A 72089-nucleotide genomic window follows, 5' to 3' on the forward strand; every position below is an offset into this window, starting at 1 on the left:
AGTACAGTAATTCTAAATATTTCTGAATTAGCTGTATTATTTCTTTTTAGGTATAAAGTTAACTTCCAGTTACATGGACTTAATATTTTGGTCATTCTATTCTAGTTTTATTGCCTTATCATTGGAAAATATAGCCTGATACTTAACTCTAGGGAATGATGTGGGAGAGCTAGGTTCTTGTCTCTTGGAGTCAAAGAAGGAATCTCGTGGGCAATGGAGAGTGAGGAAGTGACAGAAGTTTATAAAGTGAATATATAGAAAAAGCTCTCACAACTAAGAGGGGTCCCCACACAGTTAACAATGTGTGCCTTCAGGGTTTATTTTTTATAAAAAGGTAACCAGGCAACTTTAATCCTTTTAACATCTCTATCAATAACTGCTGCAATGGCTTACCTCCTTTTGAGGGTCTGATTATTCTTTTTTGGTTACAGGTGTTTATCATAGAGACACCCACCCCACATGACCCACTCCATACACCTAGGGCAGGGTGGTCCTTCATCCCACATGCCTAGATCAGGGTGCTCTTCCCTGGGGTAGGGTGGTCCAATTTATCTCTTTACTCTGGTTTTCCCACACCGCATTTTGGGGATTTCTGAGAGCCTTTTCACAAAGTTCCCTATGGATCTCTTCCTCCCTAGCCCCACCTGTCTGTTACTCATTTTGAGAGTTGATATTACCAAAGTACTGTAATTCTAAAAATTTCTGAATTATCTGTATTATTTCTTTTTAGGTATGAAGTTAACTTCCAATTATATGAATTTAATATTTTGGTCATTGTTTTCTAATTTTATTGCCTTATTCTTGGAAAATATAGCCTGATATTTAACTCTAGGAATTTATTGGCATATACTTCTGGCCTAAATAATGGCCTGTTTGTGTAAATGTTCAACTTATGCTTATATACTTACTGAAGACTATTGTTTTGGGGTCAGGATGGCTACATTTATTAATAGATCAGGACTATTAGATTCTCTAAATTTTGATGTCTCTTCATTTAATCTAATTAAATTATCAGTTAATGAAAGAAGTTAAATTTTTTATGTACTACTGCATCTACACTTATCAAAGTCTTTTGCTATTATTAGACAAGTATGTCATCCTGTTTTTATACCAAGTCTTACATTTAAAAAAATCATACTATATGAAATATTACTTATTATTATTATTATTATTTTTTTTTTTTTTTAAAGATTGTATTCATTGGGGTACCTGAGTGGCTCAGTCAGTTAAGTGTCTACCTATAGCTCAGGTCATAATACCTGGGTCCTGGGATAGAGCCCCGCAGGGGGTTCCCTGCTCAGTGGGGTGCTTCTACCTCTCCCTCTGTTATTCCCCCTCCTGTGTGCATGTTTTTCTTTTCTCACTCTCTCTCAAATAAATAAGTAAAATTTAAAGATTATCTCTCTCAAATAAATAAGTCAAATTATTTTTCTCAATGGGAGGGAGAAGCAGACTCTCCACTAAGCAGGGAGCCTGATGCAGGGCTCAATACCAGGACCCAGGGATCATCACCTGAGCTGAAGGAAGACAACTTGAACCAACTAAGTCACCCAGGAACTCCCGTTGTTTATTTATTTATTTATTTATTTTTATTATGCATATGTTTTATCTCTCTTTTCTTCAAGTCTTTTTTTCGATCTTTTTACTTTTTTCATAAAACTGAATTATTTCAAGATGACTTGGTCATCCTCTTTTACCCCACCCCATAGGTCATAGAGTACATTTTAACTGTTAAAATAATATTAGTATTTAAGTGCTGCCTACACAAATTAAGGCAAATTATCTGTGGTCTGTATTCCTGAAAATATTTTTTTTTATTATGCCTTCCTATTCCAATGACATTTTATAAGGATCTAAATGTTTACATTTGTGATTATTTTTTTCAAAATAATAAAGCTATTACTTCATTCTTTTTTATATCTGATGCTATTTAAAAAATTTCTGTCAGTCGGATTCTTGTTTCTTTATTAATGAATTATTTTTTTTCTCTCTAACACTTATGATTTTTTTTTTTGTCTTTGGTATGTATGCCCTAGTTTGGGATTCATAGAGTCAACTATAGTTATGAATATTTTCTTTCTTTTTTTGTATGTAAGTTTTAATCCAGTGTCTTGACTATTTTATGCTTGAGAAATAGATGTACATTAATATTCAAATATTTCTTTCCTTTTTCTTCTTTCATTTAAAAAAAAGTCATTTATTTTATTTTATTTAAAAATATTTATTCATTTATTTGGAGTAGAGAGAGAGGGTCATGAAGAGTGGCTGATTATATACTTTCAATTTGGGAGGAGGTTAGGGATAGCACAAGCCTCCAAGGTATTTTATAAACAAGGTTTCCAGGACCTTGAGGGGGCTAGCTATTGTTAGGGAATGGTCATTTATTACTATTTAGTAAAAACTCAGGGAAGAGACTCTTCTGATGTGTATCAGTGGGTATATGCTTGGGAGATGATTGCCAATGTATATCTTGAGGGTAGGGGTGGGGAGTAGAGATAAAGAAGTTTCCAAAATAATTTTTACATGTGAAAGTAGATTTTCAGTATCCTGGGGGGGGGGTGGACTAAGAATGCTTTTTGCCCTGAGTGGATGTGTCCACATGGAAGCAGCTGAGTCCCCAGAGGAACTTCAAGGACTTGTCAACAGGCTATGAGTAGTAAGGAAATCTAATTTTTTCTCTAGCTTTTGTTCCACACACATCACCTACATCTTACACCTCTTTTATATTGATAATTTTAATGCTTTGCTGGTATCCAGATGACTATATCCTTAAGTGACTTCTTATCTCTATTGAATCCATTATGTATTCTATCCATTGTATTCTTAATTCAACTAGATTACATATATTTAAACTATTAGTACCACTAGGTTCTTATTCTTGTTTTCATTTCAAAATCTTTCCTTATTTCCTTACATTATTTATTGGGTATATTTTAAATCCCTGATATACTCACTTATTATATATAAGCTGTCAACCTTATTCTTATTTTGAGGTAGCTATCTATATCTTTTTGGGTTTTAGGACATCATACCAACAATGCCAAATAATTTTCAGACAACAGCAGGATCTCCAAGAATTCAACTAAATTCTGACACTATCTACCTGAACATAGCGTAAGATTTCATCAGTTAAGGGATCAGTCCTCCAAGACTATCTCCAACCCCATCTCAGATGCCAGTCTCACTGTAGGCCCCAGGTTATTACCTGTGCTTGTGACTGAGCAACTACAGGTTGGTGGTCCCAGTGGCCTACTTCTTACGTTCTTTTAATTTGCTACAGGGACTCACAAAACTCAGAAAAATACTTACTTTGTGTTTGCCAGCTTATTAAAAGATATAATAGAAGATTTAAATCAATAGATAGATAAAGAAGTGCACAGGGCAAGGTATGGAGAATGGGCACAGAGCTTCTATTACCTTCTGTAAGACTGCCACTCTTCCTGCCTTTTCATACATTTAACAAACTAAAAGCTTTCTGAACCCAGTCCTTTCAGGTTTTCTGTGGAGGCTTCATGACATAGTCATGACTGACTAAATCATTGTCATTTGCTGATCTAATCTCCAGCTCCTCTTCCCTCCCCAGATAATCCTGAATTGGGAGGAAGGGGAGGCATGTTGGGCAAAAAGTTATGAAGGCTTTCACCAAGTGGTTGGTCCTTCAGGCAAAGAGCCCTTGCCTTGAGTGAGGTCTGAAGGTCACTTCATTAACATAACAAAACACATCTCTCACCCTTATCACAGGAAATTCCAAGAGTTTTAGGAGCTGTGAGTCAGTAGCCATGATTGAAAACCAAATATTCAGATGACCAAAATATATTTCTTGTAAACCACTATTTTACACTACATGCTTAAGTATTTAATTATGTGATCTTTTAAACTGATATTTTTCTAAGAGTCTAAACTGTTCTGTCAGTAATCTGGATTGGGAAGTGATGTATTGCCAAATTTCTGTCGTTTCAGTCCAGGAAGTCAAAGAGAAACAACAGGAGAGCCCCTTAGGGCAGGAAGTTCAAAGTAACAATGTTGACTACTACTCTCTTTGCTTGATTTTTTTTTAAACAAGCAAATAATCTCTTCAGAGTTGCAGTTTAAAGCCAAGAACATGCGGAATTGGGAGAAAAAAATAGTTAAATTTGGAGACTTGCAGAGGTAGAATCAAAGTAGTGAAAGCCATTACAGTAACGGAACTAACTGAGGTCAGTCTTTGGTGAATCACAGAAACAGGTGGAGTTGTCAAACAAAGGAATCTTTGTTTACAACATACAAGGAGATCACAGGGAATAAGTTCCAAAGCCTTGACTGTTTGAACAGGAGAGAGATTTTTATTTAGTATTTAAGATGAATACTCAGAAGGGAGAGTTTTATTATCCCGTGTATGGTTGGTCATAAGGTTGTGGATGCATGCACATCCACATATGTATTTGTGCAATATGTATTGCATGTTCACCTGAATGAAGCTTGTATTCCACCGAGGGCAGAAACTTCAACGTTAGAATAAAGCAGAGGTAACTGTTGGACCAGGGAAAGGGACTCTGCAGGCTTCAAGAGCAGATATAAACTAGATGGGGTCTTGGGCTCATTTTCTGGGACAAGGAATGCAAGGACTTGATTACTTTTGAAATAGCACTAGAAGTTTTACCACTGATTTATTATCTCAATAGCTTAGGCTATTTCCTGATCTGGTGGTGACTGTTAGTTTTCCCATTGCCTTGTTCCCTCAAAATCCTTAACTAGTGAGGTTTTTGCATTTCTTTGTAAGAGCCTCCCAGGAAATTTTGGAAGAAGTGTGCTTGGGCAAGTACACAGGTGGGGTATAGATCATTGAAAATAGCTGGGGACAAAAAATGACTTTTCTTATGTCAGGAAAACTATATCTCATCTTTAATTTTCTGGGAACCTCTAACTCTTTCTGCTGATCTTACCAGAAGGCATCTGAGATATTACTGATTGTTCTCTTGAACCTAAGGAAAAGGAAATGTAGAAAGCAAAAGACAAAACTTTGAAATCTATCCTGCAACTCATAATTCACTGCAGCCACCTCTCTGTCTTTCCCTTTCTCTTTTTCTCTCTTTCTATTTCTCTCTCACTTTCTCTCTCACATACGTACAACACACGCAAATCAACTTAAAACAACTTTTAATTTTCCCTATTCCATTTTAATATACTTGAGGCATGATCATTTTCTTAGTAAATACAAGAAAAAAAATCTAGGATTCCATCATTCTGTGTGATTAAAGTATTGAGGAATTTACTTCCAATAGCACTTATAAAAACATATTTTATTTAAGTAATATTATATAATCAGGTGCCTGCATTTTTCTTATTCTCCAACTAGTGTTATTTGGCAATTAATATTTTGTCAATCAATATTCCACTATATCTGAATGTGTGGACAGTGAGAGATGAGTTAGAGGCAAGGATGGTGAACACTCCCAACAACTGCAGACTACATATATCTTAAGCCATGATTTTCTTTGCAAAGGTCAACATTGATAATGTTCTAGTCATACCTCCGTGTACCAGGAAAGAAGTAGCATATTTCTTGAAAGACACAGCTATCAAAGCTCCATTGAGAAACCGTAAAGATGGAGAAGGGATTTGCTAATTATATATCTGATAATGGACATCTACTCTGATTATTAAAAAATGAATAAAAATAAAAAACCTTACTAATAACCAAACAGAGTATCCAATTTTACATGTGAAGGAAATAATGGAAGAGACATGTCACCAAAAGGATATGGATGGCTTATAAGCACATGACAAATTTCTCAACATTTAGACATTAAAGAAATACAAACTAAAATCATAATGAGACATGCTTACATATCTATTAGAATGGCTAAAATTATAAAGGCTAATTGTACTTCGTCTGAGCTAGATTGAGAAGCAACAAAAAATCAAAACTGTTGTTGGCATATATCATGATACAACCACTTTGGAAAATAGTCTGAAATTTTTTTTAAATGCAAAATATGTTGCAGTTACACAAATAGCCATTTTACTTCTAGGCATTTAACCAAGAGAAACAAACCCTATGTTCATACAAGGACTTGTATATGAATTTCATAGCAGCTTTATTTTTAAGAATTGAAAACAATGGAAATGTTCATCAATGTCCATCAATAGAGCCAAGACAAATTATGATCTATTCATTAAAGAGATTACTATTCAACATCAAAATGAACTATTTACAGTTGGAGATTCTCAAAATAATGATGCTGAGAAAAGAAAAACCAGGCAATGAATAGTATATACTGTGTGATACCATGACTATAAAAAATATAGAAAATACAAATTTATATATAGTCACAGTCATCAAATATATTGGTGTGATTTTAGTGCCTTCTTCTGTGCTCCCATAGCTTCCTACACTTGGATCTCCGAGCATTTGTTACACCATGTGAAAATATGAACTCTTTTTCTTTATTCTGTCTTACTAGAATAAGAATCCTTGAAATTTTATGGACATTTGAACTCTCAGCTATTAGCAGAAATTCTATCACACAGTAAGTTTCCAAATATAAAAGCCAGAGTTTTACAATGACTTCTAAGTTTTTACATGATCTAGCGACTCATTTAACCTCTGTGACCTCTTTCCCTGCTACTCTTCAGTCACTCACAGTGGCCTCCTTGCTATTCCTCAGATATGCCAGGCATAATCCAACCTTATGGCCTTCAAGATAGCCAATTCCTTTGTCTGGAGTGACCTTATTGCTGATAGTTCTGGGCAAATTCATCACGTTTCCATACCTTTGTTCAGTTGTCAGCTTCATTGTAACTACCCTGATCTTCCTATTAAAAATTTTAGCTCCCCATCCCCTGCCTAGCAACCTTGATTTTTCTCACCCTGATCGAATTTTTCTTTTTCCCCATTGTACTCATCATTTTTGAATGCACTATGCAATTTTTATTAAGGTTTATAGCTTTTAATTGTCTCACCCATGAAAATAAAAGTTCTACAAAGCCAAGTATTTCATTTACCAGTGTAGTCTGAAGTAATATCTGCCATATAATAGGTTCAGTAGACAACTGGTAAATTTCAAAATAAATTAATGTTGAGAGTATACTGAATTTCATAAGTCATTTCAATATTTTTTCCAAAAAATAAACTATGTAAAACATACTTTAAATTTACTTTCAAAATATTTTATAGCATATAATGGCCAATATACATAAGCCTTAAAGAAACAATCATATAAATAACCATTTCATACCTGCTTAAAAATTGCATAATTCCACACTCCTAGATCCTCTCTGAACTCTAAATTAACCATTCAAAGGAAATACATTTTTAAAAATAACAGATTTTTTGTCAAATAATTTAATAAAATAAAAGTTTCATTCATCTATGTAGATCATAATAAATGTTTTTAATAAGCATGAAAATATAACTCTGAAGTGTGCTAAAATGAAACCACCTGCGAAGGGTAAGAGAACAAAAATAAACATCATTTTTCCAAATAAGAAAAATTTATTACTTTTGAATCCAAGCATGTGGATTTCTTCAAACTGGCAATAAAGGAATATGGAAACACAAACCATAGAAAGTCATATTTTAGATTTCTAAAAGACTTTGAAGTGAAGAGTATACATTTTTTAAATGCTACATAATGCTACATAATGACAAGATGACAGGTTGTGACAAATAGCATTTTAAAAGCTCTACTCATAATGGAACGGAAGGTGTCATTTCCCTATAATTTTATATATATCATTAATTTACTATATCTGGCTACAACATATTACCAAACAGATGTTCATTAAAGACTAAATCATTTTTAATGGAACATAATAATTTGAACCTACATGTATTAATCATTTTTTTCGATCTAACATTTATAGTCTCACTAAACATTTTATCAGTTGTCGACAAAATTCAAAAAAATAGGATAAAAAGTCGTGTTTGGAAAAGTAGATTTTTTTTCAAATTTGCATTTAAATGAAAATATTTGATAATATTTTTAAAACTTTAAATGTAATTTTATATATATCTGACCTATCAGATGATATAAAATTTTTGGAGAAAATATGACATATTTTTTGATCTTGGTTGAAGGTATTAATAAAGAGCAACTGTTTGTATTATTTGTATTGTGATATCTTAGTTAATAAACATGAATAACTGGTATAAAATATGTTTTTTTAAAAATTTTATTTATTTACTTGACAGAGATCACAGGAAGGCAGAGAGGCAGCCAGAGAGAGAGGAATGGAAGCAGGCTCCCTGCTGAGAAGAGAGCCCACTGTGGGACTCAATCTCAGGAACCTGGAATCATGACCTGAGCCGAAGGCAGAGATTTTAACCCACTGAGCCACCCAGGCGCCCTAAAATATGTTTTTTTTTTTTTTATATATAGAATTATAGTTCTTGCCAAAATATGGAACTAGCTGGAACTGAATGCCTCCTTCAAAGTCAGCTCTGGAGAAATTATGCAAGTGTAATATGGAACTATTTCAGATATTAACCAAAAACAAAGAAATGATGATAAATTCCTTAAAAGACTCAAAGTTGCTCTTGACTGGTATGTTTCAAGCTCTATTCCTGGTTTGAAGACAGGTTTTAACAGGCCTGTCACTGTAGAAATCAGCTGGATGTTTAGAGGCTATCAGAACTGTACAAAACCTTGAAGGGGTAAAGACTTGAAAATTCTTTAGAGAGATTAGCTCCCTAAGGCATTATTCCTGCACACATTTTCCTCCAAACAATTAAGACTGATGGATGAGGGGCACCTGAGTGGCTCTCTCATCACGTGGGTGGTGGGTTAAGCCTCTGCCTTCATCTCAAGTCATGGTCTCTGGGTCCTGGGATCCAGCCCCACATCAGACTCTGCTCAAAAGGAAGCCTGATTCCCTCCCTGCTTGCCTGCCTCTCTGCTTACTTGTGATCTCTCTCTCTCTCTCTCTCTCTCTCTCTGTGTCCAATAAATAAATAAAATCTTTTAAAAAAAGGCTGACGGATGATAAATTATGAAAACTGCTCCCTCCAAATGATGCTTCTTCATAAGGATTTAAGAATTTAAAATTGTAAGAATTTAAAATTGAAACTTGATCATAGGATTTATCTTATAGAATAACATCAAGTGAAGGCAGTTATTATTAGTTCTGAAGTATTTGTGATTCTGAATTCTTGGCCTCATTAGTAAATTTATTTTTAAATTCTCCCATGGAGTGGTGATTGGCCTTCAGTCTTTCATTGATGTACATAATTGGGTCAAATGAGATGTGTGTGCCCAGAACTATATATAATCTTCTTTGTATTTCACTGGAGATGGCATTTCTGAGTTTTGTTCAATTGAATTTGGACAGATGTTTTAATAGTCACTTCTAGAGTTGGCCCTGGAGAATATCTTCCCTTTTTTCTCTTCCTGATTCTCTGAAAAACCCTGACTAATTCACATTATCACAGTGATATCACAATTCAAGTTTTTCCAAACACTATAGCTGCAAAATAGAAGGAAGCTACTCAGAATGTAATACTATTGTGAATGATTGAGAAAGAAAACATTATTATAATTAAGCTACCAGGTTTCAATGTATTTTATTGTTGCTTAGAAAATCCTAGAATACCCAGACTTTACAGAGATTTGATGATCCGAAGAGGAGCTGAACTCATGGACCAAAATAACTATGCATATAAAAAGTAGAATTACTTACCTAAAAAAGATGATGCGGTTAACTTTATATGGCAATCCAAGTGTTATTAGAACAGGAATTTAAAAAATAGCTTAGGGGCGCCTAGGTGGCACAGTGGATTAAGCCACTGCCTTCAGCTCAGGTCATGATCTCAGGGTCCTGGGATCAAGTCCTGCATCAGGCTCTCTGCTCAGCAGGGAGTCAGCTTACCTCTCTCTCTCTCTCTCTCTGCCTGCCCTCCATCTACTTGTGATCTCTCTCTGTCAAATAAATAAAGAAAGAAAATCTTTAAAAAAAAAAGGAATGACTGTACATTTAAAAAATAGCTTAAAAGGGGCACCTGGGTGGCTCAGTGGGTTAAGCCGCTGCCTTCGGTTCAGGTCATGATCTCAGGGTCCTGGGATCAAGCCCCACATCGGGCTTTCTGCTCAGCAGGTAGCCTGCTTCCCTTCCTCTCTCTCTGCTGGCCTCTCTGCCTACTTGTGATCTCTCACTGTCAAATAAATAAGTAAAATATTTTTAAAAATAGCTTAAAAGTATATGATAAAATAATGATATACAAAGAAAAGATACTATACCGTGAATATAAATTAAGTGAAAATTATTGAAATAAAGAATACAATAAATGGAGACTAAGATGAATATAGCTTTAAAATGAATAAATGAGTTGGGAAAAACAAACAAACAAACAAATTAATGACTTCTGCCCAAATGCAGCAGAAGAGAAAAAAAAATAAAGAAAATATTTAAATAAGTACTGAGATAAATTTTGGAGAATTAAAGAAAGATAAAAGATACCAGACTTAAAATGATGCCAAACATGAGAAATCAGAAACAAAACAAAACAAAAACCACACACACACACACAAAACCACTCATATACATTATGGTGAGTTTTAAGAATATCAAAAACAGAGAAGAGCATAAATGATGCCCAAGAGAAGAACAGATCACCTAAAATGTACAAGAATAATACTGACAGCAGAATTCTCAATAGTAATAGCATATAAAGGAGACAGCTGGGTGTTTGTATAGATGGAAAAGATATTTGAAACTAGATATTATACATCAAGCCAAATTATTGATTAAATTTGAGAGCACAGTAAAAATACAATGAAGCATGTTAGGTCTTAGAACATTTACCACACAGAGACACACATTTATTTTTAAAGATTTTATTTATTTATTTGACAGAGAGAGATCACAGTAGACAGAGAGACAGGCAGAGAGAGAGAGACAGAAGCAGGCTCCCTGCTAAGCAGAGAGCCCGATGCAGGACTCCATCCCAGGACCCTGAGATCATGACCTGAGCCGAAGGCAGTGGCTTAACCACTGAGCCACCCAGGCGCCCTGAGAGACACACATTTTAGAAAACTTCCTTGGAGGACAGCTCAATTAAGATAGAGAAAACAGAATTATGTACTCAAAGGCACATTTTGAAGGAAGGATTGAATATAGTCTGCACTGCAAATATTCTTTAATCATATGTTCTGAATTTCCTAAATTTAAGAAGTATTTGTTCAAATATTTATCTTTAAATAAACCCTAGGAGACTTTTTCTTGGATTCTGGAAAATCAGTCCATTTGGATACAAATCTTCTTGTCACTGATGGAAATTTTGATAGCCCTCAACAGTGGAATGCCTAATGTATTGTTACAGCAACTGTAATTTGCCAATACATGGGTGATGTGTGTGTGTTGTGTTTATTATTATTTTTGATGGTTTTACTCTTCTATGAGATTTTTAAGTAGACATAATTTTAATAAATTATGATTTGTTGAAATTTATCTGTGGTTATATATAATAAAATGAAATTTGTGTGAACTAAAGAAGTGCGTCTCCATTTTTTTGTTTTAAGAGTAGACTGGTCTTTAAAAATTGTCCAAAGAAGTACATTATATTCATTATTAAATTTGATAATATACAATAAAGTATTTATGGGCATATGGAACCATATCAAATTCTACTATTAATTCATATTAATAATTACCATAAGAGGAAAAAGGGATATTTTTCAAAATGAAAATTAGCGTATTTTTCAGAATATGATATAGTGTTATTCATTGAACAGAGGGAACAAATGTCAAAGTTTAACACAGTTTACAGAATGTTTTAACATAAATTGAAATTTAAATCTGACCAAATTTCACAGTTTTAAGTAAAATGGTAGCACTTATAGTTGGGGATGCCCAGCTTGCTCAGGGCGGAACACCGCCCCTTCACAGAAGCTGGGCAGCGGGGGATACCTCGCCTGCTCATGGCGGAATGCAGCCCCCTCACAGAAGCTGCGCTGGCTGGAAGCCCAGCCGGCCCAGGGCGGAATGCCGCCTGCTTCAGGAAAGCAGAGCACCCGGGAACGACAGGTTAGCTCAGGGTGGAATGAAAACCGCCTGCCTCCCTTATCTGCCATAGAGCCTTTCTCTTCCCAGAAGTGCCTGTTGTTAGTTAGAAGAGTTCTTTCAATGTGCTTGTTTAACTATAAACTTTATCCTCCTTCTTGCTTGTCAGCAAGATGGGATTAACATTTGACCTTCCTCAATCCTTCTATTGGCTATTGTTTTCTATCCAATAAAAGTGAGACTGTCCAGTTGCTCTTGGCAGCCGTCCTTTTTGACTGTTGTCCCCTGCTCCCAGTCTTTTCCAGCTGACTGGTTCGTGCCTAATTCTTCTCTCATCGCCATCTGGAAGCGGCACCCAAGCTTTCTTGGGCTTCCTGTTTTTGGTGTTCTGTTCCACTCATCTCTGCCACCGCCCCCAGGTCCTCAAAATGGTTTTCTATCGTATCTTCCAGAAAACTTCTGATGTCCTCTTTAGTATGTAGGCTACATCAGTAGGGAATAGCGTTAAAACCTCTTCTGTTCCATGTGGATATTCACGTCGTTGAGCACCGCTTGGTCAAAGTCTGCCCTTTTCTGTTGGTCTGTTTTCTCTGGTCACTTCAGGAGTCCTTTTGTAAGAAATCCTATCCCATCAGATGCTCCTCTCACTCTCTTTCTCCCTTACTCTTGCTCTGGCTTCTTTCTTTGGATTTGCCGGGGAATGACGAGTCCTTTTCATTCCTATGAAGATAGAAGAATTGGCTAATCCACAGATACCATTTTTAGTGATATACAAGTGTGTATATAATAACTGATATGGAGATGTACATGTGCACCTACATATATATTCTTTAATCTATAAAATATGGAGGTTGGATTAAGTCTGAAGTCTCTCATACAGCTTGATAACCTGTGACTCTTTGATCAATAACTTCCATTTTCCCACAGGTCAGAGAAATGGGAAAAAATGCACATAATGAACATATGTAGCACGTTAAAAAATGATCACAAATCCTATGACTCCCCATTCCCTTTGATTCACATGGGCTATGTGACTGTGTTAAACAGTGAAATAAACGTGTCAGTTTCAGGCCCAAGTCCAAAAGGAACCCCTCTCTTGGAACATTTGCTATTGGAGCTCTGAGTGGACAGGAAATAAGTCCAACAACCTTGTTACAAAGACTGCACGGAAGTGGAGGGCCATCTGAGCCTCATCTCCCAACTGTACCCATCAAAGTGACAGGCATGTGCATAAAGTCATCCTGAATCCTCTAGACCAAGCAGCCGCCTGCTGAAGGCCACCACCCACTGACCTCAGTTAATGCCATATTAAGCATAAAAATTGCCCCATGAGATCCTGCCCTAATTTCTGACCCCCAAAACATATGTAATATGACAAAAGGGTTGTTTTAAGCCCCCAAATTTTGAAGTCATTACATAACTAATTGGGTAACATGGCAAATACGTATCCAAAATAATGTAAATCAAGGAATATGTTTAAAGGCACCAAGTTATCTTAAAAAGTTCTCTGAACACACAGAAAAACAGAAAGAGACCCATAACTACAGAGAACAAATTGATCGTTTCCAAAGAGGAGGCAGCGGGTGGACAGGCAAAATGCGTGAAATACAGTGGGAGATAACAGGCTTCCAGTTACAAAATTAATAAGTTGCAGGACGAAAGGCACAGCATAGGGAATATGGTTGGTGGTACAGTACGGCGAGCACAGCATAACATACAGACTTGTCAAATCTTGTTGTTTTATATCTGAAACGAATGCAACATTGTGGGTCAGCTATAATTCAATTAAAAAATCAAAGGAAGTTTAAAAAAATTAAAAGTGAGCTCTGTTATCCAAATAGGACATACGAGATGGATTTCCCATCATACCATAAATTGAAAACGACTTCTCTTGACAGAACAATGCTTTCCTTAGTCTTAGTCCCTACTCCCTCCACAAAAACAAAACAAAACAAAACAAAAAAACAAAAAAAACAAAAAAAACAACTACTTTTGAAAAACATCTTGGTATTTTGAAAATTATAACTGCAGTGAGTGATGAGAGTGAAAACAAACTGATAATCCACGTTTCCTCATTTCTTATCCCTTTTATGAAGATGAACAGTAAAATCATATGTAAGAATTAACCAGAGAGAGGTCCATTTTCCACTCACTATAATCAAGCTGGAATTCTCAACTATTATTTAGTATTAGTTGATTCTGGTGGCAAATGCAAATATGGTTTCACTTCTTGGGCACATGAGGAAGATTTGGTTGGTGAAACAGACATACCAGGTTGGCCCAGGCCTGCACTGCCAGGGTTCAGAAAATTGCAAGATACAATTTTCCTCAGTGTTCTGGGATATTCCTTTGGAAAATCGATTTTGTGGGGCACCTGGGTGGCTCAGTGGGTTAAGCCACTGCCTTCAGCTCAGGTCATGATCTCAGGGTCCTGGGATCGAGTCCTGCATTGGGCTCACTGCTCAGTGGGGAGCCTGCTTCCTCCTCTCTCTCTGCTTGCCTTTCTGCCTACTTGGGATCTCTCTCTGCCAAATAAATAAAATCTTTAAAAAATCAATTTTGTTCTCAGCAGTGATCATTACTGTTTACAGGGTTCCTATTACATGTTACAACTAGTGAATTTAAGTTTCAAATCTTTCTTGTATTTTTATGTTTTAAAAGATTTATAAAATTTATTTGACACAGAGAGACAGAGAGAAAGTGAGCACAGACAGGGAGAGTGGCAGAGGGAAAGGGAGAGGGAGAAGCAGACTCCTCACTTAGCAGGGACTCCCCACCCCCCACCACAGGGTTTGATCTCTGGCAGACATTTAACCAACTGAGCCATCCACGCACCCCAAAGCTCCCTTTCAAAATCTTCAGTAAGTATTTTGCTGCTCTTTAATGTAACTGTATCCCCCTCAGACTTCTTGACAATAAGTTTGTCTAGCTCTGTAGTCAGTTCTTAATCAATGAGGACATGTGCTCTGGACCTCAGTTTGGTGCTCCTCCACCAAGATGCTACCTGCCACTCAGGTGTGTGAACTCTTGCAGCTCAGGCCTAGTCATACTTTTGGAAACTCTGGGGCATCAGCGAAGCTGCTCTAAGGGGACCATGCTTTGTGCATAAAAGCAGGCCCCTGCCATGAAGCAGCCCCTCTCAAACCTCCCCAAGTTGTCCTTCCTTACACAGCAAAGTCTCTAAGAAGCTCAACCTGCTGGGAAAGCCCATTTCTCTATGACCAAGGACCACAAGAGAGGGAAGGTATACCATGGGCCCCACACAGAAAGAGGTCTTCACTGAAAGCCTTCGAAAGAGAGTCTGCCTTTTCTTTCAGGCATTCCATCATGGCACCTCAAAATCCTGAGATGCTCTTCCACTGCTCCCTCTGAGATGCCAAGAGGCACTTGGCAGTCGAATAGGTCCTTCCCACAGCCCACCTACATGATTCTTGAGGGCCTGCCTGGTGCTGGGGATGGGTGAAGGCAACACAGGCCCCTGGTCTTATGCTCTGATGTCACTGGCTCTTGAGCAAAGGAGGGAAAATGAGAGGGTCCAGGAGACTGCACACAACACCATGTTCTCAAACATCTCCCTGGCCCCCAAGATCACCTTGTCATGGCAATGTCAGCAGAGCATGGCAAGTGCTATCTCAGAAGTCCCTCTGACACCTCAGCAACAGAGAGAGAGCCCATCCATAAACATAATACCTAGAACCAGCATCCTTTAGGAACCAAAACCCCTATGAGTCAATTACTTTGGTATGTGTTAGTGTACTTTTACCTATGTAAAATATAAGAAAAAGATGAATGACATACCTGTATGATTTGGGGCAGTACAGCAACTCGATTTTGAGTGTTTTGGATTATAGCTAGATACTTTTTTTCCAAAAAGAAATTTATAATCCATTTAATAAAAACAATGTGAATTGCCATGTATGGAATTTTTATACTATAAATGTTTTCATTGTCTTGAGTTGTAGTAATGTACATACACTGGCGCTGGTCTCAAATGGGGGATGTCTGGAAGGAAACAGAATACATGATTAGGGGAGTGAGTGTAAGCCACCACCCTAAACAGTTCAATTTCTCACAAACATATATCTCAGCTATATATTTGATTGGATGAATATCAACTAAAACTTTAAAATTAAAGTACCAGAAATTATTAGGGATGACATTTTTTGGTAGACTTGTTTCTGATTCTGCCTTGTGACCTGACAAAGGTGGGATGGTGACTCCTGTTACTGCTTGCTTATTATAGCTATGGCATACAGCGGTGGAAGTACTAAGTACTAAGCCACTAGAAAATTTGAGAAAGGATAAGCAATTCTAGTAGTAAGGATATTTTCACATACATTATAACTAATTTAATATTTTAGGACTGAAACAAATCTAGAAGAATGTACAGACATTCTTCATCATTTTAGGTACTTTAACACCCAATACTACCCTAATCAAATCCATGGGACTTTAGTTTTATAGCCTTTTCCTTGTAGATGAATCTGAAGAATAGAATCAGTATAAACAACTTTATGTCTGAAAGAATTTATCTTTGAGTATCAGACTTGACCAGCTCCACAGAATTAATAACAAGTCCCTTTCTTGGTGCAGCCACATTGGGAAACAGTGTGGAAATTCCTCAAAAAAATTAAAATGGAGCTGCCCTATGACCCTGCAACTGCACTCGGTATATACCAAGAAGATACAGATGTAGTGAAAAGAAGGGCCATCTGTACACCAATGTTCATAGCAGCAATGGCCAAAGTCACTAAAGTGTGGAAATAACCAAGATGCCCTTCAATGGATGAATGGATAAAGATGTGATCCATATACAATATGGATTATTAGGCCTCCATCAGAAAGAATGAATACCCAACTTTTGTATCAACATGAACTGGACTGGAAGAGATTATGCTGAGTGAAATAAGTCAAGCAGAGTCAATTATCATATGGTTTCTTACTTCTGGAGCATAAGGAATAACACAGAGGACATTGGGAGATGGAGGGGAGAAGTGAGTTGAGGGAAATTGGTGGGGGAGACAAACCATGAGAGACTGTGGACTCTGAGAAGCAAACTGAGGGCTTTAGAAGGGAGGCAGGTAGGGGGTTGGGTGAGCCTGGTGATGGGTATTATGGAGGGCACATATTGCATGAAGCACTGGGTGTGGTGCATAAACAATGAATTCTGGAACACTGAAAAGAAATAGAATAATTTAAAAAAAGTCCCTTTCTCCTTTAAATTTCATAATCAATACAAAAAGCTACATGGTATTGGACTTGAGCTACTACTTGCTGTATGTCCATCTCTCTTACTTTCTTTTTTTTTTATTTTCAGCATAACAGTATTCATTGTTTTTGTACCACACCCAGTGCTCCATGCAATCCATGCCCTCTATATTACCCACCACCTGGTACCCCGACCTCCCACCTTTTATATACCTGGAGGCACTTGCATGAGGCAGACAAGTTCTCAATAAAGAACTTTAGTCTCAATATATTAAAGTATACTATGTTTTCCACAGTGAATATAGACTTTTTATCAAATCAGAATCAAGTTCTGAAAAAAATACCCATATACAGATAGCTAACAAATACACAGCCCGGTACCTCTAGAGGTTAGTACTTCTACATATTTCAAAAGGCATCAAGTTTTTGCTGCTTTCCCCTGATCAAAGCATGCACATTTGTGTGTATGTAAGTAAATACCCAAAGACAACTGAATTAGTAGTCCACATTCACCACATGGATTAATGCCTGTTGTGATCTCTTTCCCTCCCAAATTGTTTCTGATTATTCACTTTAACTAATTTTGCCTGCTTTCCAATAATAGGGAGAAGAAAATTTGCTTCCCCACCCCAGCACCAATCAAAGAGATACTTATGTCCTGTGAGCCTTCATTTTTCATAGGGGAAAACAAACAAACAAACAAACAAAAACCCAAAAACCCTGAGCAGTGAAACTAGAAATTCCCTCATGTTTCCTTCCTTTCTGGAGCTTACTGCCCTTAGGTTGCACAGTTGCCCAAATATTGGCCCCTCCATAAGAAGCTGTAAGTAGCACGTAGTGGATGAAAGATCCAGGATATAAGGAAGGGCTACTCTGGGCAGTTGCATGGCCTGGGATGGTCTGCCTCACCACTGGGCAAGGTCTGGGGTCTGGGGTCACCATACCTCAACACCGTTAAGAGAAGACTTCAACAAGAATGTTTATTTCAACATCTTTGCATGAGAAAATAAACACTGTCTTCAATAAACAGTTTCAATTAAAAATTAAAATTTTAAAACTTAATTTTAAATATAATTATACCAAGAAGAATCATGACACATGTTGAATTATTTTAGGAGCCACAGTCTTCCTGACGTACAAATAAATAGTTTGTACAAATAGGTAAAATCATTTATTAGGAAACTTTAAACCTCTTACAATAAAGTTACCATTAAATATAAGAATAAAGTGACTATTTTGCTTAAAAATAAACAAAGGTCACTTTGAAAGAGAATGGCAGCTTCCCTGTGGACATCCTCTATACCCAGCCCAATCAGTACTTACCAAGTACAAGTTTGTAGATTTTGCTAACATGGTAAATGATGGAAATAAATGAGGAAGACAATATTTTCAAAACAGTGTAAAAGGAACTTTAAAACAAGTATCTTGATTCTCCTTATTCTTCCACTCTAATTTGTAGCCTTTGGATAATATGTGGGAAAGAACATATATACATTTAAATTTTAACTTAAATGTCTACTGAAATAAAATGCTATCTTATTAAAATTCCTATCCAAAATTTAAAAAAAGTCATGGTGACAAATAATGGTGACAATCATGTAATGTAATCCTATCTTAAAACTCAAATTATGCTAAGAATGAATATTTCAAAACTAAATGGTTCACTTTGTTAAAAATATTCTTACTGAGTATTAAAAAAATCACCCAATGGTATCATGTTTTTAAACTCATTCTACTCATCATGCCTGTATTTTATCCTACCAGTTCTCTCTAATGACTTAGCATTCTTTCTTGTCTTCTCTCCTCTCTCATTTCCTTTCACCAGCACCAAAAACACAAAGACTCCAAAGTCCTGAGAGCAGACTGGAGTATCCCTTTGCCTTCTAGAAGCTGTGCATTTTGACCCTACTGGTCCATTCCACCTGCCCAATAGGCAAGATTGCCCAATAGGACAGTGCAGTCAGGAAGGGAGGCAAGGACAGAATCTTGAGGGATAGCAGAGAGAAAGAATCACCTTAAGAAAACTGGCAAGAATTCCTATCTTACATTGAGGTCTTCCATCCATTTTGAGTTTAATATTTTGTTCTAATAACACAACTCTGGGTGGGCTCCAAGATGGCTCCTCAGTGGGGACACATCACCAGGAAGACCACACCATGATTAGAATTTAGAATCTTCGGCACCCCCACCCCAACCCCTACATTCCCCCAGAGAGGGGAGGGGGCTAAAAGCAGAGCACATCTATGTAAGGAAGCCTCCATAAAAATCCTCATAGCAGAGACGCCTGGGTGGCTCAGTTGGTTAAGCAGCTGCCTTCGGCTCAGGTCATGATCCCAGCATCCTGGGATCTAGTCCCACTTCGGGCTCCTTGCTCAGCAGGGAGCCTGCTTCTCCCTCTGCCTCTGCCTGCCATTCTGTCTGCCTGTGCTCGCTCTCTCCCCCTCTCTCTCTTTGATAAATAAATAAAATCTTTAAAAAAAATCCTCATAGCAGGGGTTTCAGGAAACTTCCAGGTAAGTAAACATATCCAGGTACCAGGAGGGGGATAAAACCCAGCTCCACAGGAATAGACATTCCTGTGCTTGGGACCCTCCCAGACTGTGCCCTTTGTGTCTCTGCATCTGACTGTTCATCTGCATCCTTTATCATATCTTTCATAAATTGCAAATGAAAACAAATGTTTCCCAGAGTTCTGCGAGCCACTCAGTTGAACCAGAGGAGGAGTTGAAGGAACCTCTGATTTGTAGCCAAGTTGTAGAGAAGTTGTGGGTAACCTGGGCCCCTCCTACTTATGACTGGCACCTGAATGTGATGGAACAGTCTCACGGGACTGAGCCCTTAACCTGTGGGATCAGATGCCATATCAAGGCAGACAGTGTCAAAGCTGAGTAAAACTACAGGACACCCAGCTGGTGTTGCAGAGTTGCCTGGTGAGGGAAAAATCCACGGCCTCAGCCACAGTGTTAGAAGTGAAGTGTTCTGTGTGAATATGGTAATATGAAAGCAGATGGGAGAACTGAAATGTTTGCTTGACATACACTCTCACACAAAATATTATGTATGCCAGGTCTTTGCTGATGTGATATAGCACATATTCAAGTTCTAGTGAAATATCATAAAGAGTAAACTCAAAAAACAAACAAACAAACAAGCAAACATACAAAATATGGATGAGCTGGGAGAAAATAAGCAATGTTTCCTCTTTCCTATCAAGAGAAAGACCATTCCTGAATTATCCAAGATTTTGCTTTTACCTGAATAACCATACAGTTCAATAGTACTTGAAGGAAAAAGCATGTTTGGTCCTCAGCGATCCTTTCCCCTGATATGGCCGGCAAGAGTGGAGTGATTCTTGTGGATATATCTTTGCTCCAGAGTGGGGAAAAAAAGGAGTTCTTTCACCAACGTTCAAAGGGTTTTTAAAAAATGGCCTTCATTAAAATACATCGGCCCCTCCTTTGGAACCTGCTCACGCGACACTCCAGGCCAGCGAGCATCAAGGGGTTGGAAATACAGTACAAAGTCCCATGAAGCCACCTCTCCCTCTAAACTATTCTTCTCTCTGCCAAATTCTGCTTCGGTCAGCCTAAGGATCAAATACCTGTCTTTGGGCAATAAAGTGATGTGCATTAATCAATCATTGGCCCTAACTGGCAAGTTCCTTAAAAACTCATGGGACACAGATGGTTGCCATGACTTTCCCAGGAAGCAGCTACTGTCTTTCCATGAATGCGGCATGAAAATACAGGGCTGGGTGAGCAGATGAATGTCTACTCGTGAAACAATCATGCTGAGGACAATAAACAGTAGTTTTGGATGGCAGATTTAAATTTCATTCACAGCCAAGGAAACACTTCAGATACATGATGTGTCTCCACTTCCTGCTGTTTCCAACATCTGAGTCCTCCCTTCCATTCCTGTTTCCACCACTTCAGTAAATGTCTCCCGTCCTCATTGCATATAAAAAAGGCTCGGATTCTTTCTATTCTAATGTCTGTAAGACATTACTGTGAACAAGAGCAGGGGATAATTCCTCCTCCAAACCCATCTACGAAATAAAGGGTTCTATTCAGGATCATGACAAGCTGAGGAATCCCTCAAGAGAACTTCCAGAGTCATTTCAACCTGTAAGGCTGGCTAAAATCTTCCTCACCATCTGCCACACCAGGGCTAGGACTGATGAGTGTCTCCACCATGCAGGTCCCTCTGGATGACATGATCGCTGGGAAACCAGGCACGAGGCAAGCAAAAATCAGCACCTGCTCTTCTGCAAAGTTTGTCTGAAGTGCTTGAAGCCACAGAAGAAACAGATTGACTCCTTCAGATCTTACCTAAAAACAAAATTAAAGGTGACAAAATTAAACACATGTTTATGCAGAGATGCACTGCAATGCAGATTCAGTTCTGAGAAAGAAAAACTAGAAGTTAAAGGTACCGTTAAACTCCTGCACCAAGTTCTTAGTGACAAGAAATCAGGCGTGCTGCAAGAAGCCCAAGGGTGAAGAGTTGGGGTCTGGAGCCACAGTGCCTGGTTCCAATGCAGGCTCTGCTTTTTGCTTTTTGCTTGCTTAGCTGTGGCCAGTGGAGAACCACCAAACTTCTCCCTTTGCATCAGTCTCTACCTCTGAAAAATAAGGATGATAAAAGAATTTACCACAAAGTGTTTGCACAGGGATAAGTGACTTACAACAGTGCCTGTATCATCAACTGTCATTTAATCACAAAAATAATGCAAAGACAATCGTCCTCCAAATTTACAGTGTGCTTTGAATAGGGTTTTTTCTATAATATGCTTATGTATCATGGAAAGTTCTTGAAAAATCTCAGAGCTAAATAAGACCTTAAAGACCTGGCTCAGTTATTTGACCTTGAAGCACATTCATCAGGCATTTCTACACCAGCCCTCCTTTTTTTTTTTTTTTTGCCTGTGCAGGTAGCTACCTTGAGGGCTGCCGCCAAATCATCACTTCCACAAAGAACCATTCAGAAATTTCTGGAACTCATATCATTGCTGGACTTCTGGCATAAGTCCATTGTTCCTGGTGGATGCTTCCAGTAGTAGGAAATGGAACATGCTCAATGAGGGCAGGGTGTTGTGTTTGACTTGCCCACTGCCATATCTCTAGCACCTAGAAAGGTGCCTGAAACACATAGCTGGCATCCAGTAAATGTGTGCAATAAATGAGTGAACTAGACAAAAATAGATATGCACTGATAGACGTGGCCTGTGAATTACAGCTTCAAAAGCAGGAGAGTATTGAGAGTCCTACATGGTAGGTTGCATGGCACTGAGTTAAAGAAAATGGGTCGTACAATCAGACCAAAGTTTAAACCTCGAAAGTTGTGCGATCTTGGACAAGTCACCTACAAGAACAAAGACCCCTGTTTTCTATTGATAACAGCTGGGAAGAGAGAATCCATTTCAGAACGAAAGGGGACACAGGACGGCTGTGTACGACACTTATATTGTGGTCAAGATGGCAGTGTAAATTCACTTCATGGAGTCCCACACCATCATCCCCCACTACCATTTGAAATACATGGTAATAAGAGATGAAATATATATATATTTTTTCAGTGTAACAGTATTCGTTGTTTTTGCACCACACCCAGTGCTCCATGCAACCCGTGCCCTCTCTAATACCCACCACCTGGTTCCCCCAACCTCCCACCCCATACCCCTTCAAAACCCTCAGATTATTTTTCAGAGTCCATAGTCTGTCATGGTTCACCTCCCCTTCCAGTTTCCCTCAACTCCCTTCTCTCCATCTCCCCTTGTTCACCATGCTATTTGTAATGCTCCACAAATAAGTGAAACCATATGATAATTGACTCTCTCTGCTTGACTTTTTTCACTCAGCATAATCTCTTCCTGGAAGAGATTATATATATATTTTTAAAAGATTTATTTACTTACTTATTTATTTGACAGAGAGAGATCACAAGTAGGCAGAGAGGAAGAGAGAGAGAGAGAGAGAGAGAGAGAGGAGGAGGAAGAGGGCTCCCTGATGATGCAGGACTCAATCCCAGGACCCTGAGATCATAACCTGAGCTGAAGAGACAGGCTTAACCCACCCACTTAGCCACCCAGGTGCCCCTAGATTAAACACATATATTTTTTAAAGATTTTATTTATTTATTTGGCAGACAGAGATCACAAATAGGCAGAGAGGCAGGCAGAGAGAGAGGAAGGGAAGCAGGCTCCCTGCTGAACAGAGAGCCTGATGTGGGGCTCAATCCCAGTACCCTGGGATCATGCCTTCAAGCCGAGCCGAAGGCAGAGGCTTTAACCCACTGAGCCACCCAGGCACCCCTAGATTAAATATATTTTTTTTTAAGAGAAGAGAAAAGTTAGCAAGTGAACCTCGGTAAAAAACAAAACAAAACAAACAAAACCCAAAACTGACAAACATCTCCATGAAGCAGCAACCGCAGAAATTCTCAGTGATGCACAGATGTGTAGCGACAGGAAAAGATGTCTGGAGGCTGACTTCAAGGGGGACAAGTCGCTCCCACTGGAGATAAAGGCAGACAGAAAGGCCTGCTCGCTTGCTGCCTGAAGCCACAACTTCAACTGGGCTGCGGACTTGATTGCACACCACTTGCTTCACCAGAACACTGTGAGGTTTCCAGTAGCTCATTACATCTAAACACTACTGCCTCCTTTAACAAGGTTTCCCTTCCGGATTGCCCCTGACTTACAGGGATAGGCAGTAGGTGTCCCTCCACGTGCTCCTTCCAAATTCTCTCCTCTCTCTGCTTTCTTCTGATCCACTTTTTATTTATGGGCTAGCTTTACAGGATATCCCTTCTGTGATTAAACAGGTCTTAATAATTCTACCTTTTGTAAAGGAAGCCTTCCCCAATTATTTAGATGTTGATAAATATTTACCTCTGAATCTCCATAAATCATCACTTTATATGGCACCAACATGTAGAAAATAAGAATGAAGTTACCCAATTTTCAGAATGAACCATACAAATGACAACCTACCATCTAAAGCCAGAGACAGAAAGAGAACATCTGCATAAACTAAAGTAATGCGGGTTCCTTATTCATTCATATTTATTATGCAAAATGGAAGTTTTAGGAAGATTAGAATAATGCATACTTGTTCTATTATATAGGCAACTAATCCTCTGTAAATGGTAATGTATCCATAACTCCATCTCCAATCTAGAATTTCTGAACACGAGGAGAGGGTATTAAAATCTCCTCTGTGGGAGGCAGAGCATTACAGTGTCTGGCTCCGGCCTTCCTGCTGCAGGATGAGACTTGCAAATGGAATTCACAAAACATTTCTGGGCTTTAGAAGACATCGGAAAACTAGCAAAGGACTTAGAAAATGGTAGGAAAGGAAGCAGGAAGAGGGAGGTGGCAGAAACAAGTGAGCCAAAACCTGATCTGTAAGCAACAAGCTCAAGAGAAACAAATCAGGGTGCCAGAGAACAAATGCCATTTTCACTGCAGGATCTCTACAGGCCTGTGCCCTCCAGACCCCGTTCCCACCACACGGTAAGTTGGGGGAACTGAACCTGAGATTTCCTTAATAAACCAGGACCCTCAAATGGAACCAAAGTGATCCCAACCAAGAACACTCCCAGCCTCCTGGCAAAGGAAAGACAAACCCTCCAGGAAAAAACAGACAGACAAACAAACAAACAAACAAAAACACCAAAAAACAGAATTAAAAGAGATTACATCTATGTTCCAATAAAGCTGGTCTCAAAATCCCTTCACAGAGCATGCAAGAAATGAGGCCACTGTGAGAGACAGAAGACTGAGGGAAAATGAAGACTTTAGACACTGGAATGATCAGATACAGAATAGAAAATATTACATGTTAATTGTTTAAGAACACAAAAGAGGTTTAAAAATGAAGAAGGATCAAGAGCCTATCAAAAGCAACAGGCCAAGTGTGAACATGGAACTGAAGGAAGTTAAACAGGGACCAAAAATCACTGAGACGTAAAACACAACAGAAAACACACCAGAATGGTGGGGCAGTAGATGAGCCCCGAATGAAGGACTTCACAACACTGCACCAAGAAGTGAAGACATTCCCCAGAATGCAACACAAGGAGGCAGGAGAAGAGGATGAAAGCCAGCTTGAGAGACACGAACAACAGACGGGAGGTTTAAATAAGAATCCTGGGATGTACAGCAGAAGGACAGAGTCAAAATTTCAGAAGAAAACAGCTGAGGATATTACAGAAATGATAAATCCAGAAATACAGGAAATGCACAGATACCAAGCAAGATGAGAAATCTTCAATTAAACATTTTGTGGTAAAGCTATAGAACACCAAAAACTAAGAAAAGGTTTTAAGGAAAAGGCATTTAAAGGAATGAACAGGGTGGAAACAGGGTTTAAAGCTGCTACAGTGGTAAGGAGATGCTAGTAAAATGGTACCTGTAAAGGGTGACAGGAGTATTTTTACTGCCACTACTGCTAATACTGTGTCTAATGCACATAACAACTGAAGACTGCGAAGGTTAAACTGGAGCAGAAAAAAATTAAACGAATTATGACCCTCAAAAGAAGGATCATGTCGGGGAGCCTGGGTGGCTCAGTGGGTTAAGCCTCTGCCCTCAGCTCAGGTCATGATCCCAGGGTCCTGGGATCGAGCCCCGCATCGGGCTTTCTGCTCTGCAGGGAGCCTGCTTTCTCCTCTCTCTGCCTGCCTCTCTGCCTACTTGTGATCTCTGTCTGTCAAATAAATAAATAAAATCTTTTTTAAAAAAAAAGAAGGATCATGCCAATGAATTTCACAACTCTGGTGATCACTTTAAAAGCATCTCTTCTTTTTATCATAGCATTTGCATCATGTCCAGGATGAGATATTACAGCACACATGATAGAATATTTTAAAACAATAGTCCATTTTGCTCAAACTCCATGTTGAAAGCAAACGACTCTGTCAAACACTTTGAAGAAGGTAAAAGTAGTGGAACCATGTTTTGTCAAGAAAGCCCAGGGAGAAAAGCAGGTAGTAAAACCAAGTAGCAGTATCGAGGAAGGGCAGCTTCAGGAAGAAAATGAACACCGTTTTCTTCTGCTTTGTTCTCTTTTTTGTTTTCTTGTTGTCGGTATTTTTTTTTTTTTTGGTCTTTCCCAGAAATCACTTCATATATATACATTTATCTGTTCAACTTCAGTGAAAGTTGGGAGGAAAAGGTGCCAGAACTTTTGAATGGTTGTCTTCAGCTGAGTGCTTATTTTCTTCCTTCAGTTTCTCTGGGGTTTCCCACTATTCTTCAATAAACATGTGTTGCTTTCTGGCAGGGTAAAGCCAAATGCATTTTTAAAAGAAGTAATGGCAGGTCATCCATCCATCCAGATCAGGAGAGAGCCCATACCAGAAAAGGCAGAGAGAGTAGTAGAATCCCCTCTGTGAGTTCCTGCCCTCTTGGTCTTTCCTCAGCCCTTGCTCTCTGCTATGTCTCTCCAGTCACACCCCAAACCCAGAGAAACAAAAGGACTCTTCAAAACTTAAACCCTGTGAGAAGGGCCACGCAGAGGCAAGGAGAGCCCTGTAAGACTCTGAGCCATGTGGTCTGTATCTGAGACTGCACATCTCCTTGAGCCACGTTCCATTCCCTCCATGCCTAATGTTGGCCTTGTGTTCTACAGAAGCAGTCAGGGCATCCATACACTCCTCTCTGTGTGCTTTTCTGTATACCTGATCCCATCTCAACCCACAACATCCAGCAGCATGCACCATCTGTCATCTCCCTTCAGTCAACCTGCAAATAGGTAAACACAGCCTGTAAAACCCACCCTTGTCCAAGCTATGTCTGGAGTTATGATCGTCTGTGTCTTTACCATCAAACTTTCTAAAAGGCTATTCTTGTGTGTGACCTCCATGGTCTCACGCCCAGTCACTCTATCTCTCTGTCTGGCTTAGGACTCCACTACTCACCTCCCATTTTCTTTCAGTACTCAGTGACAACCTCCTCGATCTACCCCCACCCCCTAATCAAGCTGCTTTGCAACTTTTCACATCATCGAACATTGCTGACATTTCATTCCTTGAAATCTCTCTTCTCTAGACATCTGTGCAAAAATGCCTTCCTGGCATCAAAGCCACGTCCCTCCCCTTCCATCCACTACTCCTTTATTCTTCCCCTTTATCTGCCCAAGAAAAGAAGGAATTACCCTAAATCCTTAACTGTCACTCTCTCTACAAGGAATATATCCCTTGGCAACAGCATGATTGCATCTCTCTTCCCCCAAGCACCCATTCCTACATTTTGATTGTCCAACCAGAACCTACACCTGCACGTCCAACAGACACCTCAACTCAGATTGCCTAAAGCTGCACTCCTCCTCTTACCTCCTGCACCTGGCTCCCTTCCTGAGTTGCCACGACTGTTGTGGCAGTTGACACATCAGACTCAACATTCTGAAAGCACAGAGACACCCCTAAGCCTACTGCAGCATTTTTTTTCCATAGCCGAGATATGGAAGCAGCCCAAGTGTCCAGCAACAGAAGACAAAGTGGTACATACACACAATGGTATATTACTCAGCCATCAAAAAGGATGAGATCCTGATATTTACAACAGTATGGATGTACCTAGAGGGTATTGTGCTAAGCAAAATAAGTCAGACAGAGAAAAACAAATACTGTATCTCCAGGGATGAATCCTTAAAAAATGCCCTACATATTCAAGTTTTAAGGCAGGACCAGAAGCAACAGTTTTAGCATATATCACCACGATATAAAATAAAATCTTTAAGATAAAAAGGAAATAATAGGACAACAGCAATTAGGGTAAAAAGACTTAACAACTGTCTTGCTCAACTTCACCAGCACCACACCAGCTACACGTCTGACCCCCAGACCAGCATAGCAGGTGTGAGGACAGGTCCAAGCAGAGAAAGTGTTACGTGTCGCATTTTTTGAAAAATGATAAACAGAAGGGATGCCTGGGTGACTAGGCTGGTTGAGCGGCCAACTCTTGATCTCAGCTCGGATCTTGATCTCACGGTGGTGAGTTTGAGTTCCACACTGGGCTCTGCACTGGGTGTGGAGCCTGCTTTAAACTAAACTAAACTAAACTAAACTAAAATAACACCTCTGTCAAAAGTACGTGAATTTACAACTTACATGTAAGTCAAGTTCTACTTGTTCTAAGACAGCATGAAAACCAAGATGTCGTTATCAAGACAGGGAGCAAGATAAATTGTGTATTCCATGTGCCGTGAGATGACTCCAACTGCATCCAAGTCAGCCATGGCCCTCCACACATCTGCAAGAGAGGGTATATTATCCACATTAGCACAGAGGAAACCAAGGCTCAGAGAGGTTAAAAAAAAAAAAAGAGTCCAATATCATATCATCATTTAGCAGCATAGCCAGAATGTATAGGAATTACCTCAAAACAGGCCACACTAGTGGAAGAATACCGTAGTGTGGAGTTATGAAAACCCAGGTAGAACGCTGCCTCAGAAAGGCAGATAATCAATAAAAAAAAAAATAAAGAGGCGCCTGGGTGGCTCAGTCGGTTAAGCATCTGCATTGGGCTCAGGTCATAAATAATCCTGGGATCTTGCCCTATGTCAGACTTCCTGCTCAGCAGGGAGTCTGCTTCTCCCTCTGCCTCTGCTCCCCATTCATTCTCATAAACAAACAAATCAATAAAATCTTACCCAAAAAAAAGAAAAAAAGAAAGATTATAAGCTTACAATAAAGATATGAATGATGAGTCAAAGCTTTCAGTGACACACCCACACCTGCCTACAGTTCTCTGGCTAAAACATGGGTGGAATTGATGGGGTTAGAAGAACAGGAGGCACATAGGCCCGGACAGCACAGCCCCAGCAGATGCAGAATCCTGGTGTAGGTTTAGCTAGCTTTCATTGTCCTTTAAAATGTCAAAGCTAAAGAAATCTGGTAGGGTTATTGAAGTCTGATCCTGGGGGATGCCTGGTTGGCTCAGTCTGTTAGGCAGCAGCCTAACATGACTCAGGTCATGATCACAGGGTCCTGGGATCAAGTCCGGCATCAGACCCCTTACCCAACCAGAAGCCTGCCTCTCCCTCTGCCTGTTGCTCCCCCTGCTTGTGCTCTCTCACTGACAAATTAATAATCTTTAAAAAGAAAGTAGAAAGAAAAAAAAGAAAAGAAAAATAAAATCTGATCCACAGTATAGAACAACACAAAGGATGGTACTTTCTTGGGCTGATTTCTGTTTGTTTGATTTTAAGTAGGTTCCACAGCCAGCACGGACACTAGTGCAGGGTTTCATCTCAGGACCCTAAGACCATAAACTGAGCCAAAGGCAGACAATCGATTAAGCCACCCAGGCACCCCACTTTCTTGGGTTCTAATGGGACTTTTCCTAGGTTCTAATCCTAGCTGTACTGGCTGCCAGGGGGAATGAAGTCCAGCACCACAAGAAAAGCATCCCAAGGCAGCAGTCCTCTGCAGAAGATTTGCTGGTGGCTGCCATCATCAAAGAGTCAGTGGGTGAAGTTGTTGAAGCACAGTGGGAACAATGATAGCCACTGACTTTTGGGTGTCACTGAATCATCCTACTCATCTTCAGGAAGCCTGGCCCTTCTCCAGTCAACGCAGAAAAAGCAAACTTGTTAGAAGAACAGGGGAGGGGGTCATCTCCCTCCCTCCCAGAAACTGAAGCAACCAGCCAAACAGTGCAGCACTGGAGTAAAAATAAAAATATGAAGGAATGTGGCTGCACCTGGGTAGCTCAGTCTGTTAAGCATCTGCCTTTGGGTCAGGTCCTGATCCCAGAGACCTGGGATCTGAGACCCACATCAGGCTCCATGCTCAGTGAGGAGTCTCCCTTTCCTTCTCCCTCTGCCCCTGCTCCTAGCTCATTCTCTCTCTCTCTCAAATAAATAAAATATTTAAAACAAGAAATTTAAAAATGAAGAAATGAATCAAAATGCAGAATTCAGAAACAGAACTACAGATATAAAAACTACATATAAAAACCTGAAATATGACCCAGTGAGTGAGGAAGGATTATTAAATCATGATACTGTATGAATTGATTGCCAATTTTTTCTTAGAACATAGAGCACACTGCACTACATAAAAACGAAAACACAAAATTAGGATTGAATACAAAAACAAAATTATCAGTGTTATTCCATCAAGTGTTCCTCTAACCTACTGATCAAAACCTCAGTTCATCCTCCAAAAGAATCTGGGCACCACCTCAGCACACATGAACACATTTTCAGGCCACAGTTCACACTGCTCCAGTCCCCACTCTAAGTCCTGAGCCATGGGCTCCTCCAGGCAAAGCCACCACCAACTAGGCCCCTGCCCTAGAAATCCCCAAACCCAACCACTTCACAACAGGGAGACTCAGGGAGATTCAAATGGGCAGAAACGTGGGACTTTGACTTTTTTTTTTTAATTAAAAGAAAAATACAGCAAGAAACATTTCTAGCACAAAGTGAAGAGCTAATCTTTCACAATGTCGAGAGTATTAGAATTATCAATACACCATCAGTAGTTTGATAGGTCAAACAGGCCAAAAGCTGGAAACACAAGAGGAAATGCTCACAGCAAACAGACCTGAAATCCAGGGCCTGGACCGGCTGACATGGCTCTGCCACTTACCACAGCGAGAAAGTGTAACTTTCCTGGGCCTCAACTTCCCTCCTGGCCAGCAGGAAAGTGGCAACACCACAAAATTCATATCTGGTCGGGGATTACGTGAAAGGAGAATGCTCAGTGAGAGCCCCGCCACACCGCCCGTCCAGCCACAGTCTGTGCCCAGTGAATGGGAATTTCCTCTACGGCAGCCACACGAAGAGATGAAGGATCTGCACAGGATGCCTGTTTATTTATCAGTCACAAAACCACGTTCTGCCATAAACAGAGAGGGCAAGAGACCCCAAGAGATGGGAATATCCCTCACCCTTGCCTGGACCAGGCTTTCAAGACAAGTTGGAAAGCCCACAGCAGCTCTGCCACTGACTCTGAATGAGCCTTTGGAAGACAACACCATCCCAAACAACAGTTTAATTTACTTCTCTTTAAAAAGCAGTGAGACAAGGTCTTGGCCACATCTTCATAAATTAACAGCTTAGGAGGCTAAACCCCAATGATTTAGTTATGTCCCCAGCAGGCACACCTCCACTCGTGGGCAGCTTCAGGGAGAAAGGGTGCCTCCCCATCCATGAGGACACCCTCTGACATTCATCTGAAGATGCTTCCTACCCATGGGCATTTACTCCCTGGAACCCCCCCATCTAAGTTCCTCTCTGGATGCTGCACGAGGCAACTTCCTCACACCCCCATCACCACTGGTGACACCGCAGCTACCCCCGAGCCTTCAAGCAGGGTGCACCTGTCTTTGCTGCCAAGCGTCCCATCAGCCCAGCTCCATCACTGATTTCTGTACCCATAATTAATTAACTTATGCATGTATGTATTTATTTATTTTTACAGCTTCATTTATTTTAGGGAGAGATACACAGAGAGAGAGATACAGAGAGAGCACACACACACAAATACAGGGAGATAGAACCTCCAGCAGATTCTACACTGAGAGCAGAGCACACCTCAGGGCTCAATCCCACCACCCTGAGATCATGACCTTAGCTGAAACCAAGAGTTGGATGCTTCAACGACTGAGCCACCAGGCACCCCTCTGTACCCTTAATCTTAAGAAAAGACAGACACCACTTCTTTCTGTCAGCCACGGCCTCATAAGCCATCTGTCACACAGCCAAAGTTTCCAGAGGGTAGGACCAGGTCTGCAACACCAGTGATGCCAGAGTATCTCCATAAAACTACAATCTAGTGAGTACCAGGCTCTGCTCTAAGCTCCTAATATGGCCTTCTATTTTGTACCCCTCACAGACCTACATGCTAGGTATTATCCACAGTGCACAGAGGAGGACACTGAGGTCCATGGCTTACCCAAGCGATCTACATTTATGTGGCAGCAGCAGGGGCCTGAACCCAAGTCTGTGACTCCAAGGCCCCTCCGTCAACTCTGTTACTCATGCAGCCCGAACACAGTCATCAAATACCTCCCTAAACCCTCATCCCTCCTGTGAAAAAGCATGGTCTTCTGCCATTTCCCAGATGGGAAGAAAGCCGGCGTGAGCCAGATATAGTGACCTGCCCATGATGGTACAGGCGATGTCCCCCCTGTTCTCCCCCCAACACCCATGTCATTCTGCACAAGGCTCCATGGGGTCCTTCATGCTTCCAGTGGAAAACTCTGGTGAGACCACCAGTCTCCTGGCAGGCCTTCATCTTGACCCTGGAGGACAGGACCAGTTAGGAGAAACCGGCTAGTTAAGCCTCTGAAATGGCGTCCTACCACCCAGGAAAACCCCCTTATCTCCAGGGCATCGCCCATGTGAATTAGCTGGCTTTGTAGAGGGCTCCACAAGCACCAGCCTTGCTGAGTCACTTTCTCTAAGGTGGTGGCTGAGACAAAAAGGACCAGGAAAGAAAGGCATAGGCTGTTGTGGAACTCCAGTGCCTTGGCATCAACAATTAATGTGAGCAGCTGCCTCTGCTCACCAGATCTGCATTTTATGTGGGGCACACTGTTCAAAGTTTACACCCCCCATCTCTGTAACCTTCACGACAACCCCTGGAGCTCCCTGCACCATCATTACCACCTCACAGACAAGGAGACAAGGCATGAGGGGTGTGTAGAATGATGCAGCTCTGTGCTGGGGCCAACCTGGGGAGGACTCCCACAGGCTTGCTCTTCCCACTGCTGCAGAAGCAGCTGAAAACAACGAGTTTTTCAGTTTGCATTATGTAGAGTGGAAACGTCCACCATAATGGTCATTCAATTTTTAATGGGTTATTCCTCAGGATAAAAACAGTTCCAAAAAATAATTTCCGAGAAGTTCAACATATTCCTCCTTCCAGGTGCCTGGAATGTGATGGAATGTTGTTAAAATAAGTTCTGGCCCATCAGTATGCCAGACAGAAACTGGAAGTAAGCTGTTGCAGGTCCCCAAAGGCTCCGTCACAACCCTAAGGAGAAGACATATAACTTTCACTGTCCCAAAGTGGTTATGTTTAAAAAAAAAAAAGGCACAGGTGGAACATTTTAAATTACAGACTTTCAATGCAGGGGCAGTGGGGGCAGGGGGGTGGTGTCCCCCAACTACCCCCAAATGTTTCAGCTATATATAGTGACTTACCAAAGTGACTCATCACAAGTACCTACAAGGCGACTGACAGGCAACTGACCGATGAGGAAGGTATTCGGACTGCTTAACAAAACCAACACAACTTAGAATTTTCATTATTAAGAAGAGAAAACCATTTATTAAACACTCGCCAGGCACTGTCACACGCTCTACTCATCACAAGGCTGCCAAACTCAGTGCAGAAACTGAGGCTGAGTAAGTCACCTAAGATCATGCAGCACCAGAAACTGGATTCCAACCAGTTCTGACATCAAAGCCCACCCCAGCTTGCTGCAATGCTTCAGAACCTAAGCTTTGTGATGATCAATAAACTACATGCTTAACAATGTTTACACATCTCTGTTAGAATTCAGGGAAAGGTTTTTAAAAATGACATACACAAGGGGAAAAAATAATACAGTTTCTGCAGGCAGGCTGCCCAGGGTTCAAATCTTGGCTTCTCCACTTGCAAGCTGTGTGACCTTGGACTCCTTTAGCTCCCCTGTGCCCATATTTCCATGCATTAAAATGGTAGCCATAACAGACCCTATCTCCTAAGGCAAATAAAGCATTTTGGTGTTGTTGTTCTTGTTTTAAGATTTTTTTTAATTTAAAGATTTTATTTATTTATTTGGCAGAGAGAGATCACAAGTAGGCAGAGAGGCAGGCAGAGAGAGAGGAGGAAGCAGGCTCCCTGCTGAGCAGAGAGCCCGATGCGGGACTCAATCCCAGAACCCGATCCCAGAACCCTGAGATCATGACCTGAGCCGAAGGCAGCAGCTTAACCCACTGAGCCACCCAGGCGCCCTTGTTTTAAGATTTTATTATTTATTTGACAGAGAGAGAGAGACAGGGTGAGAGGGAACACACACAGGGGGAGTGTGAAAGGGAGAAGCAGGCTTCCCACTGAGCAGGAAGCCTGGTGAGGATGAGATCCCTGCACCCTGGGAGCATAACCTCAGCTGAACAACTGAGCCACCCAGGTGCCCACGAATAAAACATTGAGAATCATTCCTGGCATGAGTTAAACCTCAGAAGGTGTGGGCTGGTGTTACTTCTTGCTGGCCACTAGATAGAGTCAGCAGCCTCAGGCCCACTGTTTTAGCAACTCATTTGCATAAACAAAGCCCAGGCTCAGCCACTTTGTGCTTACCCTATGGTTTCTTCCTGTCACTAACATCTCTCCTCACTCCTGCTCTGTGGCACTAAGCTCTGGGCCTCAACTTCCCATCTGTCAAATGAGGTGAGGAGCCCAGCTGATCTATCTGAGGTCCTTCCAGCTGGGCAACCTAGGGTTCTTGGTAACTTAGGGCCCAGAAATTTCAGAACCATCCTAACACAAACATTACCAGATGACACCCACTCAATTTCCTCAAATCTTCTCTTCCGTGTTATGTATAAATGCTTATTTTCATGGCAAATCTTCTCCAAGATCCCAGAGCTCCACGAGCACCCAGAATAGGCTGGGCAGGCATCCCCAGTGCTGAGGCTGGGGAAATGATGGTCAGAAGCTCTGACCTCCAGGGGAGATGGATTCCAAATCAAGCTGCTCTGATAAGCAGGTCTTCCCTGTTAGAGAGGATTTCAACAGAGCACAGTTAAGAGGAAGTGCAGGCAAGAAACTCAGAACTTGGCCCACCGGACAGAGGGCAGTAGGACAGTGGGCCGGAGGGGTAACAGAGGGATTGAGAGGAATGGCACGATCAACAGAGGCCAGCCAAGGCAGCACTGATGCTCAATGTGAGAGGGTGGGCTGGGGATACACTGTGAAAATGGCTTCAAAGGCAGGAAGCAAGCCCAGCTCAGCACAAAGCAAAGTCCTGAGCAGGAACCTTCTGGGACCAGGTTGGACACTAAGGTGAGCTGAAAATGGCTGTGGCACCCAGTGCAGTCTGAATCTCACCCATGCCTCTCACAGGCTGGGTGACCCCGGACCAGTTATGCTATGTCCTTTAATGTTTCCTAAAGAGTATATTCACTCCATAACCCTGAGCCATGTTCTCATTTCGGTGAGTGTGGGAGGCCGCAATAAGGCTTGAGACGAGAACCAAACCAGACCCTGACTTGTGCCTCCTTTAAAGTCCAAATAACCTAACAAAAGGTTTAGGACGGGAAAAGTTCAGTAGCACTGGGCAAGAGTCTGTGCTATGTGTTGTGCGCTCGCCTACGTGACTTCCCACACGCTTACTAAACAAATGAGAACAATTCGGTTGGTCTAAAAAGTTTGTTGCTGGTCCTTGCTGCCTTAGTACAACCCATAATTTACTTTCAGGTTTGCTGTATTTGTACTGGCATCAGCCATTTGGCGTCATGAGGAACCATAGTTGCTTAACTAAACACAGATGTAATGTCACTATATATATGGCCTTAAGGCTTTGAATAAACTTAGCACTGTTGGACATCCTCCTCAGTGCTCCTCCTGCCCCCCATCTCTTTGCTTCTCGAGTTCTTTTCTTCATCCTCTTACCCTCATGTTCCTGGTTGATTTGTTGTGCCAGCCACGACAGGTGAGGATCTGATGGTGCCCACTATCTACAGAGATCCAATATATACAACTCGGACAGCCTGGAGGGGGGTGGGCAACCCAGGCTGGACAGGGAGTTAAGAAGGAGTCAGGAAGGGCGCCTGGGTGGCTCAGTGGGTTAAGCCGCTGCCTTCGGCTCAGGTCATGATCTCAGGGTCCTGGGATCGAGTCCCGCATCAGGCTCTCTGCTCAGCAGCGAGCCTGCTTCCTCCTCTCTCTCTCTCCGCCTGCCTCTCTGCCTACTTGTGATCTATCTCTGTCAAATAAATAAAATAAAATAAAAAATCTTAAAAAAAAAAAAAGGAGTCAGGAAGAAGTCATTCCCACACTTGAGGCATGGGTTGGTACTGACCAGAGACACTGGGCAAGAGACAGTGTCCTAGGACTGCTGTAAGACTAGCCGGGTCCAGGCAAAGCACCTAACAGTGTGTAGATGTAACCCACCTGTAAAAGGTGGACGGGGGGGGGGGTGGTTGCAGCTGGTTGAGCATCTGACTCTTTGTTTTGGCACAGGTCCATTCACCTGTGCCTGCATGTGTTCTGTGGTGTGCTGTTTATCTCTCTCTCTCAAATAAATAAATCAAAAAAAAAAAAAAAAGGAAGTCAGGAAGGATCAGGAGACCTGCTGTTAAGGTCCCAAAGACTCCACCCTCCTCAACTAGCCTCCGGAAATAAAGTAAGTGAATGCCCAGGAGCCTCCTGGACACAAAACTTTCCAAAGCAAAGCTTTCAATTTCATACTGGAGAAAATGTTGCTGTGCAAATTCAAGACAAAAAAGCCGGCCATGGTGGGGTGGGTTTGGACGGGGTTGGTCCTGTAGGGCTCTGGCCACTAAATGTCCACTGCCCAAGCCAGGAGCCTGGAGTCTGTGCAGCCAGTGCTTCCTGAGGCTTCCACATCATAGCCTCACTCTGAAGTTTCCACCTGGAAGCTCCTTACCCAGGGAGGCAACCTGTGAGCACCCCCTCACACACACCCCAGCTTCTGCCCCTCCATCCAGCTGGAGTGAAGGATCCCCAAGCCTGCTCTCTGGTCTCTCCTGCACAGAGAGGAGTATGTGCCCCGGAAAGGAGGGTCCCTGAGGATACCTGAGTCCTTGGCCCAAAGACAGCTGGCTTGAGAATGTGGGGTTTCGGTGCTCTAGGCACAGCAGTTCCTAGAGGAAACAGGGTAGGGAGCTCCAAGGTGGAGGGGAGTCCCGGGAGTCTGGGATCACAGATGCCAGTGGCCCCCAAGTGGAAGGGTTTCAGTAACTCCAGAGGTGAGAGGGGCCAGGGGTCAGGCCTGGAGGTGGACAAGGACCTGTGGGGTAGGGGGCCGGAGATGGAAGTGATCCCAGGGTGGTTGCAGGCCCAAAGTAGAGGTGTGGGGGTGGGGGTGGGGGAAAGGGGTCCATGGGCCAGAAAAAATGGTATCCTGGGGCTCCTGGGTAAAAGGCACTTGAGGTGGAGGGGGCCCAGTGGGGCCCAGGCTGCGCGGGCAGAGCCAGCGCCTCTCAGGCTGGGGAGCCCGGCGATTCTGAGGGACAAAATTTTCCATCAAGTTCTGGAAAAGAAGCCTATCAGCACAGGCGTCTCTCCGGGGTCCAGAGGAGCCCAGTGGTGCTGGGCCCCTTGATGTCAGTAGGGCCCCACGGGTTCCCTGGATACCGAGAAGTGGAGCAAGGGCTGTGGGGCAAGGGCTATGGGGCGTAGGAGCACCAGGCCGCCAGGAACCTGTCCGCCAGGCCCCCCTCCCGCTCCCTTGGACGAAGAAGCAGGTGGCAGCGGGCAGCAGGGCCCCAGTCTCCCTCTCTGCCTAGCGCCCCTACCCCTCCCCAGCCCCTCAGTACCTGAGTCAGCGGGGCACCGATGCACTCCCCCGCGCCTTGCCCCGCCAGCCCAGAACCCCTGCCTCCCCGGGAGGCGCTACTTGCGCAGTGAGTTTGCTGGGCCCACAGAAGGCGGTGGGAGGGGCAGGCAGGTGCGGGAGCGCACTGCGGCGGGTGGGGTGCTGCAAACAACAGTGCAGGCCTCTCTGCAAACCCTACGCCCTCACCCAGCCTCCTGTTCTGTCCTGTCCGGTGAGGGGGCTGGCTGCGCCCCCTGCTGGTTCCCGCTGCTCTTCTGCTGACTCCAGGACCCCAGTCCCCCGCCCAGTCCCGGCCTCCCTGCCGCTGCTTGAGCTCCAGGCTAGGCCCGCTGCAGCTCCTGGGCGGCCGAGCTGCGGCCCCGGTGCGGTGTGGCTGGCCCTTTTCTCTCCCCAGGGCACAGTGGAGCCGCGAGGGAAGGCCTGAGGGGATCTTCCGTCTGCTCAGTGCCAGTGGACACTCTCCAGGGGCCTCTCTACCTGGTGGGCTCCACCCATGGCCATCTTGGAACCCCTGGAATCCCCTTCAGAGACCAGGTGAAGCCCTCCTTGGGGAATCCAGGCTCCTGGGACCAAGGCGAGTTGATCTTGTGTACTGCTGTGTTTGTTCCCTGGCCTGGCATGGATTGACAGTTGCTGAATTGATCTATTCTGGGGTCATCAAGGGCAGAGGAAAGAGTTCAGGGCTGGGATCCCCAGGCCTGGGGTCCACACAGGCTTGGAGCCCTCTTGGCTGTCCCTGACAGAATGACCAAAGAGGAACCCTCAGAAACATGGATCTGCCTTGAACTGGCAGAGCATTCAGGGACAGGAAGGGGAATGTCTCCTTCGCAGAGTATCTGGAAGCCTGAAGTGGAAGATGGATTTGTCTGAGCCATGGTCATTAGTGTTGGGCCAAGGAACCCCTGGCTTGCTTCTCCTACCTGTATCCTAGGTCTAAAAGGGTGTCTGGGTGGCTCCCTCAGTGCAGCATCTGTCCAGGGTCCTGGGATCCAGCCCTGCATCTGGCTCCATGCTCAGTGCAGATCCTGCTTCTCTTTCATCCTCTCCCTCTACTTGTGCTGTCAAATAAAATTAAAAAAAAAAAAAAAAGTTAAGAGGGGGGACAAAATGGCACGGAAGTAGGAGGCGTCTTTTCAACTTGTACCCCAAAATGAGCAGATTACCTACCAATCATCCATGAACTCCAATCACCCATGAAATCAGCCTGAGATCAGAATTATACACGTCTGGATCTCTACAGGGGGAGAAGAAGCCAGTGGGCAGGTAAAGCGGAGTGGGAACTGTGAACTGATATCAGAAGATAAACAAAAGGGGGAGGGAGCTACCAGAGGCAACCAGTTGGAAAGTAATACCCCAATACAAGCCAGAGTACCCTGCGTCTGGGGACCAGCATTAACTCGGAGACTGGTTGAAAGCACTCCAAAAGAGCAAAGCATCTCTGGGGAAATTGTGGGAATCGGGGCGGCTAGGGACAGGGGCTTAAGTCCCTGGTCCCAGGACAGCCTCCCTTGGCACTGAGGCAGAGAGAGTGCGGCAGAGAAACCAGCTCTTGGTCCCTAAGCTGCCAGCGCAAGGAGAATGCATGGGGTCCGTTTCCTGTGAGGGGATGGGAGCCACACCAGGCGGCACAATGCAAGAGTCCTGCTATAGAGCCTGAGATACTCCCCTGAGAGAGGTATAAAGGCCCAGCTGGTGCCCTTTGATACACGCCCTTTTTTCAGAGCCTGCACCAAACTCTCGCCCCAGAGAGGTGCACGAAGGCCCAGCCTGGTGCTCTCGGACCTGTGCCCCATTCTCAGAGCCTGAGACCCGCGCGCGAACCTCTGCCTTCCCTGAAATTGGTGCATGTAAGGTGGGCGCTCTTAGACCCAGAAAGACCGGGCACTCCCAGCCCGGGCCAGCGGGAAAATCTCAGTGTGCGATTGCTGCTTGGAACCTCTCTAGCGGTCTAGAGGTGCCCAAAGCTGCTGCTGCCGTGCTTTGGGGTACAAGCAAAAGGTCCTCCATCCCCAGGCACAGCGACTTGGAACCTGCTCTGCCAGTGGCCAAGGGGGAATTTATTTGGGCTCTGCAGCCAGACTGAGGCTTCTCTCTGAGAGGGAGATCAGGGTGCAGTTTGTTTTCCTCTAAAACTACAAAAACCATCAAAAGCGGTCAAAGTGAGAAAAAAAAGTGAACAAACAAAAAACCGCCAGAGAACAAAAGCCTGAAAAAAAAAAAAAGTTTCCTCAGAGCCCACCCCCTTGAGGGGGGCGGTAGGACTTAAGTCAGGGAACATCATTGACTGAAAACCCACATGGCAGGCCCCTTCCCCAGAAAACAAACCAAGAAAGAAAAAAAAAAAAAACAAGAGAGAGAGAGAGAAAAAGTACTACAAGAGAACTACCACTACTACATAGGAAACTTTTATCTTTCATTCATTCCCACTATTCTGGTTCTTTTTTTTTTTATATATATATAGGTAATTTTTTTAACCCCAGCAGGATGGTGGAAGGGGTACATGGCTGAGTGCCTCCCGGGTCTGACCCTGTGTGACGCCACCCGGTGCCTGCAGCTGCCCTCTGGAAGGTGTTGCTTTAGGGGCAGAGCCGGAGGGCACCAAGCGTGTGTCTGTCTCCAAAGTTCTGGGCACCACATCACAATGCCTTCCTGAGAAGCAGAATCAAGGACAGTTGCTGATCTTCATTCCTTCCTACCAAAGGTATCTCATACACCATCTTTGGAAGTTGGAGCCAGGGGGCGCCTGGGTGGCTCAGTTAGTTAAGTGTCTTTCTTCAGCTCAGGTCATGATCCCAGGCTCCTGGGATGGAGTCCCACACATTTGCCTCCCTGCTCAGCTCCCCTGAGCCTGCTTCTCCTTCTCCCTCTGCCATTCCCCCAACTTGTGCTTTCTGGCTCTCTGTGTGTCAAATAAGTGAATAAAATCTTTTTAAAAAGTTTGGGCCAGGGGGCGCCTGGGTGGCTCAGTGGGTTAAGCTGCTGCCTTCGGCTCAGGTCATGATCTCAGGGTCCTGGGATCGAGTCCCGCATCGGGCTCTCTGCTCGGCAGGGAGCCTGCTTCCCTCTCTCTCTCTCTGACTGCCTCTCCATCTACTTGTGATTTTTCTCTGTCAAATAAATAAATAAAATCTTAAAAAAAAAAAAAAAAGTTGGGGCCAGGGATGCCTGGGTGGCTCAGTTGGTTAAGCCGCTGCCTTCGGCTCGGGTCATGATTCCAAGGTCCTGGGATCGAGTTCCACATCGGGCTCCTTGCTCGGCGGAAAGCCTGCTTCTCTCGCTGCCTCTGCCTGCCTCTCTGCCTGCTTGTGTGTACTCTCTCTCTCTATCTCTGGCAAATAAATAAAATCTTAAAAAAAAAAAAAGTGTGGGCCATACTCTTTAGCCATTCTACTTTCCCTGGGGTAATTTGCCACCTCCCTGAATTTACCTGCATCTTTCCCAAAATCTACTTATCTTCCTGCCTTCGTGACCATAATGAGTCTATAAATTTTCAATAGACAGTGTGAACTTACACTTGCTAATATTTGCATAACATGCACCTCTTTTGATCTCAAAGAAAAGCTTCACACCACAATGGTCTCTAATCTCCAATTAGTTTCTGTTCTGGGATCCCACTGGAATTCTATGCGCCTGTCCCCTAAGATCCCATAAATTGTGGTCCAGTTTCCCAGCCAGCCAAGGAAAGCACATGGGAAATCTTGCTGAAGTATGAGTAAGAGCCAATGAAAGGGAACATATTTATCTGCCTCGAATGCTGGGACCTGAGAAAAGCAAGTTTCATTACAGACAAATCAGGAAGGAGGTGCAGATTGCTTTTTATGTCACTCTGGAGTGGAGGTCTGCTCACTCACAGAAGCTCAAAATCTTCACAAAGGACAATGCCCCCCACCCCCAAAGTCACCTGGGGATTCTCAGGAAAACTTTAATTGAAAGTATTACGGATTCTCCAACTTCCCAAAATGCAGGAGGAACATCTACAAGCAAGGCTGTCACCACTTTTAGGCAATTACACTTATTTACCTTTTTTCTTCCTAGAAAATCATCCTCTCTCCCAATCCATGATCTTCTTTTTGTAACAGTTTCCTAAAGAAGGAAACAGGTGTCCTCCCATTCCAGTTCCATCCAAAATAATAAAATTTAAAATCTTTAAAATTTAAAAAAAAAATTGTGATTTGTTGAGACAGAGCACATATGCAGAGGGACAAGCAGACTCTCCCACTGAGCAGGAAGCCCGATTTGGGGCTCGATCCCAGGACCCTGAGACCATGACCTGAACCGAAGGCAGATGCTTAACCAACTGAGGCACCCAGGAAGCCCCAAAATAATTCAATTTTTAATCACTTTGCCATAGACACTTTTGGGTGGCTTTGAAACACCAGAATCTCATTGACTTATCAGTGTCCTCTTCACCATCTCAGAAAAGGACTGGGTGCCTCTCAGAGGCCTCTCTCCCCTCCTGACCCAGGTCCCAGCCAAAGGTCCTTCACATTAGAGAATGAGGAACTGAGCAGGATGGGGTGTGGAAGCACCCTGGGGTGGGGTGGGGGGCTCTGGGGCCCTCCCACTCCCAACTTCAAAGACAGCGCCTGCTTTCCCCTGCCTCATATAGGTACCCTGGGTTTGCCCTCTTTAAGGTTCCTGGTTGCTGCAAAGGTCTGAAAATCTCCTAAGTAGCACAAAAGCCATCATGTGCATTTTGGCCACACGGGACAGAGGGAGTTTAAAGGAAGAAAGATAAAGCTCCCCAGAATGAGCCAGCAGCTCTGGGCTTCCCCGCACATCTTTCCTGACCTTCAGAACCCTGGGAAGGAGCCCCTTGGTGCAAAGTCACAGGGGGAGCCCACACACAGCCCAGGCCTCCTGCCCCAGGTCCTCTCCAGCCATAAACTGACCCCCTAGCCCCTTCCAAACTGTCTACAGCCTCAAACCACTGACGTGCGGTTCAGCACCCATCTCCAGAGCACAGGATGCACGTGGCTTCCCCGCACCCTTCCCTGGCCACTCCCAAAATCACCGTGGGAATGTCGCAGCAAGGAGACAGGGAATCGATTTTTATCCTCTGGGTTGTCTTCCCTCATAGTCCCTCAGGAGTCCCCACGCAGCAATGCCGCGTGGGCCCTACTGCTCTGAATCCACTTCCCTGGAGGAATCCGCTTTTCTTCAGCGTCTGTGTCTGCAAACCCGGCTCCTCTAACACCCCCCACCAAACGTACCAAGAACCAACGGGGGAAGAAGTTCATTTCTGGCTGACAAGCCTTTAATCCCTGAGAGCTGTGGCTGATGCAGGAGCAGCTTTTCTTCAAATGGTTATTTCGATACGAGGTCGTTTTGCCTGCCGGCCCCCAATATCCCTGACGTGTGGCTCCCAGGGGCCTCCCCGCGGCCAGGCCTGAGAGTGGAGCCCACCCTTGGGCTCATTTTCCACCGCGCTGAATCCAGGCAGCGGCCCCGTCTCACTACAAAGGGTGCTGAGTAACGAGGTGCCGCCACCAGGAAGAGAGGCAGCAGGTCAGACAGATCTGGAGAATGACACTGGCCTTCTAGGGCCCCTCACAAGGGAAATACCATTAAGTAGCAGATCTGAACAGATATACTGTGTTCCACATTCACGCCGTAAGGATGGGGTTTCCTCGAGCCCTAATCAAAGGAACTCTTTCACCCGAGATCACTTGACCAATCGGTGACTCAGTTTCCTTATACTAAAAATGAGGATAACAATACATCACAAGATTGTTTTGAGGAGCACACACGTTACAAAGTGTTTAGAGGCACCTGGGTGGCTCAGTGGGTAAGCATCTGATTTCAGCTTAGGTCATGATCTCATAGTCCTGGGAGAGGGCCGTGTTAGGCTCCTTGCTCAGCGAGGAGTCTGCATGTCCCTCTCCCTCCCTCTTCACTTCCTGCCCTCTCTCTCTCTCTCAAATATATAAATAAAATCTTTTTAAAAAACGAAGTTCTTAGAACACTATATGCACATATTACAGGACACACAAGCACTTGTTAAACAGATAAAAGGGTACAAGAGGCTGGCTTCCCTTCAGATTTCTAATAGACTCCTGTCTGGGGGTCTCTAGCTCTTAGGAAGTGGGGAGGCTGCAGAAGCCCAAGATTGTAGAGTTCCTCCGAGGCCAAGTTCAGTTTTCTATGCAGGACAGAAAACCTGTAAAACACATCCCAGACTTGCTTCGCTGCCTTCCTAGTAGGGAATCCGTTCCCTCAAGAGTGGTCCAACCTCTCTTCCACTATTTGGGATGTAGAAAACGTTTAGACATTTCTCCATTGGTGCTGATTCCATCCTCATTTCTGACAATCTAGCTGTGTGTTCATCTGGTCTTCTGTTAGTTTCTTTATTCAACAAACATAGAGGACTCACCGTGTCCTAACTGTGACCAAGACATCCAGCATCTCATCCCACAAAGGAAACATATTAGCAAATGTGGCAGCAAAGAGGGATGGGGTAAGGCAGTGACATCTGAATCAAGACCAAACTAACAAGCAGAGCCTGCCATGAAGAACATTCCAGGTATGGACCCCATAGGCATGAAGGCGGAAATGAATAGATTATGTGCAGACAGCAGGACAGGGGACTAAGGGGACACTGGAAAGGAAGGCTGCGGAGCAGCTGTCGGCATTGGAGGCCTTGCGAAGGACTCTGGAATTCCCTTTGGTTTCAGCCAGAAGCTACATGAAGGTTTAAGCGGGGAATCATCAGATTAGCCTATATTTGTAAAAGATCGCTCCTCTTCCACAGAAGAAATGGGGATGGGGTGGGGGTGTCCACGAGCCTAGAAGCTGGAAATGGAAGCAGATGAAGTTTCCAATATCCTGGCCAAGGAGTGAGTCTGTCGCAGTGAGAGTGTCAAGATTTGCAGTTCTAAACTTTTTAGTAAAGTGGCTTATTAAACACACAGCTAACTATTGCCTGGGGTTCCTACTTTTGTAATAAGTTTTTTCTGAAACTCAAAAAGGGGAGAGGGGCTCTCTGCACCACGTGCCAGTCAGGGCAGAACATCATCATCACATTACAGGGAGTTTTCAGAGCCTGTTATCCTTTTAGTACGACATCCCTCCCACCCCGAGACAACACCGTGCCTCTTTCCGCCAACAGAAATTGAGTTTTTCCCTTTCCCTCTTCCTTCTTTCGAGGGCAGAGCTCAGGGCTTCTCCAGAGATTCCATCCTAAGTTCATAGATCTCACCGAGCCGACCACATTCCCCTCCCTGTGGGCGCCAGGAAACGCCGGAAACATCTGTATCTGCACCTGAACATGGGACCTTGGATCCCAGCTACAGTTACTTGTGCTGTGGTAACAAGGACATCATATTGCGTTTCAGGACATTTTCGTATATAAGGCCTCGGGTCGGGATGCTCAGGGTAGGAAAAGGGTGGGTTCGCCCCTGGGCAGAGTGGCATACCTTCTCTCTCCTCCTGGCCTTTGCCTGTGTTGGAGATGCCCTGTTCCTTCCTCTTCACCTGAGTAATCATTATCTCTGCTTCCAGAAGCAGCTCAGGGGGCCACCTCCATCCGAGGGGCCACCTCCTCCCCAACCCCGCTGGACCAGGTGACCCTCCCCAGAATTCCATATAAATCCCTGTTAACGTTGATCCCACTGCTTCCCAGAGGCTCTTTCTCCTTGTCTTTACTTTGTCTCTCCTGCTGGACCCCAGGAGACAGGTCTCACTCATCATTTTATCCCAGCAGGGTTCAGTATGTTGCTGAATTAACACATGGCATGTCCCGCACATCGCTGGCAGCTGGATGAACTGGAACACAGTGTGGCAGCATGTACTGAAGCAGGGGTTCTCAGAGCACCAGGGGATTCAGTTGGTGAAGCATCTGCCTTCGGCTCAGGTCATGATCCTAAGGTCCTGGGATCCAGGCCTGCACCGGGATCCCTACTCAACAGGGAGTTGGCTTCTCCCTCTCCCTCTGCTTATCCCCTCCCTCTCAAATAAATACATAAAATCTTTTCAAAAAATAAATTTAAAATAAATTTTTAAAAAATTAAGCAGTTGTTCTCAGCTGCAGGTGATTTGGCTCCCCAGGGGACATATGGCAATGCCTGGAGAAACGTTTGGTTGATGTAATTGGAGGAAAGGGCGCCACTGGGCATTTGGTGGGGAGAGGCCAAATGGAGGTGGCCAACATCTGGCCATGCACAAGACAGGCCTCAGCAAAACATCACCCAGTCCACGAGGTCGACAGGGGAGACCCGCATCTAATCTAGGACCTGTAAAACCTTTTCCTAGGTTTACATGATCAAGGGAAATGTATCTGTCCATCAAAACCACAAGAATGTCTAAAGCAGCTTATCCTCGGAAGCCCCAAACTGGATGCCATGTAAAAGACCATTAACAGGAGAACGGATAACCGACTACAGTACCTACGTGATGGAAGACAACAGACGATAATGAAATTTAAGATGCCATATACGCGACAACAAGAAGGAATCCACAGATGTCCTGAGGAACCGAACCACCAGAGCAAGGTAACAGGCAAACTTGATCGCTGGTAATGGAAGAGAAGCAGGGGGCAGGGAGTGACTGACTGGGAAGGAGCAGGAGGGAACCTCTGGTGTGCTCAGAATGTTCCTGATCCTCATCTGGGTAGTAGTTACACACAGCGTGCCGCATGCTAGGACTCATGTGCTGTGTGTGTGTATTACACCTCAGCAAGCTTTACCAAAGGCAACGGTCCTCTAAGAGCCCCGGCGGGCAGGAATCACACACTGGAGCAGGTCCTCCGAGCATGACTTTCTAAGGATTTCGGTGCACAGCCGGCAGGAGCATTGTAGATATGTTTATGGAGACCTATTTCACCACAGACACCAAAAACCTTACAGTGGGTCCTTGATTCAATTCTGCTTCGGTCATTTTCTGCTAAGGATTGTGCTACAGATGTGCACACAGACTTAGGTTTCAAGAATATTTATCACAGCAGAACAAATACAAGAGGGAGGCAGCAACAACACGGACCCAGAGGAAACTGTGTGATACCGCGGACTCATTAAAATCGACATTTAAAAATGTAAATGGAAAACGACGACAATATATTAATTACAATTAAAGAGCAGGTCACCCAACAAGCTGACACCTAAGATATATGAAGAATATACTCAATATGATTAACTATGATTAGCTAAGGTCATGAGGGGTTATGGGATTTCTTAAAATTTTATCATTTTTCCCTAAAATGTACATATATTACTTATTAATAAGAAAAAATACACAATCACACTTCTTAAAAATAAAGGTGAGTTTTCAACTCTAAAACTGAGTATCAGGGGTGCCTGGGTGGTTCAGTGGGTTAAAGCCTCTGCCTTCGGCTCAGGTCATGATCTCAGGGTCCTGGGATCGAGCCCCGCATCGGGCTCTCTGCTCAGCAGGGAGTCTGCTTCCTCGTCCCTCTCTCTGCCTGCCTCTCTGCCTACTTGTGATCTCTATCTGTCAAATAAAATAAATAAAATCTTTAAATAAATAAAATAAAACTGAGTACCAGACCCCACACAACTCCCAGATTCCCCATGGATTCAGAGCCCTGCTGCCTGCAGAAGCGCTCTATCGACGCTCATCACAGTGGCTGAGACAGATTAAATAAAGAGATAACATTGCAGATTTCCTGTCTCTTATCCGACTGTGCAGATTGGTTACACAAATCCAAATCCATACATGCATTAGATCTCACTGAACTGCGTACGCCCTGAGAAAAAGACCCTGTAAAGCAATTCCCTGTAAAAATACGAAAGTATTTCTGACAGCAAAAGTTTTCAGATGCTGTAAAGAAAAAAAAAACTAAAAAGGCACGACCTTCCCTGATTAATCAAGTCTCCCTCGAGAGAAGGCTACCACTTCCCCAGGTAATCTCATCGCCTCAGACGAAACCATGTTTCTCTGTGAAGTGGAGGTGATCGCGGCTCTCTCGGAGGACTCGCAGAGCTTTGGCGTGATTATGAAACGGAACACTATGACCGGGGCCCGCTGGTTGTGGTCACTGTCATGCCCACAGCCTGGACACCACCTCCAGGAAGCTCCCTTCTCTGAATTCTGTGTGGTAGGGGCACGTGGCTGACTATTAGGGAGCACTGCATAAGGCATACCCTGTCGCTTGCCCAGACGCCCAGCTCCTCCCGGAGCCACCGAATGCCATACAGAGCTAAAGCTGGGAGCAGTGGCTCACCGTGGACACCAATGACGAGGGCCCAGGTACCTCAGCTCACAAACCCATTACAAGCATATACATTTAACTCTAGCTTTAAGATGTTTCTCCTCTTACTTCTCAGTCAAAAAAGACTTTAAGCCGAGTAAACCAACAACAAACCCTAAGATAAAACATTTAACCGTGTTAATTTCCTAAGGCCTACGGTCGTCTTCAGCTTCTCAAGGTCACACCTCCCTGCTGAATGATTACCGAGGGTTGCTGACATGGTACACAGAAAAAAAAAAAAAAACTCTTAGGATGTCCAGCCTCTAAGAGAAAAAGCAAACAGCTCACATTGCAGACAGCCATGGCAAAGGAACCACCGACAAAGCCAAACACAGAGGGGCCCCTGAGCATCTGGGAATCTGCCTGTTCCTTTGCCTCCTCAGAGGAAACGAGTCACAAGACTGCTCAGAATGGGAAATGAGAAGGGCAGAAGCCCAGAAACCAGCGCGTCCTGAATTTCGTGCTGCTTCCAAGGAGTGAGCCCGCCTGCTGTGCTGCTGTGTCAGTTATTTACACAGTGGGCAGGTGAGGCTGACAGCTTGAAGGGGTTATTTTAGAGGGAGAGCTGTAAGTCTGATCAGGAGAAGGTTCTGGACCCTGGGGTCCCAGCACGCATCTCCAGCTTCCAAGCTGACCCTCCCTTCAGACAGGGTTTAAGAGGCAGCAGGGCAAGCATGGTCTTTGTATTTAAATCACCTCAAGGGGGCCCATATCTCCAGGCACAACCAGAAGCCAGGGAGGAGAGGGAAGGGGGAGAGGGAGAGGGTACCTCCACTCCTATCTGCTGGCTGCACTTCTGGAGCACCTGATCCAGGAAGCTAAATGTGTGGACAGAACAGAAGGAAGAATCTGGGAAGACTGGAAGACTAGAAGAGCTGTTCGTGGACTAGTCTCAACCTGAACCACAGAAACACCTCTGCCTCCCTGCCCTCCTCCCCTCAGCTGGGCACCAGGTGCCTCCCTCCTGCACTCCAGATGCAGATCCAAGCTCAGGGGTGCCCAGTGCCGATGCCTCTCTCCGGCGCAGGGACTCTAGGGCATCAGCGGGACTCCTAAACAGCACCTGTGATCTCTAATTTAAAACCAAAACCAAAATCCCCAACCAGCCCAATCCAGCACAAGCAATACATATTTATGTGTAAGACACCTATGCACACATACACATTCACTTATCTACACACACACACACACACACACACACGCTTTTGCAGCAGAAGGAAGGCATGAAACCTGTTCCGTAAGTCCTTTGCTTTCCTCATCTGCTTCTAGCAGCAACAGCCATTTCTGCTACGGATTTTCCTATTCGAGGGTTGATCACAGATCCAAATGCCACCATCTTGTTTGCCACCCTTTCCTACCCCACCGGCCCGCTGACGTCTGTCAGTGAACCAGGGAACAAAGATGGAAGACAGGCCCAAGCTGCCTTCCTAAAGTGGGGTTATATTTGACACTTTAATAAACCTCAGAGCCTGAGCCTCTCTGCTCTCAGACTGGCCAGGGTGCAGCTCTCACTCTTACCAAACCCATCCATCTCTCCTCCCCCCACCGCGGGGCACAATGGTTTTCTCTGCCCGGCATCTATTTCCAGGCCCCATAAATCATATCCCATTGTTCCAGGCCATCTGAACTCATGCTTAATAAACCATCCACCTCACCCTTCCGCCACCACCCCGAATTTCCCACAGGGAAAGACTGTTTCAAGAAGAAAAGGAAATTCTTCATTAGGGCTGGATTTTAAAAGCAAGCTTCCACAAAAAACCAGAAAACAAAATTGGGTATAAATACCATCCAATAACCACTAAATGTCTTTGGTTAAAGCACCTGCCTGCCTGTGATTCTCAGGTCCAGATGTGAGCTCAGTGCACATCCAAAGGAAGCAGAATTTGAACCTGATGCTAAATGACAAATGATCCTGAACTTCATGACCATTTAAGTGCCACAGTGGCTAGACTAAATTGCTCTGATGCAGAATTTCTCCCAAGTATAGGTTACTGAGAAACATAATATTGCTTGAAAATGTATTTAGGTGCGCTCATCCTTCTCAGACCAACACTCATGGGCTCTTAGTCATAACCAGGCTTAAGCTAACACGATTCCCCTATTTTCCCCAGAGAGGGAGGGAAACAAGAGGACATGTCTCTCATGTTCCAAGATCAAAAACTGGATCACAGCACTCACAGCATCAAGTCTGCCAAACCAGAGCTCTGGGTATGTACAATTCTTAAAGAGCTAATTGAATGGAAAACAGCCATCTGGGGCTGGAAACCCTTATGACATTCTGGGAAATGTATGGGCTTTAAAAGGATTATGCAGGGTGATGTGACTTTCAAAATTCCCAAACTCTGAACTGAAGCCTAAATGAGAATATGTTAAATTCACCCATTCCAAAACACAGCACAGTTGACTCGGACCCTAGAGCCCAGCTGTATCTCAGGGTGTCCACACTGCAGCCTGTCTGTGGGAGGTCTGCAGACCACTCCCTGCTGAGAGAGTCCAGCCAACCCAATCAGCCTACCAGCAGGCTGTGGCACAAGGTCCAGATCCTAGCCCAGGCACCAGCCAGGGTTCCCTTTGGCCTGCCCTCTTATGGTTGAACAACAATCATGGAGAGCCACAGGGAGAGCGGCATTGGGTCCAGTATGGCCACTCCCTGGTCCTCCACAACACTGGTTGCACACTCTTCAACACAAGAAAATGGTGTGCAGAAACAAGGGCCTGCCACAGTAGGCTGTCGAGCAAGGAACAGAAAGCATCAGGGGACAGGTGGGACTGCTGGCTGGTCTCCACCTCTCCCAGAGGGCAGAGGCTGCAGAGCTTCTGCAGGCTAAGCAGAGACGTGTCAGAATTACCTTCCCAAAAAGTAGGCAGTAAAGGAGGATTTCAAGCAGCCACAACCACCAGCAGGCCTTCGACCTCCAGATATCAGGGGCTTGACCATGACCGTGTCGGTAAGCAGAACACACAAGTGCCTTCTGGAGTGAGAGAAGACAGCTTAACGCTGATAACTGGTCCTCTCACTCTTCTCTGCTCTCAGCAAGTGATCCTGAAAGGGATGGACAAAGTTGGTCAGATTCACTGGAGAAAACACGAGCCAGTGAGGACGGCCCGGCTCGCACTAGGCCTCCCTCCAAAGGCTGGCTGCCCCACCCCTGGCACCTGGGTAACGCTGCTCTGGGGCCATCCACACAAAACGATTTACGTACCCCCCCACCCGCAACAAACACACACAGACACAGACACACACACACACACACACACACACACACACACAAGCTGCATCGGGCTTTAGGAACCTAACTCAAATGCACCCCTAACGAGCAACCCCACAGGTGTGACTGGGTTGGACACTCCCAGCAAGGGAGGGAAGACCCCCCCCCTTGGGTCCTTGCCAGCGGCAGGGTGCCACCTGGGCCTCCCCCTCATCCTCTCCATCCGCGGGGAAGTCAGAGCGGCCCCCACCAACCACCACCACGCAACCAGATTGATTCTCGCACTTCAAATCCCCGCTGCCAGGGCCCCATCTGTGTGCTGACCGAAAAGCCGCCCTCAAGCAGCCGGCCCGCGGAGCGTCTGGAGTTCTCCCAGCCCCGCGCTCACGCCTCTCCAGGCAGCCCCCGCCCCCGCGGGCCGCGCCTTACCGCCAGTGTCCACGAAGCGCGGGGGCGGGCGGTCCCGCAGCGTGGCACTCCAACCCGCGCTGGCCTCGTCCTCGTCGGACTCCTGCCCTTCGGGGGCGTCGGGAGGCAGCGGGGGGCCGGGGCGCTCGTGTTCAACGTCCGAGGAGGCAGCGGAGGAGGAGCGCGAGGCGGCCGACGTGCTGTAGAACGCGTTCCCGCCGCTGTCCCAGAAGTATCGCCGAACACTACGTCCCAGATGTGCAGGCTCTCGTGGCGCAGGACGGCCGCCTTGAGCAGCGCCGGCGCCCTCCTCCGCGCGCTCCCGCGGCCCTGGGCCATGGCCCCGGCCGCCGCCCGCGCGCCCGCCCCCCAGAGCGCCTCCCAGCCGCACGCGCCGGGCACCGGGCCCGCCGCCCCCCACCAGCGCAGCCCGCATCACAGCGCCTGCCGCCCCACGCCCGGCCGGCCCGCCGTCTTGGCCGCCTCGGGCCCAGCGCCCGAGGAAGCGCCCTCGGAGCTCGGGCGCCGCAGGCTGCAGGCCGCGGAGGGACGCAGGGCGCGAGGGCGGGAGGCAGGGGCTGCGGCCGGCCCAGGCGCCGCCGCTCCCGCCGCCGCTGCGTCTCCTCGGCGCCCGCTGCGTCCCCGCGCGCCCTCCGGCCGCACCCCGCGCTCCCTAGCGGACCTTCCCGGGCGCGAGCCGCCAGAGACGGACCCGCCTCCTCGCACCTCCGGCCCGCCCGCCGGCCAATGGGGAGCAGGCCGGGGCGGGGCCCGCGCGGGGCACGCCCCACATCCCTCGGCCGAGCGGGGCGAGGAGAGCAGCTGCGGCGGCAGTGGCGGCAGGGGGGAGGGCGGCCGGTGGCTTCCTCGCCTGCGGACGTGTGGCCCGGGACGGCCACCCGCAGGCCCCGCGCAGCCCCGCAGGGGGAAGGGAGGAACCGAGTGGGTGTCGGGGGTTGGGGGGGACGCAGCCGGTCTTCCCGCCGCCCCAGCCGGCTCACGGAGCGTGAAGCCCGCGCTCTCGGTCCCCTTCCGCAGTAGGCGCCGGCGGCGGCGGGGAGCTGTCCGCCCCGGTGGTTCTGAACCAGGCGCTGCGGAAATTCCAGGTAGGCGCAGGGCCTGAGGGTCATGATTCCCGTGGCAGCTGTGGCTGCTGCTGCTTCGGTGCTCCACAGCCGGCTGTGCCTTGAGCTCTTGCAAGCACAAGGGCTATCTGGCTTCCGGGAGCCTTGCTATAATAAGGAGCCCTCCTCGCTGGTTCATTCCTGGGGTCAGGTGGTGACTCAGTCTTGCTTCAGTAGCCCTGTAATTTGAGGGGGTCAACATCCGATCTTAGTCATTCCTTCCGTCTTTGACCTTTGACATCTTTAAACTCAAAATATTCATTACCTTCCAAATATTAATTACTCTAACACCACCACTGCAACATCTTCACCCATACATTTGACACACTTGTCTGTTAAAGTACAGCACAATCACCCAGGCTTCAGTGTTCTGATAAACAATAGATCAGAAAGGTTTCATCCATCCCTCTGCCTTGGCCAGGAGTGCGTGGCACTCATTTCATTGATGACGATACACGTGACCAGGCGTTTCTTGCTCCTCTCTCCCTCCCACAATAATGCAATAAGTCACAATGATGGTAATTGGGCCATAAAGTCACTTGCACTCTGAAATAAAATAAATCCACAGAGATGTGAAGGGCTTGCAAATCCTACTGGGTATTAACTAAATAAGGATTACACGAAAGGGAAAGGCATATTGCTATTTCATGCATAAAGGATGCAGATGCATAAAGGGTGAAGATGTTGGTACCACCAGCTAAGGTCGTTCTAACAGCAGGTGAGCAGCTTCTGCTCTCGCCCTCCCCTCGCAAGCCCCTGTTTCCTCCTCCCAAACCAGAGTCTCTGTACCAGCATGAATTCCTGATCATCACTGAAAGATGATATATAAAAAGGAAAGGATTCACATGACATTGATTTGTCTAAGAATTGGCTGATATACGTGAAATTGTTTGCAAAGCATTTCAACTCCGTTGGAAGAATTGTGTCACAGAAAAGAACTGGTTTCCAGCACTTCTCTATACTGTGTTAACCAGGGAAAGATTCTGAAGAGAGTTCATACAGGTAATCAGACTTAAAAAGGTCATTGACACATAGATTAAAGACGAAAAGTAAGATTGTGTAGCTCAAGTTCAAATTCTGCAATTAGGAATTCTGTAATACTCCTGTAAAATTTAATGACATATATTTTAAAAAATAATTGAAAGGGATCAAAACACTGAAATACATAGGCAAGAACTCCTTCTCTTCTCCAGGCAGCCAATGAAAAAGTCAGCAGCTAAAGTGTGTATTTTAAAAACAGTGGCTTGCTTTGCTACCCAGAGGAAGCAGGAAGTAGAGTAGTAACAGTTACAAGGATGGAATCAGTCTTCCATTGTGCCAAATCTGCATTTGTATGGTGCTCATCCCAAAGAAACCTTAGAGTCTTTGTGCTTATGAGCTCTCAAGTGCTTGTAGCTCACAGAGCATGCAACACTGGGAGAGGATTATATGGTCACAAAAGAAACAGACTGGGAAATCAAATTGTTATCCAAACCCTGGCCCAACAAAAATGAGATGGCTATGTCCATTTAGAATCAAGGGTTTAGCAACCAAGTGCTACTTTGTTTAAACAAATGTTTCCGACCAAGAACAGTAAAAATACTTCAGCCTTTAAAAACAGGTGGCTGATTCTCCTTGTGAAAGGAGGGGAGGAAAGGGAAGAAAACAACTGGAAAACAAAAACCAAAAAACTTTCCCATCTGCTTGGCCACCTCCTACTAGATGCTATGATTATGGTTCTACATCATTAAGTTTTACAAGTAATGTTTTCTGGGAGGATAATTATAGAACCAGCATTATACTGAGATCTTTTAACTTTGAGTCATTTAAACACATCTTCCAAATAATACAATTTTGTAATATAATTAATTTTAAGATTAATATTGAGCTTTTGGTTCATAGTCTGCACAAAAGGCTCCAGGGTAGTAAGAACAACCCATTTCTGTAGTAGATTCCTTAGGCTTTGTTAAGCCAGAGAGGTTCATGCTCTTGTGAAACTGGGGATAATAGCCATATTTCATTGAGTCTTGGCCTCCTTTCCTGGTATAGTTTAATAAGAAACAAAAAATGCTACCATTCAAACTATGATACAATGTTTTCTTTTCATTAATATTTTAATTTAAATGTATTCAAAAAGCTCTTTGGTAAGTATTTAGACAGATTTTTATTACATATGGCCTGAATGCATACATAAAATAAAAGTTAAAATTTTTGGTTAACGTTTTTCTAAACCTCACATTAAGAATCTCACTAATTTTATTTACTTTCTAACTGAGAGATTTCAGTGCCCAGATTTTTCTCACAATATGTTCCTCTGAGCCACCCAGAGCTTTTGTCATGCTGCACTTAAAAACTTATTATTAGACATATAGCTGACATTCAATGTTAAATTAGTTTCAGGTGTACAACATAGTAATTTGACAATTCTATACATTACTCAGTGATCACCACAGTAAGTATATCATTATGTCACCATATAAACTTATTATAATATCATTGGCTGTATTCCCAATGCTGTACTTTTCATCTCCAGATGAGAACAGGAAATTATTTTATTTATTTTATAACAGGAAATTTGTACCTCTTAATCCCCTTCACCTATTTCACCCATCCCCCATCCACCTTCCCTCCCATAACCACCAGTTTGTTCTTTGTATTTAAGAGTCTATTTCTGTTTTTTTTTTTTTGTCTGTTCACTTGTTTATTTTTTTATATTCCATATAGACATGAAATTACAGGGGCCCCTGGGTGGCTTAGTGGGTTAAAGCCTCTGCCTTTGGTTCAGGTCATGATACCATGTTCCTGGAATCGAGCCCTGAGTCGGGCTCTCTGCTCGGTGGGGACCCTGCTTCACCTGCCTCTCTGCCTGTCTCTCTGCCTACTTGTGATCTCTCTCTCTTTCAAATAAATAAATAAAATCTTAAAAAGAAAAAAAAAGGAAGTGAAATCATACGGTATTTGCCTTTCTCCGTCTGACTTATTTCTCTTAACCTAATACCTTCTAGATCCAGCCATATTGTCACAAATAGCAAGATCTCATTCTTTTTTATAGCTGGATAATATTCCATTATATATCTATATACACCATATCTTTACCCATTCATCTACTGATAAACTGCTTCCATATACTGGCTATTATAAATAGTGCTGCAGAAAACCTAGGAGGGCATATATCTTTTTGAATCAAGTGTTTTTATTTCCTTTGGGTAAATATCAAGTACTAGAATTACTAAAGCATATGGTAAATCTATTTTTAATTTTTTGAGGAACCTCCATACTGTTTTCCACAGTTGTTGCACCAATTTACATTCCCACTAAAAATGTACAGAGGTTCCTTTTTCTCCACATCCTGGCCAACACTTGTTCTTTCTTGTCTTTTTAATACTAGCCATTCTGACAAGTATAAGGTGATAGATCTCCCTCTGGGTTTGATTTTATTTTCCTGATGATGAGTGATATTGAGCATCTTTTCACATGTCTATTGGGTGTCTGTATGTATTTTTTGGAAAAATGTCTATTAAGTCCTCTGCCCATTTTTCAATTGGATTATATGTTGGGGTTTGGGTTTTTTTTGGGGTTTGGTGTGTGTGTGTGTGTGTGTGTGTGTGTTCTTTACATATTTTGGTTATTAATTCTTTATTTTATTTATCATTCACCACTGTCTTCTCCCATTCTGTAGGTTCCCTTTTGGTTTTGTTGCAGGTTTCCCTTACTGTGCAAAAGCTTTTTATTTTGTTGTAGTCTTAATAATTTATTTTTGTTCTTGTTTCCCTTGCCTAAGCAGACATACCCACAAATAATGTTGCTAAAACCAATCTCCAAGTGATTACTGCTTATTGTCTTTTAGGAGTTTTGTGGTTTCAGGGCTCTCATTTATTCATTTAATTTTTTTTTTTAAGTAAGCTTTACACTGAATGTGGGACCTAAACTCACAGCCTCAAGAATAAGAGTCACATGCTGTAAAGGCTGAGCAAGACAGGCACACCTCACACTTCACATTTAGATCTTTGATCCATTTTGAGTTTCTTTACGTGTATGGTAAAAGAATGTGGTCTAGTTTCATTCTTTTGCAAATGGCTCTCCAGTTTTCCCAACACTGTTTTTGAGGAGACTTTCTTCTGTTACATATACTTGCCTCCTTTGTCAAAGATTAATAGATCATATAATTGTGGATTTATTTCTGGGCTCTCTATCCTGTTTCCGTTGATTTATGCGTATATTTTCTCCCAGTACCCTACTGTTTTGATTACTATAACTTTGTAGTATATCTTTAAATCCAAGAAACTGATACCTCCAGCTTTGTTCTCCTTTCTCAAGATTGATTTGCATGCTACACTTCTTATAAAAGTATTCTGAGGTCATCCAATTTGCCACCCCTCCATTCTGCTTGGTTTGATGCTGGTAGGGTTTCTCTTTTTCTTTTTTCTTTTTTTTTCCTTATCTGAGATTTTCATATAATATCCAGTTTATTTTCTTTCTTTAAATGGTCCTCAAAAGGCCTGTGGCTTGGCATGCCAAGGGATGTAGATGATCAGTTGTGCCCTAGGAGCAGTAACCACATGGCACAGGGTCAAGCTGTGGTAACTTCATAGGGACTTCCACCTGCTCAGCCCCAACTATAAGACAATTCCTGACATTGGAGATGTGAAAGAAAATGGGAGGGGAGGGGCATCTTAAAATCCATAAAATATGGCATATTGTCTCCTGTTTGTACTTATACAATTTCTGATTTTGCAAATGGCCAAGCTGCCGCAGGGAACAAAAATGAGGTCCTAAGGTGGCAGAGACTGACCTGGCCAGCCCTGTACTGCACAGGCTATGTGTTACTGGATCAGTATGAATGGAGAAAGCAGGGGTGAGTCAGGGAAGCTGCTGCTTCTCCCTACATTGCCTTCATCACCCACAGGGAGGGGGCCCAAAGCCAAGGAGGACCTCCTGGAACTGAGACAGGGGAGGGGAAAAGAAAGCTGAACGATGCCACAGCTGCTGAACCATGACCAAAATATGGGGGAGAAGGCTGGAGGCAAATGTGCATGGTACACCGTGACATTTGGAGTCCTAGGTGACATAGAAGCTTAAGGATCCAACCTTGCTCAAACTGATTTTACATGATGATTTTATCTACTAATCAACCCAGAGATGCAGAGAATGAAATAGGGCAATACTATAGAAAATGCTTGAGAGAAATCTCTTATGATTGAGATAACCTGATATTTCCATTGATTCATTCATTCATTCATTCATTCGTTCAACAATTATGTACTGAGTATTATGTATCAAATCCTCTTCTGAACACAGAATAAATAAGGAAAAAAACCCACAAATACCATTTTTATAGCACATGCATTCAAATAGAAGAGAGAGAACAGACAGTAAATAAATAAATATATAATATGTCAGCTGTTGATAAGAAGTCAAAAGTACAGAGGGACAGAAACTATGTTGATTGTGATGGTGCTGGTGCTGTCTGTGTGTGCAGTTAGGGGAGATTACTCTAATAAGAAGACATTGGCAGATCCTTGAGTGGATTCAGAGAACAAGATGGGTACATTTAAGAAGAGGAAACAAGTGCAACGCCCCAAGAAAGGCACGCACTTGCTGTACTCTGTTAAACACTAAGGAGGCTGGTGAGCGGAGGCAGAGACAGCTGAGTGAAGAGGTAGGAGATAAATTGAGAAGGAAGTTGAGTGTTAAATTTTGTAAGACTGAATTTTGTATTGAGTGAAGTGGGGAGCCATTGGAGATTTTAGAGCAGAGAAATAACAAGGTCTGACTTTTGTCTTAAACGGATTGCTTTAACTGCTGAGTGGAAAATAAACTAGAACAGAGCAAAGATGGAATCCAGAAGACCAGATAGGAGACTATTACAATAACTCATAGAAGACGGTGTTTTGGACCACAGTGGGAGTAACTGAAATGTGGAGAACTGGTCAGATTTAGAATATATTTTGAAGATAGAATCCACAGTTTCTACCAAAGAATTAAACGTGGGCAGTGAAAGAAAGAGATGAATCAAGAATGACTCTACAGTTTCTTGTTTGAGCTATTGCAAGACCAGCAGAGCTCGAGAAGAATAAGAGCTTGGTTTTGAACATGTTGGGTTTAACTCATCTAGGTAGATCTGGAAAGCAGGCAGTGGAAGAAAGCTCAAAATCCAGGTCTGGACTGGAGGTGGAGATGTGGAGTCATCAGGAGATAGATGGTAGAAGAGGGACAGTCACCAAGGACTCAGTGTAGACAGAGGAGAAGTCTGAGGTTGGGTCCTGGAGCACATTCATACTCAGAGATCAGGGAAATGAGAAGAAACCCCAAGTGGAGGGGCTTGTCCTCACTCAGAAGGGATTGGAGTAAGGGTTCCACCCAGGTAAACTTAGTGGGATTCTGTGGGTCTTCTTTCCTTACCGATTTTTCTTTTCAAGATTTATTTGAGAGAGAGAGAGAGAGCAGGAGCACACACATGCAGGGGGAAGAGACAGAAGGAGAGGGAGAGAATCTCAATCAGATTCCCCACTGAGCATGGAGCCTGACGTGGGGCTCGACTCCATAACCCTGAGCTCATGACCTGAGCCAAGATTCACACGCTTAACCACTTAGCCACCTAGACACCCACCCAGTTTGTTTTTCATTCTTTTTTTAAAATATTTTATTCATTTATTTATTTGACACAGAGAGAAAGAGAGAGAGAGAGATCACAAATAGGCAGAGAGGCAGGCAGAGGGAGAGGGAGAAGCAGGTTTCCTGTTGAGCAGAGAGCCTGATGCGAGAGCCCGAGACCCTGAGACCATGATCTGAGCTGAAGCCACCCAGGTGCCCTCAATTTACTTTTCTCAGTGAAGTCATCAGAATGGTCGGTCATCAGCTGTATCTGATGGAAGGTGTTCAATTCTCACTCTGAACAAAATGGCTGTACATTAGAATCACTGGGAGAATATTAAAAGCACACTTATATCCAGACCCTAATTGGATATTAATCTAATTGGTTCTACACCAATTATATCAGGTCCTTTGGAGGTGGGCACTCCTGTGTTTTAAAGTCTTCCAGGTGATTCAAAAGTGTGGCCAGTGTTGAGAAGCCCTGGCTTAAGGTTGGAGGAAAGAAGATGTGAAATAGTCAAAATATTTCACGAGAAGAATGGAGATTCTGTCGGTCAGAGAAACATACTTGGATTTGTGGCTGAGAATTTAATGTGAAAGGGGCGCCTGGTAGGCTCAGTGGGTTAAGCCGCTGCCTTCGGCTCAGGTCATGATCTCAGGGTCCTGGGATCGAGTCCCACATTGGGCTCTCTGCTCAGCAGGGGGCCTGCTTCCCTTCCTCTTTCTGTGATCTCTTCCCTTCCTCTTTCCTACTGTGATCTCTCTCTGTCAAATAAATAAATAAAATCTTAAAAAAAAAAAGAATTTAATGTGAAAGCTTCCAGCATTGTTGCTTTTCTCACCAACCACCTTCAGCTGCCAGGGGCAAACATAGGGTGGACAGAAGGTTGGGTTTTTACCAGGGTGGGGTTTTATCAGGTATGTTTGATGTATGATGGAGGTGAGAGTATGGGACAGGGATTATAGTTATGGGAGCGGACTCTGTGCCAGCTGCGGAGGCCTGTGAGAATTTGGGGTAAGGATCAAGAACCACAGAAAATGAAATAGGGGGATGCCTGGGTGGCTCAGTTGGTTAAGCAGCTGCTTTCCGCTCAGGCCATGATCCCAGCTTCCTGGGATCAAGTCCCACATCAGGCTCCTTGCTCGGCAGGGAGCCTGCTTCTTCCTCAGTCTCTGCCTGCCACTCTGTCTGCCTGTGCTCGCTCTTGCTCCCTCTCTCTCTCTGACAAATAAATAAAATCTTTTTTTTTTAAGATTTTATTTATTTATTTGACAGAGAGAAATCACAAGTAGATGGAGAGGCAGGCAGAGAGAGAGAGAGAGAGAGGGAAGCAGGCCCCCTGCTGAGCAGAGAGCCCGATGCGGGACTCGATCCCAGGACCCTGAGATCATGACCTGAGCCGAAGGCAGCGGCTTAACCCACTGAGCCACCCAGGCGCCCCATAAATAAAATCTTTAAAAAAAAAAAGATTCTCTTCATAAAAAGAAAATGAAATAGGTAAATGGATTCTTCTGAGTGACTTAGATAATTAATACTTCTTGAAATAATTTAGTGCAGCCAGACCCCTGCAAAGCAGCACAAACAACTCTGATGAGTGCTTCAATCTACCACTTCTTCCCAGGGCTTCAATCAATTGCTTTCAACAAGTGAACATTGAGATATTTAGAGCAAAGGAAAAAAAATAAATATTGGAAGTTCGCATTTTTTTTAACATTTTATTTATTTATTTGACAGAGACACAATGAGATAGGGAATACAAGCAGTGGGAGAGGGAGAAGCAGGTTTTTCCGCTGAGAAGGGAGCCCGATGCGGGGCTGGATTCTCAGGCCCCTGGGATCATGACCTGAGCCAAAGAGCAGATGCTTAACAATTGAGCTACCCAGGCTCCCCTGGAAGTTAGCTTTTTACATTCTTGGAAAATGGGATTTTGTACATTTATGTCCTTTTTCTGTCCCCTTGTGGATATTTTCCCTCTTGAAACACACCCAACCCCTGCTCCACAGTTGTCCAGTAAAAGAAAGGGATCTGAGTGCCATCCCCAAAGTTCACTTGCGTTTAAAGGAGAAACAATCCTGGGAAGCTGTTTTACACAAAAGAGTAGATTGCTCAGTTGTAGAAACTCAGGTATTATAAGAAAACGGGAGAGATATTCGTTACTAGAAGGGGGACTTGCTCAGCGTTTCTAAATTCACACTGGTAGATTGTTGAACTGTTGTAGGCTGAGTGTTAAAATCACATCTTTCCCTCCGTTTTCTTACAGAGACAATGATGGTTCTTCCAAGATTGTCTGTGAAAGGCTAGGCACCTGCAAAACCACACATTTGACCTGAGCCATCACCCAAGTAGAATGTAATCCGCTCTCAGATCATAGGAGAAAAAAGAGAGGGAGAGAATCCCAAGAAGAAACACTCACGTCAGGATTTTCATCAAATTTAGTGCACGTCTCACCATTTATCTTCATTTGCGGTAATTTTTTAAATAAACACTAATGTCGAATTGCCCTGCGTTACAACGAGCAACTCAATTATCAGAAAATCACGAGTCTCCAACGTTTGTTCTAATTACTAAAGCAGAAGAGTGGACAGAGTTTAGAAAAATTTCAACAAGGCTTAAACAAGAGAGATTTTCCACTTTTTTCTAATCAGGTCAACATAGATACCACTTTCCCTACAACCTTGTAGGCAGTTGGTATTTTTCAGAGATATCATTTGGTTCTTTATAGAAGGCTTAAAGTTGGAGGTCCATAAAAACGATAATCAACTTTTATGTGTGCCTTCTATAGGCCAGGAACTGTGCTAAATGAACAGTATCTAATTTAATCCTCCTAACAAGCCCTGTGAAGTCAATACTACTGACTATTCTCACTCCAAGGGGGGGCAAAGCAGATGCTTCGAGAGTTAGAACTCAGTTTTCCAAGTTCATACAGCTCGTATATGATGGAACCAGGACTTGAGCTCAGTCTAATGCCAGGTTGGACCCTCAGTGGCAGCTACTGTAGTTTTTTTGACAGTCACCTGCTTCCCTCCCCCACCCCCGCCCCCATCTGATTCCCATTTAGGGATAATCAGCCATACCTAAATGACAGTGGCCAGGCAGGAAGGGTGGCTACTGGGTTTAATTATTTATATCCAGGGGGAAGAGCCGCCTCGCCCCATACGTTCTGCTTCAGCTCTTGCCCTGCCAGGGGAGTAGCCATCCTTCAAACCATCAGTGTTAATTGCTGGTGAGGGATGAATTAGGCGGCAGGGGTCACACACAGTTTACTAGTCATGCATATTTCTTTCAGAATACCTAAGTACCATTCCCTTGGAGATGAGAAGAAATGATGGGAGGGATGTTAAAAGGGACTCCCAGAAATATTTCTGGACCAGTCATGATCACTAGCCCTTATGATACTCTTGGAGTCATTTTACTGGTTCTTGAAATGAGTGCACTTGCTCTAGGATGGCTTGGCCCCTCCCAGTAATCAGAAGCTCCCAGGATGGGTCAAAGATTACTTTATTTGCTATAATTCTGCAAGTTGAATGTATCTCTCAGCCATTTCCTGTGAATGCTATTATGGGGCAGGCACAGGGGGATGACTATGGGACAGAAACATATCAGGTGAGAGGGATCCTATGCTTTTGTATGAAGGAGAAGCCCATTCTCCTTGGTGATGGGAGTTTTCTTTCTGCTCTGACTCCTGCCCAGCCGGGATCAGTGGGGAGCCTCCTCCTTTGGGTGACAGGTCTCTTTCTTTCTAAATCTTCTTTTTTTGGGCCAAAAAGCAAGACTACCCTTCTTTTCATCTTTCAGCTTTTTCATCCTGGCCAACGACACTCAAACACCCACGCCCCCAATTTGGGCTGCTAGACTATGCCAAGAGGCCACATACTGGATATATTACCTCAGGCCCAGTGTTTGGACTTCACTGAACCTTAATTGTAACATCTGAGAAGGGTTGGGGAGGCGGATGTTGTGAGGATTCATTAAGACAATGTTATATTTTTATCACGGAGTCAAGGAAGATCTCTTGTTAGGAATGTGTTCAATCTTACCAGAATAGAGGGCAAAATAGCATTTTACATATATTTTTTAATAAAGTATTTCTTTTTAAAAAATTGTTTATTTGACAGAGAGACAGAGCAGGAATACAAGCAGGGGAGTGGGAGAGGGAGAAGAAGTCTTCCTGCTGAGCAGGGAGCCCAATGTGGGCCTCCATCCCAAGACCCTAAGATCATGATCTGAGTGGAAGAACGACGCTTTAAGGACTGAGCCACCCAGGTTCCCTGCAAAACAGCATTTTTTTTAAAGATTTTATTTATTAATTTGACCGACAGAGATCACAAGTAGGCAGAGAAGCAGGCAGAGAGAGAGGGAGAAGCAGGCTCCCCGCTGAGCAGAGAGCCCGATGAGGGGCTCCATCCCAGGACCCTGGGATCATGACCTGAGCTGAAGGCAGAGGCTTTAACCCACTGAGCCACCAGGCACCCCGGAAAACAGCCTTTTAAACAATATTTTTATTTTTATTTTATACATATATATGTAAACAGAGAATTGAATGTATACATATAAATATAACTTGTAAACACATTTGATATATATTTATGTTTATCCTAGGACGCAACACTGCCCTCCTGAGCAGCGCAAGAGGGTGGGTTTTTACAAAGAATCACCAAACAGCTTGACCAAACTGAACGGCCTGCCTTGCGCTGCTGCTTAAGAGAAAGCCTTGAGTTGGGAAAGGTTTGACAAATACTGAGAAAAACCAGTCAATTAATATGTTAAAAACACTACCCAACCACAGTATGGACCATTTAGACATATGGCTTTAATTTTGACTTTAGTCTCCAAAGCCTAGGGGTCCCTGGGGAAAGGGGGCAGAGGGAGAGAAAGGACCAGCTTCTCTGTGGGCCAGGTTTCTGGGGTTGCTCCCAGCCCTGCCCCCAGAGGGAATGCCCCCACCCAGGGCTTTGCTCCCAGAAGGGCCCCTCCCCCAGAAAGCCCCTTCCCAAATGGCCCTGACCTTTGGCCACACCCTCAGAGGTCCCATTATCCACCCCCAACCCCCTCACACCCCCCTACCCTGCCAAGCACCGCCCTCAGAAGGGTTCTAAGGTGAAGTCAGTGTGCTTCTCTCTCAATGTCTAGGAATTACTCAGTTTTATTTTTGACTTTGTGTTTTTTGAGCGAAGTGGGTGGTGTAAGGACCTACTTTATATTTTTATATTTTAGCCAGAGGCTTCCATTGAGGTTACACAATAACCTTGTTGTTTAACCCTTAAGCTGTCCCTGCTCCCCTTCTCCCAGGAGACTTACTTAAAAACAAGTCCTGGAAATCAACCTCAGGTAACAAAGCCCAAATCCAAGGGTGGGTCAGGCCAGGTAAGACATCTGATCAGTGGAGGGCTGCATACTGTCTCCCTAGCTACCAAGGAGTATGGGTCCCGCCCTTTGTGAGTCTTTTGGGCGAAAATCCTAACCAAGGTGATAGGCTAGGTCAAATATCTACTAAAAGGTAAGTTGTAATTCAGTTGGTCACCTAGCATCACTGTGCAGCTTTCTCTGTGTGTTACAATTTCATTGGCCACCTGTGCATGACCAGGCCCAACCGCATGGCCTATGTCCTTAAAAGCTAGTCTGTAAAGGAGAGAGGGGTTGACTTCTCTGTAAGAAAAGCGGCCCTGGCTGGTCAGTTTGATTCTTGATGCTTGGTGCAAAATAAAGCTTTGTTTGACCTTCGCTTTGTATCAGTCTCGCTCTTTTAATCATGGACCCATTATTGGGGCATAACAGGTGGGATAGTGGAGCACGTACATAGTGGAGGGGACAGCCCACTGTGGGTATCCACCATTCCTTGCCTGTACTGCTCATTTGCATGTACTGCTCGCCCTGCCCGGTGAGCACAGCATGTAAATGGACACCTCGTGAGTGGTGGTCAACGAGACTCGCTGACCACGTGATGTCTATGACCGAGTCAACCGGAGCTCGCCTTCCCTACAGACCAGAGCTTGCTCTGAGCACCAGCAGGAGGCGGTGGCCTCTTGTGAGCAGCCCAGAACCCTGTCTTGTCCTTTCTCACTCATGTCACCTCCCTGTGTTAGCCAAGCCTTGGAAGTGGTGACTTAGGAGGGAAGGGAAAGAAAGGCAGCCCCTGGCTCCTGATCCTGTCAAGTTCCGTACTCATCAGGAAGCCGAGGGCAGCAGGGTTGGTGGAACAGGTGTGAGTCCCCAGGTGAGGTAAAGATGGCAGAGCTGGTCTTGTGCAGGATTTCTACGGTTCTGATAAGAAGAGGGCACGTGGGTGTGCCCCAGCTGTGGAATCCCTGCGTGAATTATTTAACACTGACATTGCACCCTGCGAAGATGAATGGCATAAATCATGCCCATAATCACATTATAAAATTTTTATTTGCTTGGAATGACATTAAATGCAAATAGAAAACAGCAGCCATGCCCCTTCAGAAGACAGATGATGGAGGAAATGAGCTTTCTATTTTAGTACCTTTAACAAACACTTCCTCCCTGTTTTTGCCCAAAGGGTCCTATATCTTCATTTTGCATGGGGCTTGTAAATTATGTAGCCAGCCCTGGGGACAGCTGTGCAGTGTCTCAATGACCCAGTGCAGGGAATGGCAGGAGCCTCCCTCCTTGATACAGTAGTATTACACAAGCCCCTGAAGCTGAAACAGAACTTCAGGATAAAGTCTGGGGGGGAGGTCCTCAAATTTCTGAGTCATGGGCTGTCATAAACAAAATAACAGCCGGGTGGCTTAGGCAACATACAATTTATTTTCTCATGGTTCTGGGCGCTGGAAGTCCAAGATCAAGGTGGCAGTAGGGTTCGATTCTTCAAACGTCTCTCCTTGGCTTGCAGATAGCTGTGTTCTCCACTCTGTCTTCAAACGATTGTCCTTCAGTCTGTACTGTCTGTGTCCTAATCTCTTCTTCCTGTAAGCACACCAGTCCTGTTGGCTTGGTGCCCACCCCCAGTGAGCTCGTTTTCCCTTTATCACCTCTTTAAAAATCCTGTCTCTGAATACTGCCACATTCTGAGATGCTGGGTGTTAGGACGTCAACGTAGGAATCTGGGGGCATCCAACTAAGCCCATAACAATAGTCAAAACGGGATCCGAAACTGAAATTTAGACACATTTTAAAATGCTAAAAGTGTATATATATAATTTTTGTGGTAGGCCTGAGATGGTTGGTAGGCTGAGATGTATTTGTAACCTTTGAGGGAAACATCCTTTGGAATGATCAAAGAGAGCTTCTATGTAATTCCATACATCCACAATTAAACCCCAGAGCTTTTTAATTTGGAATTTGGCTGTTTTGTGCTTGGTGGTAACCAAAACCAGCCTAGGGCTTTTCTTTTGTTTTGGCAGAAAAGTAGGAGGCAGAGGACTTGAGCATTTAGACATCTTGCTGCTCTTTGGTTTAATCATACTCTACTGAGTTGCCCGAAACTAATTAAGCTCTTGTCTCTGTAGAGGAGAGATGATGTTCATTACATGTCATTGGCCACAATGTTCCTTTTTTAAATTGTTGTTAACATTTGTGTTATTTTTCAGTATAAGAGACAAGCTTTATCTTAGTTTGGGCTGATGTAACAAGAGCACCATAAACTAGGTGCTTTAAAGACATACTTATTTCTCTCAGTTCTGGAAGCTGGGAAGTCTACGATCAAGACCCTGGAAGATTCCGTGTCTGTTCAAGTGCCCACTTCCTGGGTCACAGATGACCATCTTCTCCCTATAACCTCCAAGGTGGAGGAGGCGAGGGATCTCTGTGGGGTCTCTCTTATGGAGACACTAATCTCGCCCATGAGGACTCCACCCTCATGACCTAAACATCTCTCAAGGACCCCATCTCCTAGTTATGTCCCTTTGGACATTGAGTTTTCAACTTATGAATCCTGGAGGGATACACTGTCTACAGTGAGCTTCGTCAAACATCTTTTATGTTCAAGGCACTGTTTTTTGGCAAAATTAATCATTTCCTACACATCCTTTGAAGCAAGAGTATTTCTGCACTTTGCCTTCCTTTAGAACCTTTCTCTAGAGAGGATCCTAAAAAGTTCAGAAAAGATGCAGAAGAAACCTGCTGGTTAGCTCGTTTTTCACAGTAGAGCAGAATTCATTTTGAAGTAGGTTAATCTTAGAAATCCAGGCGAAGACACTTCGCTTGAAAATCATCTCAAATGATCAGTTAGTTTTGTTAGTATGAGTAATAGTAACTATAAGATCAATAGAACAACTTTTTGTTCTACTGTGGGCCTACTGTGTGCTGGGTACCTCGGAGCACCTGAGTCGAACCATCTCGTGATCCTTTCAACAGCCCACTGAGGGTCACACTGTCTTCTCCTCCACGTTATGGATGAGCCTTAAGTCTGGGCCAGAAATGACACAACTTTCCCAAAGCCATATTGCTACTGAGGGGCCAGCTGGGATCTATGCCCACTCTGGTGCCAGAGCCTGTGATTGCAAACGTGGGCTGCACTAGCTGTTCAGAACAAAGGACTGTTCATGGAGGTGACACAGCTAACCCGTGAGACCCACCACCCTTTTCCCTAAGGTCATCCCGGTACAGCCTGCAGTGATGGCCCGAGTTAAGCATTTCAACTTGGTGCTGCAGAGGGCGTGTTTTAGGGACAAGATTGGTGTTAAGGGGGTCTAATGAAGCCCAGAGGGAATGGAAGGAAACAGGACTTGGGGAAATATCTGGGTCCCTGGAGCAGTGATCTCCTTTTATTACTGTGCACCTCTCTTTCACAAAAATAAATAAATACATAAATACATACATACATACATACAAAAAATATTTGCAGACATAGCACAAATTTAAGCAAATTTTTGATAAATTATAAACTCTACTACTCTACTAAATTATTATGCAAATTATAAATGACATGCAAAAGCTAAACAGTTAAATGGATGACATGAAATATGAATAAAACTTATAATATTTTCTTCCAGCCCCTTACTGGACTATTTGTCAAACTCCCTTTGGAGAAGACTTTTTAAAGATTTGTTTATTTATTTATTGAGAGAGAGACAACACGTGTGTGCACATGTGAGTAGGGGGGTGGGGCAAAGGGAAAAGGAGAGAAGCAGACTCCCCATTGAGCACAGAGGCCTCACTAAGGGCTCAATCCCATGACCCTGAGATCATGACTTGAGCCAAAATTTTGAGTCAGACATTTAATCAACTGAGACACCCAGATGCCCTGGAGAAGACTTTTTAAGAAAGAGATAGGACACTGGATATATAGCAATAATTCCTAGAATTAATCTTTAAAAGTGGGAAGATAGAAATGGTTTTTAAAAATTTTTTTAAAGATTTTCTTTATTTATTCATAAGAGATGGGAGGCAGAGGCAGAAGCAGGCTTCCCGCAGAGCAGGAAGTCCAGAGTGGGACTTGATCCCAGGACCTGGGATCATGACCCTAGCTGGAGATAGACGCTGGAGATACTGATAAACCAAACTTTAGGGAAAAATACTGAACTTTACTGGGAAGATGAAGCAGAACAACAGCATATGGCAGCAACATGAGTTTTAGATAGTTGTTGGTCACCCAGAAGGCTTAAGGTGGAGAGAAAAACAAAAGGCTGTAGTGACCCAAAATTGTCCGAGTTGTGTAATTTGACCCAGGAACTTCCGGGTGACATAAAGATTTGTTTATTTATTACACGGACAGCGCCATGTGGGGACAGAGCGAGGGGGAATGAGAATTCCATACAAACGTGTGAGTGGCTCTTCTCCCATCTCCAGGGGGGAAGGAAGAGATTGGGTTTACTCCAGTAAGCATGGTGATGAGTTGGTGAGGTAGGTTGACTAGATGTCTGGACACCTGAAAAAGCCAGCTAAGGGGGCTTCCTGGCCATCTTGTCAGTGTCTTATTGAAAGCTTGTCATGTGCAAGACTTTCTTTTAACAGGTTGCCAGGTGAATTGATGTACAAATCAGACTACCGGCCGCCATGTGCCATTGCTCAGGTGGTCCATGACACAGTGCCCTGCAACTAAGGGGATGCACTTAGCATTACAGACATCGTTCTGTCTTTGTTATTTTGAAATTTAGAAAATATCTTATTAATTTGTTCACCCCAAAGAGGCAATTTATTGCTTACTATGACAGTCTTTTGGTAGAGGACACAAAACTGCTTTCTTTGTTATGAAAATCAATGTGTTACACCAATTTTCTGAAAGATAGAAATGAATTGCCTCCTTCCAGCTGGGTCAGGACATAAGTGTACCCTATGTATTGGTTTTTCAATAGATTCCATTTACAGATTGTACATGTCTCTCAATACAGAAGACATTTGCTCACATTTATGTGTAGAACATTCCCGAACCTGGTCCAGGTTGCGGATGAAACCGTCACTCTGACTGGCAAGGCATAACGAAGAAGAGTTTTCCTGTAAACAATATGTGGTCATGGAAGGAATCAGCACTGCAATTCGTGGCTGATTCCAAAGGCTCTAAGAGGTGGTAGATGCACAGGCAAAGTGGTGACTTTTGCAGAGGAAGCAGGCTGGGGAGAGATAGCAAAACAGAAGTTTGAGAGGGCCCTAAAATCTCCTCCTGTGGGATTATTGGCCATTGAGCTTGAGAAAGGCTATGGTGAAAACTTGAAAGAGCATCAGATCAAACCCTTGGCCACTGGAGGTTGAAACTGACATGAGCAGCACTATCTCTATTCTTGACCCAAGGCCACAGGATGACAAGCTTTGCTTTTTCAATGTGGTCTCAAGTCTCTATACTGCCCTATAAAGAAAATAATACAAATAAATGCTGAGAGTGTAAAGTGTAAGCAGAGCTCCCCTTGGCCATTTCCTAAGTTTTGTCCACTCCGAAGTGACTATCACTTTGGTGAGTGCATTGCAGGAAATGGCCTTAATGATCAATGGCAGACCTCCACTCCAGAGTGACATAAAAAGCAATCTGCACCTCCTTCCTGATTTGTCTGTAATGAAACTTGCTTTCCTCAGGTCCCAGCATTCGAGGCAGATAAAAATGTTCCCTTTCATTGGCTCTTACTCATACTTCAGCAAGATTTCCCATGTGCTTTCCTTGGCTGGCTGCGAAACTGGACCACAATTTATGGGATCTTAGGGGACAGGCGCATAGAATTCCAGTAGGATCCCGGAACAGAACCTATTTGGAGATTAGAGACCATTGCGGTGCAAAGCTTTTCTTTGAGATCGAAAGAGGTGCATGTTATGCAAATATTAGCAAGTGTAAGTTCACACTGTCTATTGAAAATTTATAGACTCATTATGGTCAAGAAGGCTGGAAGATAAGTAGATTTTGGGAAAGATTCAGGTAAATTCAGGGAGGTGGCAAATTACCCCAGGGAAAGTAAAATGGCTAAAGAGTATGGCCCAAACTTTTTAAAAAAATTTTATTCACTTATTTGACACACAGAGAGCCAGAAAGCACAAGTGGGGGGAATGGCTGAGGGAGAAGGAGAAGCAGGCTCCCCGCTGAGCAGGGAGGCAAATGTGTGGGACTCGATCCCAGGACCCTGGGATCATGACCTGAGCTGAAGGCAGACACTTAACCGACTGAGCCACCCAGGCACCCCCTGGCTCCAACTTCCAAAGATGGTGTATGAGATACCTTTGGTGGGAAGGAATGAAGATCAGCAACTGTCCTTGATTCTGCTTCTCAGGAAGGCATTTTGATGTGGTGCCCAGGACTTTGGAGACAGACACATGCTTGGTGCCCTCCGGCTCTGCCGCAAAAGCAACACCTTCCAGAGGGCAGCTGCAGGCACCGGGTGGCGTCACACAGGGTCAGACCCGGGAGGCACTCAGCCACGTACCCATTCCACCATCCTGCTGGGTTTGGAAGAGCGCTATCAAAGTCCCTGCTGCCGAAGGACCATCCAGAGTGACATGTCCCACGAGGCACGCGGGCATTCCTTTACCCCTTCAGGTTATTGGCAGCAAGGCTGGAAATTTTTTTAATTGCCTGGGAAAATGATAGCAAACAGCTCCAAAAAGGAGTTTCAGAACGCAGACTTCATACTATGTTTTGAGTACATTTCATTCATTTGGCAGGTACTGACAGGGTGCTTAAGTGCCAGGTGCTGCTGCATTAGAAACAGACTTGAGAAGTTAACAGGAGGGGGCTCCAGCCCTCAACCAGCACAAAGTTGATCAATGGATGCATGTGACAGACAGAGCACTGTGACGGGGAGTACTAGGTGCTGTCATAAGAAGGGTATGCCTGGAGTTAAGGGAACACTCGGGGAGAGCTGTGGGAAATATGATGGATGCAGATGGCTCCAGGGGAAACCAGAGAACTGCTCAGATCCCTGCTTCTTAACAGCTCCAAGTGCCCGCCGCTTCAGAGTGGGGGCTGGGCGAGCAGGGAGCTGGGGTGGGCCAGCGATGCCTAAGTTCTGACCTCAAGCCGCTGCACTGTTTCACCTGTCCCTTTAGGAGTACAATGACATAGGATGTCACCAACGGAGGATCTACCCCTGCATCCTGGTACTGGGAAAGCACGCGAGGGCTGCGGAGCTGAAAGCAAGAGTTGGTAGTTCCAGTAATGTGTGCAGGGTTTTATAAAACTATATACCGGAAAATATCCGGTCTTATTTGCATGTGTTTGTATCATGCACAATTTTTAACTGCAATCCTCCTTTTACCTTCTTCCCTGTTGTTAAGACTCTCCTCTCCTCACCGCTGCCTTTGTCCCTATAAAACCTGTTGACAGCCTGGTGCTCATCCATGAGCTCATTCGCCTCTATCCACGCACGCATGGGGCTCTGTCACTGTTTAACAAATATGGGCTCATTTTATCTACCTCTTGATCTAGTGCTTCCCAGTTAATAATCCCTCCTGCATAACGTCCTTCTGTTTTTATCTT

The 72089-nt window shown here is 44.1% G+C and overlaps 1 pseudogene across 1 annotated transcript; it reads right to left on the reverse strand.

Moving 5' to 3' along the window:
- Positions 1 to 15950: 15950 nt before the first annotated feature.
- Positions 15951 to 52662, reverse strand: LOC309864166 (piggyBac transposable element-derived protein 5 pseudogene; annotated as a pseudogene). The gene is made up of 5 exons (XR_014316695.1): positions 52652 to 52662; positions 51554 to 51753; positions 28300 to 28441; positions 21338 to 21515; positions 15951 to 15978 (listed from the first exon to the last, which is right to left on the reverse strand). The product of XR_014316695.1 is annotated as a piggyBac transposable element-derived protein 5 pseudogene (transcript).
- Positions 52663 to 72089: the final 19427 nt, after the last annotated feature.

This window comes from Mustela nivalis (genome assembly GCF_964662115.1).
Source record: "Mustela nivalis genome assembly, chromosome: 5".
NCBI classification, from domain to species: domain Eukaryota; kingdom Metazoa; phylum Chordata; class Mammalia; order Carnivora; family Mustelidae; genus Mustela; species Mustela nivalis.